The sequence below is a fragment of the Cavia porcellus genome, unplaced genomic scaffold (assembly GCF_034190915.1).
Source record: "Cavia porcellus strain 051 isolate PalLab524CR breed Dunkin Hartley unplaced genomic scaffold, mCavPor4.1 scaffold_5, whole genome shotgun sequence".
Classification (NCBI taxonomy): Eukaryota; Metazoa; Chordata; class Mammalia; order Rodentia; family Caviidae; genus Cavia; species Cavia porcellus.
The window spans coordinates 1,811,379-1,881,620 of NW_026947488.1; the positions used below are offsets into that span (position 1 = coordinate 1,811,379).

The 70,242-nt window shown below is 56.1% G+C and overlaps 1 protein-coding gene across 1 annotated transcript; it reads right to left on the bottom strand.

Moving 5' to 3' along the window:
- Window positions 1-328: 328 nt before the first annotated feature.
- On the bottom strand, window positions 329-42,697 carry Ntsr1 (neurotensin receptor 1). Its single transcript, XM_003462814.5, has 4 exons — window positions 41,567-42,697; window positions 6,899-7,082; window positions 3,167-3,257; window positions 329-2,607 (listed from the first exon to the last, which is right to left on the bottom strand). The coding sequence occupies exons 1-4, from the start codon at window positions 42,278-42,280 to the stop codon at window positions 2,358-2,360; spliced, it is 1,239 nt and encodes a 412-aa protein (XP_003462862.1). The 5' UTR covers window positions 42,281-42,697; the 3' UTR covers window positions 329-2,357.
- Window positions 42,698-70,242: the final 27,545 nt, after the last annotated feature.

The following is a 70,242-nucleotide window of genomic DNA, read 5'->3' on the forward strand; positions in this document are numbered from 1 at the left end:
GTGGTGTGGGGACAAAGCCTGGCCCTGTGCATGCTCAGCCAGTGCTCCACCGCCAAGCACCTCTGGACCCCAGTGATTTCACTTTTAAAAATTTAACCAGAATTTAAAAACAGTCACTGATCAACTGTGCATGGAGAAATTTCTGCCAGGAGCAAGCTCTCAGCTGAGACGCAGGGCAGGGGACGGAGGAGAGGGTCCCCGGTCTCTGGGGACGTGACAATGGCCGTGGGTTTTGATGAGAGTGCGTGGATGGATGGACGGCCGCTGCAGCAGCCCCTGTCTGAAGAAGGGAATGACTTAGGGGAAGGATGGTGCTCAGGAGTCCAAGTCGGTGCCCACAGGCTGCTTTATTGAGAGACAGAGGGGTTTGCTCCCTGTTGCAACGGTGCACATGGAGGGGTGTTTTAGGCACACAATAGATTTTGCTACCACACCTGGGCCTATGGGACTCTGGACCTCCTGGGGTGTAAGCTCTCGGCACCCAGGGCTAAGCCTTTAGAGGTTCACTGCCATGTGGCCAAAAGTCAGGACCCAGAGTAGGGCTAATGCGTCCCCTTACCACATCACACACACAGATCAAGTCTGCGTGCCAAGAGCTGGGGTCAGAGCTTGCTCCCCACGCCCCCAGACCTGCGCTGTCAGCACTGGGGGCCCACATGGTTAGGGGGTCGGCTCTGTCTGTTCTAGGCCATGCCTTCCAGGAAAGCCCCAGCCAGCCAAGAGAGTAGAATGGCTGTGCTTGTGTCTTAGTTGGAGAAACTGAGGATAGGAGGAATCATGGCACTTGCAGTCTGGAAAGCCCAGGTGGGGTCCAGGGCTGGAGTGCTCAGTCCTGAGTTCTGTGCTGCTTCAGACTGCAGTGCCCATGCCCAGCTTCAGATCTGGCAGTTGCTGAACTCTGAGCTCTCTCCCTGAGCACCACATTGCCCTCTGCAGGCCCCTTCTAGGTTGGGAGTCCTTCCAGGGGTCAGCAAATGGGCCTGGCTTGTGCCAGCCCAGCCCTGATGACCTGAAGGATCCTGTGGCTTGCAGAAGGATTTTGTGTCCTTGACTACTGCACAGATCCATGGCAGAGTGGCCAGATCCGGGTGGCTGCTCATAACCTGGCGTCAGCTTAGCATTTTACAGTCCAGCGCTGCCCCAGACAAGACTGGGTCCTGCACCCCAAGGTAGTGCAGTCCCTGCTGGCTGCCCCTGCTTGGCTTCCCTTCTCGGCAGGTGAGACCCTAAGACCACAAGATCTCCTCTAAAGGCCAGATCCTGCTTTCTGGATCCTTCTGTTATTCCCACTGCCCGTGCGGCCCCTGCCTGTCTCTGTGGGGAGCCTGTGCAGGTCCTGTCCTGTTTAGAGGTAGCTCCTGGAGACTGCAGAGGCGCCTGCTTCCCGGCGCCTGGAGCTGCGGGCCAGGGCAGCACCCTGGCGGCTGGTGACGAATGAGCCGTCCTAGCCTGGGGCAGCGGCAGCCAGCCAAGGGTCTGGACACACAGTCCAGCTTCTTACCTGCTCCAGTCCTGGCCCTACCCCCCCAGCCCAACTGGCCCTTCTCAGAGTCCCACCACAAGGCCAGATGGGCCAGTCTGGCCGCCACTGTGTGCCTGAAGTATCGGCTGGCCACTGCTGCTTGGGCTGGGGACACAGGCTACCCTGTCTGCCACTCTGCAGGACCGAGGTCCCGGTGCCCTCCTGCCTCGTGTCCATGAAGGGCCTTGGCTGTCTTGGCCTGGGTAAGGCCAGGCCTGGTGGGGGGCAGGTCTGGGCTTTCATGGGTTAACCCCTTTGTCCTTTCTGGGCATGGCCAAGCATAGGTCCCCTCTGTGGGCCCAGGCAAGGGCAGAGTAGGGTGGGGATGCCCTCACACTCGGCATGGGCCCAGGCCTGGAGGAGAGCTCTCGAGGGTTCCTCGGATACCCAGAGAGGCAGCCCGTGACCTGCGTGAAGAGCCTGGGTGAGGCCCAAGCCACAGCGCCCTGGCCCTGGGGCTGGACTCGCCTGATGGGATCAGAAGTGGGGCAGTGGTTGTGGCTTGCAACCCCCTCAACTGGATGGCAGAAATCTTGAGGGGGCTACAGAGGGACCCTCAGCCCAGGGCAGTCCTCTCACCTCCCTTCTGCTTTCTCTCTAAGCATCATTAATCTGACAACGAAGACAGCTGTATTCTGTGAGCACTGATGCCCTTGTCCATTTGGGGTCCAGGGTGGGAACAGGCTCTGGGTTCTGGATTTTGGGGGTGCTGGTGGAGGAGGAGGGCTGGGAGGGGGAAGAAGCAGAAGAGAAAGGACCTCAGGCTGAGGCCCCCACCGTGGCCTGGGCGAGCTACTCCCCTCGGCACCTCCGCGGCCTCTCAGGCCCGTGCATCCTAGTACAGCGTCTCCCGGGTGGCGCTGCTGGAGAAGCCGTGGTTGCTGGATACACTGTTGGTCTTCCGCGAGAATCCCGGCCTCTTCCTCCTCCGCCGCCACACAGGACAGAGGCAGGCCAGGGTGGACAGGAAGATCTGGCGGAAGTTGGCAGAGACGAGGTTGTACAGGATGGGGTTGATGGTGGAGCTGACGTAGAAGAGCGTGTTGGTCAGCATGTAGAAGTAGTGGTAGAAGTCGTAGAGGAACCTGTGGGGAGAGGCGGTCAGACCCTGCAGCCCAGGGCTCCAGGGGCCTGCATGATGGCCTTGGGGCGACAGCCTGCTGTCAGCATGGAGGTTGGGACTCCGTGCGGATATCTGACCACGAACTCCAGGGGCCGGCTCTGGTCTCCCTCTCACTTGGAATAGGCCTCTTCAGGCTGGAGCTGGGCTCTCTGCTCTGCCCCACCCCCCTGCCTGCACCCCCCTGCAGAGCACCAGCTACGTGTAGCTGAGTGCCTGCCTCCCCTGCCTGCCCTGCACACCTTCTCCTTCTCTCTGTGCCCTCCCGCATGTGACCCTGCTCACCCTTGAGTAGACCTGGGGTGGCCGAGACCCTACGGTTGGCAGCCTGTGAGGAGACCCCAAGACCCAGTCCAGTGGCTCGGGCTCTCAGGGTCTGCTGTGTCTGCTCCACTCGGCTCTCCTGGCCTCAGCCTGTGCATCTGCAGGCCCCGGGCTCAGCACACTGGCCCAGGCTTCCGTGCTGGCCTGCCAGCCCCCATCTGCCTGTTCTGGGGACGCCTGCCCAGGGCCCAAGTACTCACGGGGTCCACTGCTCAGTCGAGATGTAGCAGAACATAAGGCGGCGCACATGGTAGGGCAGCCAGCAGACCACAAAGGCAACGACCACAGCGCCTGGAGGGCAGGGAGACGGGGCTCAGAGATGTGGGCTTCGGAGAAGAGGTGGCCTCAGAGATGGATGTGGACCCAGAGATGGACATGGACCCAGAGACAGACGTGGATCCAGAGGCAGACGTGGATCCAGAGGCAGGCTTCAGGGAGATACAGGGTGAATACTAAAGTATTCTTAAAGATGTCAGTGCTACACAAATGACCTGTAGATTCAGTGCAATCCCTATCAAATTACAATCACTTCTTTTTCAGAAATAGAAAAACTCAACCCAAAGGTTCATAAGGAATCTCAAGAGGCCTTGGCTATCCAAAGCAACGTCATAAAAGGTTCTATGGCTGGAGTTCTCATGCTTTCGGATTTCAAAACTTCATGCAAGCTGCAGTAATCACAACGGTCTGGCTCTGGCGGACAGACGCAGAGCAGAGCCAGCCACAGGCCACGGCCCTTGCACCGCAGGGCAGGGCAGCCTCCTCACAGTCAGGGCGGGAAGCGGAGGCGCTGTCCGTGCAGGACTTGAAACTGGGCCTTCCCTCACCCTTGTCCAAAACTAACCCAAAACGACAAAGGCCTAAATGTGAGACTTGAAACCATAAATCTTCTAGAAGAAAACAACACAGAAACTTCAGAAGGCTGAGTCTGGCAAATGTTCTTTTCTTTTTCAGGCAGTGCTTTCTGGAGTGTGACACAAAGCCCATGAGAGGGACAGGCAGACGGAGCTGTACCCACATGCACGGCCTGCACACAGCAAAGTGGGCCACTAGCGTGGGCGCAGGGTGCAGGGCCTGAGAGCCCGCCACTTGCATCCGCTAAGGGGTTAATGCCAGGCACCCAGAAAGAACCGCTGAAGATCGATGATAAAGCAAATGAGCAGACTCGGAAATGAGCAGAGGACGTGAACTGAAAACGAGCACACAATGGCCAAAGGGGCCACGAGCAGTTGCTCAACAATGCCAGTCACTGGGGATGGGCAGACCCCAAGCATGGTGGTGCCACATCCACCAGTCGCCCTGCAAACCAACAGCGGAGCGTTGGGAGAGCCGGGAACCGCTGCAGGCACAGCGTGATGGCTCCCCAAGAGGTTGAAGAGCATCGGCAGGGGCCCTAGCAATCCACTGCGGGTTACACTGCGGGTTACACCCCGAAGCACTGAGAGCAGGGCCCAGGAGGGACTGTCACAGCTGCACAGCCCATGGCAGCTTGCGGGCAGAAGCAGCCCACGTGTCCGGTGACCGATGAATCTGCACATAAAACGCAGCCCGTCCACGTGGTGGAATGTTACTCAGCCTCAAAAAGGAGGGAACCCGACAGCCGCACCAACACGGATGAGCTTTGCAGACCTTATGCTGTCACAGAAGGGCAGCTGCTGTGTGCATCCATTCGTGAGTTCGCTGTGGAGCCAGGAGAACAGGCACGGGACAGGAAGGTGGGTGTCAGACTGAGGGAGGGCACCAGGGCGTGGGCTTTGAGCGGGGAAGGAGAGGAGGTTCTGGAGATGAATGATGGGAGGGTTCAAGCCAGCATGCAGGTGCCAAATGCCACAGAACTGCACGCCTACCAATGGTCACCATGGGAATTTTATGCTCTATAATTTTTAATCACAATTTTAAAAACAATTTTAAAACAAAAAATTAAGAAACCACCTGGGGGAACTCCTTGCAAGCAGAGGGCTCCCAAGTCCAGAGCACACAAGGGTGACCACAACAGACTGTGCCTGACAGAGTCAAGCAGGGTCCTCAGTCTCTGCATCTGGGGAGTGCAGAGTGGACCCAGAGGCCTCGAGCTCTCCTGGTCTGAGGGAGTCCTTGTCTGAGGAGACTGCAGTCAGGACCCTGCTAGGAATGCAGTCTCCCAAATTCCCCGGAGGCAGAGTTGAGGTGCCTGGGTCTTAGAGGACACCTCAGGGGCTGCCACCTCACTGGGTGCTGGCGACTGCTCTGGACAGATTCCTGGGGCTGAGGGGACAGAGGCCTGATGGTGGGATCAGGCCAGAGGGGCAGCCGGAGTGTACTGTGAGGTTATCACTCGCAGGCCCTTCTGGGGCAGAAACTTAAACATCCAGGGGTGCCAGTAGCCAGGAGGCACAGGAGGCACAGGAGTTTGGCTGCCTATGTCCCATTGCCCACTGGATCTCTGAGTTCTGGGAGGCCTGAGCTGTCGCCCTGTCCCCAGTGGCTCAGGAGGGCGTTGCTTTGGCGATGCAGCTCAGAGTTTGCCCCTGGTGGGAGGGACCTGGAGGTGAACTGGCCAGCACGGAAGCCGACAGTGGGGCCTTGCGGGGTGCATCCCACCAGGACCACCCCCTGGTGCCTGCCTGCACAGGCCAAGCCAGCAGCCAACAGGCCAAGTACAAAAGGTTCCAGCCAGAGGGTCACCTCCTGCTCCTCGGTGCTGCCAGGCACCAGTGGACAGGTGGACAGATGGACTCATCCCTACCGAGCGCCCGAGGGCTGACCTGGTGGCCCTCACACAGGGCAGGCGGGGGCTGCCTTGTGTCTCTGAGTGCCTGTGCCTTTCCTGATCTTTGTTGCCTAGGAGACAGCCAGGAGGGGATGGCAGAAACTTGGTCAGGACAGTGATGACTGGGAGGCCACCAACAGCCCAGCAGGAAGGGCCAGCAGCGGCCTCTGGAGGTTGCATCATGGCAGTACGGCAGGCCCAGGAGCCCACAGCAGGCAGGCAGGCAGGCAGGCAGCCAGCCAATTCACAGGCCACAGCCCCAAGGACAGCTGTTTAGGGCCAGGGACATCCCGCTCGGCCCCAGCCCAGGCTCCACCTGCCCTCCGCACCTGCGAGAGCAGTGAAGACACAGCTGGGCCCCAGCGGGTATTTGGAGAACGAATCCTTCTGCCACAGACAAGCCAGGCCCTGCCTCGGAGGTCTCCCACCCACACACCGAGCTGCTGCCCGCTCCCTGCCACGTCCACTAGGGGCTCCTCACAAGAACGTTCGCCGAGCACAGCAAGTGGCACTGGCCACACCTCGGGGCAAACCCGTACGGAGCCGGACCAGGAGCCACAGGCTCCAGCAGGGAAAGTGCACACCACAGTGTTCAGAATAAAGAGGTGTCTGTCTGTCTGTCTGTCCTGAGACTTTCCTATCGCACCTGGAGCCAAGCTACTGTTCCCTGAGGCTGCATGGGACCATGATACAGACCTGCCCCTCAGCTAAGTTTTCTTTTTCTTTTTCTTGGCACTGGGGATTGAACTCAGGACCTCACACTTGCCAGGCAGGCGCTTACGTCGCTGAGCTAAACCCCTGGCCTGCCAAGCTTTCTTGACAAACATCCATGAACTACAGGGCCTTTGCACAGCACGCCCCTGCTTGTAGCTGTTTTCAAGACCTGCTCCTGTCCTCAGGGCTGGACACTACCTCCCAGAGAGCCCCCACTTGGCTTTTCTTTCTTCCTCCCACTGGTTGCTGGGGGCGTTTGATTTTCCCTGGAGCCCTGTTCCTATGCATGGCTGACCCACTCTGCTACCCTTACAGCTATGAGTGCGACCCTGTGGCTACACTGAGTGCCCAGCAGGCCTGCCTGGTGTGTGGACAGTAGCATAGCCGGGACCTACTGTGAACCTGGCCCTGGTTTAGGTCTTGCAGCGCAGCTGCCTCTGCCCCGCCCTGGCCCAGCGCCCACGTTACATACGGAGGACATGGACGCCGTGGCGCAGGGCCTGGATTCTGCCGGGCTCGATGGACATGCTGAATGTGCCGGGCTGTGTCCCCTGCTCGGCAGCCTGGCGCACCATGATGGTCAGCTTGTTAGCGATGACGGTGTTCAGCACGGAGATGACCACCATGGGGAACACGAAGGACGTGAAGGTGTTGACCTGAAGGAGAACACATGGACAGTCAGTCAGGCGGACCTCACCTGTCCTGCCTGCTGCACTGCTCGGGGCAGGACCCACGCCAGCGTGGATGGTGCCCCGTCAGCCTGGCTGCCCTGCTGTTAGGCTGTCCCTGACACCCATGCCCAGGCTCCACCCCACACAGCGCAGCAGGCTCTTGACCCTCAGGGCGCCGTGCAGTGAAGGCTGTGGCTAGGGGCTGTGTTCTCCACTCCTGGGTCTGGGTTCAGAGTCTGTGACTAGGGCCCTGAATGCTGCCCAGAGGCCGAGGCCGACCGCCACACCCTGGCCCCGCCCAGCGCTGGAAAGTGGCAATGAGGCCCCTACGCCCCTCCACCTTCCATGTACACCGGTCTGGGGAAAGCAGGCTACAGAGAGGACAAGCTCTTGCCCAAGGCCACTGGCGCATATGTGGATTTGAACCGACTCCTCTCGGCCACGGAGAGCCACTCAGAGGTCACAGAACATGGCAGGCTGGCTCCCCTGGTTGCCGCTGAGCCCCCTCAGAAGCTCCTGGCCTCTTCTGCAAGGGCTCAAGCCATCCAAGGAGAGGTGGCCTGGGTTCACCTTAGAGTTTCAATTGCAAAAGCTCCAGGCAGAGGTCACTTGGGAACCCCACTTGCCCAAGTTGGCTCTATATGGCGTGGGACACCATGACCTCAGCCCTGTGAGGGTCTGGGCAAGGGTCTGGCCACACACTGGGGGAGCCGTTGCACCCCCTCATTTCCCAATGTGCAGGATGGTGAGGGGCTCGTGGGGATGTGGGCCCCAGCTGGGCCTAGACGGGGAGAGAGCCCCATGTGTGGTGAATGACTACGGCCGAGCAGAATCTAAGCAGAGGGAACCCCTTGCAGAGCAGAGGCAGCAGATACAGGTACTCTGGGGGCATGGGCCTCCCTGGGCAGACTTGCTGTGGGCCAGTATGATGTCAGTCTGTCGCGGGAGGACACACTGGTTTGAAATTCCAATGGGAAGGGGGCTGGGGATTTAGCTCAGCGGCATAAGTGCCTGTCTTGCAAGCAGGCAGTCGTGAGTTTGATCCCCGGTACCGATAAAAAAAAAAAAAAAAAAAGAGTGATATAAAAACAAAACATAACAAAAGAGCTTTTAAAAAAAATTCCAATGGGAAAAATCCAAGAATAGCCTGGAAAGTTCTCGGACGGATGAATAAGGAGGAGCACCGTCCCCTCCAGCCTCCCTCTGCTGTCTGTTGGAATGCACTGAAAATCCATCAAGTAGGCAAATAAACAGACGGAGACCCCACGGGACAGTGCCCAGTTAGACAAAGACGTGTCCTGCATGCGATAGAGGTGCCGCTCCATCATGGGACACAGAGACCCAGCCAGGAGGGGACACTGGGCCCCAACCTCTGCTCCCCCTACCTCCTTTCCTGGGGAACAGAGCTCTGCAGAAGCTAAACAGGACCTGAGCTCCCCAATCAGCACGTTGCCAAGGGCACGGGCCAGCCCTGATTGGACAGTGCCCATGCATCCCTGCACCAATCACATCTGCCCAGTGAGGGTCTCCCAGGCCTTCACTGAACACCACCCTTGCTCTGGGCTGGCTGAACAAGAGACTGCACCTGTGGCTATTGGCATCTTTTCTCTCCTTGTTGGGGAGCCCCTGCCCAAGAACGAGGCCAGCGTGGGCAAGAGAAGAGCACACCACGATGTCCAAGGAGCTCCTGGATCCAGCTGTGCCTGCAGCCAGTGCTCCTGGACTTGCAGTGTTTCCTGGGTAAGATAAATATCTCTTCCCTCAGGTAGGACGGTTTTTCTGCATTCCTAAAACTTGTGCCCTAACTCATACAGCTCTGACACACACGCACACACACATACACAATCAAGTAGAGAGAGAAAAACTTAAAAACAAAAAACATACAATTACAAGAAGAAGTCATGAAATTTTAAATGTAAGTTACCTCTCCCTGAGCTTGACTGCAGTGTGGCGGTGTCCAGGCACACGACGCGATGTTTAGACACGCAGAGGCGCCTGGGCGGGATTGCACCCTCCTGCTAAGTACCATGGCTCACGTGGTCACCTCTGTCCCCCGGGAGAGGCGTCAGACCGCTCGAGCCTCACCACCTGGGCTAGCACCGTGCACCTCTCAGAACTTGCCCGAGTGACGGAAGCTTTGCCCCTTTGCCTGCACCCCTGACGCCTGCACCTCTGCCCCTGGTGATCACCACCCTTCTGTTTTTATGGAACTTTTTAAGGTTCCACACATGAGGGATGTCAAGTGGTTTTGTCTTCTGCATCTGGCCTGTTTCACCCAGCATAACACCTGCTAGGCCCCTCCACGGTCGCGATGGCAGGATCTCGGTAAAGCGCTGTGCCCTGCATTGTCACCTGGCCGGGAGGCGCTGAGGGGGCACAGCAGTGCGGACCAGCTCGGCACGCTGGTTGCTTCATCTGGACAGAGGCTGCTGGGTCGAGATGGCTCCAGGTGCTTCCAAGGACCTACGCTGCCTTCAACTTATGCCGTGCCGGCGGTGTGCAAGGCGTCCTTCCTGGCACCCTCCTGGCACTGCTGATTCTGACGGTAGTGAGACGACCCAGGTGAGCAGGGCTTTCGGTTTTCTTCCCTGATGACCAGTGATGTCCAGCTACCTGTCGGCCGTCTGTAGGTCTCCTGAGGCAAAACGTCAGCTGCGGTCCTTTGCCTGTTGTTAATCAGGTTTTTTTCTGGCTAGTATACATTCCTTCTGTATTTTGGATATTAACCCCTTGGATATGTAGATTGTAAATGTTTTCTTCTTCCATTTGGTAGATTTCATTTTTTTGTTCCCTTTTTATTTGATTTGGTCTTTTGCTTCCTACACTTTTGGTATCATGGCCAAAGGTCACTGGCTGCCATGACCAGTCAAGAAACTATTGCTCTGACCTTTTTCTGTAGTTTTGTGGTTTCGGACTTTATGTCTAGGTTTTAATACATTTTACGTTGATTTTCATGTGTAACGGGACTGTGCCCAGTTTTCCCAGCACAGTTTAATCCAAGACTGCCTTTTCCCCACCGTGTATTTCCACTGCCAATTTGACATCCATGGGAGGGTTTCTATCTGGGCTCTGTTCTGTTCATCACACTGTCTCCTTCTCTACACCTCTACCCTGCTTGTCTTCCTCATCCCTTCTTTTTTTTGTAGTGGGATAAACTTGTGGCCTTACCCCGGCCAGGCAGGCGCTGTACCACCGACCTTCATTCCCGGCCCGGTCTCACTTCTTTTTCTCTGGATAGTTTGAGATCAGGAAGTTTTCTGCTTTCTCAAGACTGCTGTCTGGGGCTTTTAGAATTGTTGTTGGTACTTCTGTGGAAAACACGATTGGAAGTTTGATAGGGACTGAAGCGAGTCTGTAGATTGAGTCTTGCGGACATTTGACATTAATTACTACAATCCATGAACATAGGCTCTTTCTCAGTAGCTGTACCTTTTTCAGTATCTTTCATCAGTGATTTACAGTTGTACAGACCTTTCACCTCCTTGGTTAAATCTATTCCTATTTTACTTTATTTTTGTAGCTATTATAAACAGAATTGTTTTCTTAGTTTCTTCTTAAACAGTTCACTGTTAGTGCACAGAAACACAGCTGATTGTTGTACGCTGCGGTGTGCGAGCTGCTGCACACTTTGTTTTTGTATTCTGCAGCTTCCCTGAATTTGTTTACATTTTCTGTTTAACAGTTTTTGATGGCCTCTGTTAGAGTTTCCGTACTAAGCAGATGCTGCCAGCCACCAAGGCACCTTCACCCTCTCTTCCCACTGTAGACACCCGACCTGCTTTCTTCTCGATTATTGTTCTGGCCAGGACTTGTGTTGGGCACCACACTGAACAGAGGTGTGGAGAACAGGCGACCTGTCTTATTTCTGGTTGTTGGGGAAATTTTTTTGCTTTGTGACTGTGGTACGTGATACTGGTCACACAGGGATCATGTGGCGGCACATTCCGTGTGCATCTGGTTTGCTGAGTGTCTTGATGGTGGAGAGATGTTGGGTTCTGTCGTGTGATTTTTTTCTGCCTCTGATGGGATCATCTTGGCATTTCACCCTCCACTCTGTTACTGCTCTCTGTGTGGCTCTCTGCGTGTTGAACCATCCTTGTACCCAGGGATAAATCCCGCCTGATCCTGGTGGGTGATCCTTTTAATGTGCTGTTGAATTTCGCTTGCTAGTGTTTTGTTGAGAATTTTTGCATCTACATTCATCAGAGATATTGGCCTTTAATCTACATTTCTCACCGTTTCCTTGTCTGGCTTTGGTATTGGGGTAATACTGACTTTATAAAATGAATTAAAGTGTGTTCTCTCTCCTCCAACTTTTTGAAAGTGTTTGAGAAGGGCTGGTATTAATTTTCCTTCAAATGTTGAACCGAATTCTCCTGTGAAGCCATCTGGTCCTAGGCTTTTCTTTGTTGGAAGGTTTTTGATTACAGATTTAATATCTGCTCATCACAGGGCTTTTCAGATTTTCCTATTTCTCCATGACTCAGCTTCGGCTGTGCGGTTTTTCTAGGTGATCTCCTTCGTATGTAGTTAGTTGCTGGAGACAGCATGGTTTTTGAGCCTTTTTATTTGAGGCATTTGCTGACACATCTCTTCTTTCCTTTCTGACTTCCGCCATGTGCCGTCTTTGCTTCTTCGTTTCCTTCTCTCCCTCTCTCTGGCTTTCCTCCTCACTGCCCAGGGCCTATCCTCAGAGCTGGGGCCCCAGAAAGCAGACACCAACAAAGCGGAATGACCCACAGTGATTTCAGGGCCAGTGAAAGCTATAAACACAGGCGATGCTGGGGGCCACCCAGCTGGGTAAGGCCTGGGAGCTCAGGGAGGCCCCTGCTAATGGGTGAGTCTGACATCTGGTGACATGGCATGCAGAAGCCTGTGGGGCCCTGAGCTTTCCTTGCAGAGGGTCCTGCAAACTCAGGGGCTCAAGGGGGGATGAGACTGCCACAGGAGTCAGCAGCTGGGCAGGGAACTGTACAGAGGAAGCATAATGACCCGCCAGGTACAGCCACCACCCTCACCTGCTGACCCTCCACCTCAGCCACAAGGGTGGCCTGGGGGACACTGTCCCAATGACTCACCCAGTTCAAGGGTTGAGCCGGCCGATTGGTGAGGTGTCCATGTGCCATCACACCCAGCCTGCCGTACCCACGGTGCCTTGTGAGCTTGCATGGCTGGGGTTGCATAGAGCATGTCTGCAAACAGGTAAAGGCACAACCAGCCAGTGGGAGTGTGACCACCATGGCCCTGAGCTCTCCTGCGCCTTCTCACCCCATTTCATACTCTGCAAAATAATCACTTATTTTGTACTGGGGCTCTCTCTAATTAATACCATTGTGTTTAGATAGAGAGACAGCTCCAATTCACTGGTGCTTCAGGGCTCAGAGGCAGCCCAAGGTGAGCAGGAAGGTACAGAACATTGATGAGGATCTTTGCAAAACCTGGAGGATTTGAAGGGCAGCCGCTGAGGATGCAGAAAGGGAAGGCTGGAGAAGAGGCCACCTGCTCACCTCTCCAACACAGTGGTCACTGGGGCCACCTTGGCTGGCCTTGCAAAGGACTCTGAGTGGACAACCACCCCCGGCCAGGCCAGGCCAGGGCGAGTGATGGCCTCCCAACCCTGGACAGACAGACTCCCGGGAAGGAAAACCCCTCAGCAAATGCTGACACAGGGACAGCTTTGCAAGGTTCTTGCCACTCTCTGTCCGTCCTTCTCCACTGCTCTGAGACCAGGGGCGATGACATAATGAATTACAGAAATGCTGAACGCCAAGGTCATCAGTGACTCTTATCTGAGACAGCAAAAGGGGAGAACAACTTAAACTCCTACCTTTTGTAATATCTGATCTGTGACACACTGGACTATGCAGCCCTGGTTGGCAATGCCCACTGGGGCCCTCTATCATCCTTCATCAGGTGTCTGGAGCTCATGCTCGCATGGTTTGAGGAAACCAAAGCTGTGGGACTTACTACCCAACATGGACATAGAGGAGCCCAGAAGTCAAAACAGCTCAGCATGGAGCCATGTATTCTCTGCAACCAGCAGAGACCACGGACCCAGCCCAGGTGAAGTCCAGCCAGGGTCTCCAGGAACAGAGCATCCACCTGCAGATATGCAGCATTTCTGGCCTGACTTTCAGAGGAATGGCAAGAGGACAGGGTATCTCATCTAAGGAAGCCATGTGGTCATCCTGGTGTCAAAGAGGCACCTCAAAGAGGAAGCAGACGGACAATGCAGCTGCTAGACAGTTTTCAGCTGGCTGCAACCAGTCCATTCTATTGTCAGAGAGTTCATGTGTGTGAATTTGGGGTCAACAATGGGACAACATTTGAATTCCTCTAGCTTTCACTTTCTAGCCAATATCACAGCCTCGGGTAACCATTTGGGCACACTTTGTGGAAGCCAGATGCCAACTCAGCCCTACACGGACCTCTTAGTGGACGTGATGTCACAACTGTGAGGTAGAGAGGATAGTGCTCTCCTTTTATGGAAGGAGGAACACACACCTAGCTGTGGACCCTGGTACCCAGGGGAATCAGGTGGACACATGAGCCAGACAAGCACCCGCTGGTATGGAACACAGACAAGGTGCATGGTCCTCGTCCTCAAAAATGGGCAAGGTAGGCACAGCCTCCTCACTTCCAGAGGGCACTTTGTATGGCAGCTGGCAGGTTTTGAGAACATCCAGTCCAAAGGCCATGAGTCCTTGGCACCTCTTGAGTTAAAACTGCCCGAATGGAAATTCTGTCCACCTCCTTCCTTCCTTCCTTCCTTCCTTCCTTCTTTCCTTCCTTCCCTCCTTCCCCCTTGTCTTTCTCTTCTGGTTTGGAATTTCTGGGAGAGGTTGGGCCACGGTGATTGGGGTCACAGTCCAGTGATTTCCAAAGCAGCAAGGAGATATGGTTTTCAGCACCACGGACAGCGCCAAGCTCCCCTGTGGGTGGTGCTGACTGCAGCTGGGGTGTGGGCAGGTGCTGGGAGGGGACGCAGCCCTGGAAGCCTCCAGCCCCTTCGTCTAGATGGGGCAGGTGAGCAGCCTGTCAGCTTTGCAGGACTGCCCTCCCCGCCGTGCTGGGCAGCCAGCAGCCCTGAATGTAGAATCCTCTCCCCCTTGATGGCTGGAGCCAGAGGCCACTGTGTGAATGTGAACTTGGCAGATGGGGAGTCATATCCTGTCTGCACCCAGCTGTGTTCCAGGCCTGGCTCCCGTCCAGCTGCTGGGAGACCACTAACTCAGCCCCAAGGCCTCAATCGGATTAGGGAAATGGCCTTCCAGACTGTCCTGTCCTCTGCCACCTGCATGGAGCCTTGGGAAGGGCCCTCCCCTGGCTCAGGGTAGCAGGGCAGGCACAGGGCCTGGCCTTGGCCCAGAGCCCCCAGCACAGCTCTGGAAGCACCTCCTTAGCTTAGTGGGGATGGCAGGCTGCTTTGCCGGGGTTTTTCAGCACTTCTTAAAATGGACAGGGCCATCTGCGCGGGGAGCAAGCATCAGGGGCAGTGGCTGAAGGTCTGTCTGCTGTGCTTTCACGTCGCCGCCAGCCAAGAAACCCATTACTGTGCTCAGATTTGAGGGACATCTTCTGGGCAGCAGTGAGCAGCCAGTGGGGTGGACTCTGCCTTGGCCACAGCCCTGCCTTGGCAGCTAGGCGGACTCTTATTTCTCTGTTCAGGAGCCTGTGGTCTATGTGGGTGCTCTGAGGAGCTCAGATCCAGCCTCAGGCTGTGACAGTGACACCTGCTGTGGAGAAGAGCGTTCTGCACGCAGTCACCATCTGTAACCCCCAGCTGCCGCTCGCCCGGCCCCTGAACCACGTTCCAGCCCAAGCAAGCTGCTAATGAGCCCTGATCTGATTCCGAGGATGAGCAGTGGGATCAACACACTTCGCTGCGTGTTCGAGAGCCTCAGCCTGTGCCCTTGTGAGAAGCAGAGCCATCCAGACAGCTTCTTTGCTCCATGCCAGGGGAGCTGGGGGCCTCCGGACACTGGCTGCAGTTTCCAGGGAGTCTGGGCAAAGCCTTCAGCTGCACATCCCGAGGCGGGGCCGGGCTGGGGACCAGCAGTCACAGGGGGCCTTGGCTTTGCATTTCAGGGTGCGCTGCCTGTGCTCAGTGTGCAGGCCCTGCTCCCCACTCCCACTCCTGCGACCGGGCTCCATGTTGCTACCTGGTTCCCAGCAGCTGAACCTCCGGCCCCACCACTTTCAGTGTGCTTTCCTGCCGTGTATTGTGTGGGCAAATATCCTGTCCCTCCCGTGTCCACTGGCACAGCTGGCCACCACACTTCCCTGTGGATATCTGGCTCCACTTGGCATCTTGGCACATTTCAATAGAATTAGTGCTCCGTCCTGCTTAGCTGAATCTGATTACTGTAGACAGATGATGGTCCGTGCCCGCTGGAAGAGGCTTTGGAGTGGTCAGTGTGAGGGAGGAGGCCTGGCAGAGACACCCAATCCCTCCAGAGCCTCCAGAGTAGAGGACACTTGCCTGGCTCAGTTGAGGTTGGGTTCTTGCCTCTTCCCAAGCTGACCAGGTTCTGCCAACTCCCTGAGTGGGCGGCTCTAAACAAGAGCGGCACCCCAGCTGCCCCTGCTGAGCCACTCAGTGTGGAGTCTGAGACCCTAAGAGTGGAGGACCCCGGAGTCAACCGTAAACCAGGTGCAAGTGGTGGCCTGAGCCACCAGGGGGTATGCGCTGCCCCGGGAGCCCCAGTGGACTCTCTGAGTTAGACTTTCCTTCCCTCTCCATCCTGCAAAGCTCTTCCACAGCACTGGGCCCACATTTATTTGTCCTTGACAGTCACACAGGACTTCTCTTTACAGCAGCCGACAGGCGTCTCTAATTTATGAATGGCACAGTGTGGGAAATTGCAGTCCTCGCCATGTGTGTCTGTGAGGGATGTGGAGCGTGGAAGCCCTAGGCTCTGTCTACACCTGCAGCAGTGTGAAAAGCAGGCGGGCTGTGACTTCCATTCTGCCTGATGGCCCTGAGCACACTCCCACTCATGGGGCAAGGGGCTGGGCCACTTTGAAACTCGCTGGCCCTCAACCTTGAGCTAGGCAAATTCTGCTCCCAAGGGCAGCCCACGGCCGAGCTGCCCACCAGACACCCACGTGAGCTTGGTGCATTGCTTTTCCCTCCCACCCCTGGGGAAGAGGGTGGCTGGTATCCAGGGTGTTGGCCCCGATGCTTTGGCCATCGGCATTGTCCACCGTCTCCCTGCTGTCTCACGAGCTGCTCAGAAGCTCACCCTTTCCCCTGCAGGAGGCAGAGGCAGCTGAGGTGATTTTAGGAAGCAAGGCTGAGTCGTGCAGACCTCCTCTGCAGACTCGAACAGGAAGTAGGCTTCCCGCTTTCCTTGAACTATCTGCAAGCTCACTGGCTGCCCCTGCTCCTGTCTGCCTGCTCATGAGTGCCTGGCACAGCCCACCCTGCCTATCTGTCCCCTGCCCTCAGGGGCCTCCAAAGCGCCACACACCCCAGCCTCCCTTTCCTAACCTTCCCGGACACTCCCGAGCATCTGCGTGCAGGAGATCTGAGCAGAGGGGTCGGGGAGGCAGCAGGCCAACATGGTAACGAGAGGGACAAGGGCTGTGGCAAAGGGGACAGAGGCCAGCACAAGACACAGTCTTGAGGGCTGGGGCTGTTTACCAAGGAGGGAGCTCCACAGACTCCGGGCAAGGAGGCCGGCGCAAGAGGGGGTGGGGATGGGGCTCCTTGGGACCTCTGGGAAGCCAGAAGCGGGGAACAGGGAGGGTCAGCAGGAGCAGAGCCAGGTCTGTGCTCAGGTGGCAGAGGCAGAGGCACAGGCAGAGGCAGAGGCACAGGCAGAGGCAGGGGCCTATGAGGGACAGGCGGCAGCCTGCACTCCCAGTAGGTGGCTGCTTCTGACTTCCTCCATCTGACAGTGATGCTGTCCACTTCCCATTCTGCCCTCCAACCACAGAAGCAGTGGACTCATCCACTGGGGCCCTTCCTGGAAGGTGACGGGTACGAGGGCAGCCCTCACCCTGCAGGTAACCTCGGGCTCCGAGCACCCAGAAGAGGGGTGGCAAGTTGGGGGGCTCTCCTTGGCTCGCTCACATGGACTGTGACGGGACCCTCACTGGCTCTGGCTCTGAGTTCCTGCCCATCATCCCCCAGGGCCATGCAGAGAGGGACTAGGCCTGCGTCACTCATGGTGGACTCCAGAGCCAGCAAGGTCGGCCAACAGAGGGCATCCCTGGATGGGCCCCTGAACCTCGGGAAGGGCGTGCACAGATGGGCAGGCTCCGGCTCCACGCAGGGGTAGACGGAGGATGCAGGACCCAGGACAAAATGAACTTTAAAATGTTGGTGGAGTAGTCACACTTAAACGGCCGAGGGTAGAGCTCAGCGCACAGCGCTTGCCTGGCAGGTACGAGGTCCTGAGTTCAGTTCCCAGGACCAAAAAACAAGAAGCAAACAAAGTACAAAAGTAGAAACAGGTGGAAATAACCTGCATAGTGTAGACTCAAATCATCATCTCAGTGTGCAAAAGTACCAATGAGACGGTGCACACTTGCTTCTGTGCCAACTCTTCTGTGCCTCTGCATTCAGATCACTGTGTACTGGGCAGGGCATCGGCGTCCGTGGGGAGCCTGGCAGGACCCCATCGGGGAGCAGCACCCGGGCCAGCATGAGGTCTTCCGGCAGCTCCCTGTAGGCACTCGCCCCATCTCCCGTCTGCACTGACCCCTAGAGAGTCATGTGGAGAAGCTGCCCAAGTCCAGGATGGCTTCTTCCTTTCACGGAACCGTAAGGCAAAGGTGTGCAACAGAGCGGTGCTGCGGGCGAACGGAGGCCACGTCTTCAGGCTCAGCCTCCTCCCCAGCCGCTGTGGAGCCCAGTCGTGCAGCTGGCTCTGTAGAAAGCGCTCGGAAGTCCTGTCCGAGATCCTGCTGCCTCCGCTGCCCCTACCCTCCTTTCTTGTGGCTTCTAACACCAGGCCTCAAAAGTGGGCCCAGGGAGGCCAACGTAAGCCCAGCACAGGAAACTGCAGGGATGGGCACAGGGGCTCAGTGGCTCAGATGTCGGAGAGATGACCCCATGGCCACCCCAGCCATGCAAGGGGATCCTCAAAACCACCTCTAAGGATGCGAGCTGCCCCACGCGGGCTGCGAGGATGATTCACAGAGACTTTTGCATTCAGCCTGCTCCACAAGCTGCACCAAGACCTGCCCAGCAGAGGCCCCGCCCTCTCCTCCCTTTCCCCTCCCAGGAGCCCAGCACTCACCCCACCACAGGGTGACAGCCCTGAGGGCACTGGTTGGGGCCAAGCTTCCTGGAACTCGTCTCTCCCACCTGGAAAGCTGGAACGGAGTTTGTGATTCTGGCTTAAGGGAATCGCAGCTGTCACTTATTGCTCTTCTGGCCAAGCGAGGGCAGCACGGTGTCAGCCAGGGCATCCCAGGGAATCAGCAGCTTCATCACCTCCCGATTAGCACCAATTCTCACCCTCTGGAGCCGACCTGCCAACCTGCCGACCAACCAACCGCGCAGAGGCTCCCTGGCGGGCTGTGAAGGGACAGATCTCTGGTTTCCCTCAGTGAGGACTGTAATCAAGATGCATTTTCTCTGACAGATCTCTAAAGGACGGCCACAGGCACTTATGACATTTAAATTGCTAGCATTTGCAAGTCCAATGTTGACATGAATATTCACAGCTTGGCTGTTCCACAGAGCACAAGCGGGCTTTTCTCCTGGCTCACAGGCTACAGCCTGCCTGGGGCTGGGCCTTGCTGCTGTGATGTGACAGATCCTATCCCAAGAACATTCCATAACCTGGAAGCTGTCAACTGCCACAGACCCTCAGTCTGGGCCACCCCACTGTGCCCAGGTGAGGTCCACAGGCCTGAGCAGAGACAGCTCAGGGAAGGATAGGAGGAGATAAGCCAGTATGAGGTTCGGGTGTGGTCTGAGGGCTGCTTGGCCATGGCTGGGCCCTGGGTCATGGGATGAGCTGAGGGTTTGCCCACACAGGTAGGTAGTGCCCACCCTGTATGCTGTCACCCATGCCCATTCCTACCCATCTGCTCTCAGCATCAAAATCTCTCCCTAGATGGCTCTGGGCACCAACAAAGGGCCAGAGCTTCCTGTCTATGAGGTGGACAGGGCCACAGCTCAGGAGCATGCCAGGGCCCACAGCTTGGAGTCCAGGGAGCTGAAGAGACCTCTGATCAGGTGGCTTCTCTACCCAGGCCAATCCTGGCTGATCCAGGGTTCTCTTCAGCCACCAGGGGCTCCACCTCCCCTTCGGCTGGTGGGCAATAAAGCTTCAAAGCTCAACCACCCAGGCATGAAAGATGTTCCGTGTGCACCACAGCAAGGTGGCCAGGAGACCAAGGCAGGCTTCCTCTTTGCCTTGTTTAGGATGCCAGGGAAACTGCATGCAGCTGTGAGCCCCAAAGGTCTGCATTTAGGGGCGTCTGCAATATACCCCCATTGTGCTAGGTGTGGTTTTCATAAAATGCCAACTCATTCAAACCTCATGAGTGTTCAGATGGGGAAACTGGGCAGAGAGTGGTCAGTCACCAGCTAGCACACCCTGCCCTCCGTTCGTCCCTCTGCTGTCTTGTTCCTTGGTCAGGGGAGGGCAGACAGGCATCCTGCTCACTCGAGTACTGAGCAGTCTGTGGGCCAGCACAGCTGCTGCTTTACTAGATTTGTTTGGTGCCTTGAATTGCAGGGAAGCCCAGTCATGGTGGAGGAGACGGGTGGGGTCTGGTTACTGGGCTGCTGGCTTCGTGCGCAGCTGCTAGGGTCCACGATGAGGCTGTACAGAGTGGATCATGCCGGCCAACCTCCAGAAGCTCCCCATCCTGTTCCAGTATTCTGTTCCAGCCGGCTCTTCAGAAGTGTTTGCACCATAAGTTCAGCAGCAGGAGGCAGCTCAGAGTCAGAGACCAACATGCTCTAGCCCCTGACCCTCAGTGGGGAGAGCCTGTAGAGGGGGCGCTGCCTGCAGACTGGGGCGGGGGGGCACCCACAGGCAGACTCTCCAGGCAACTGGAGCCTCATTCTGCCACGTCTCACCTCCCCATCACGGCTTCCTGCTGGAGAGGAAAGGCCGGTCTGGCCGCAGCCTCACTGCCAGGGGCCAGCAGTGTCCCTGGGGCCAGGCGACCATGGCAGGTGAGGGGGTGGGCAGCAGTCTGTGCTCCCCAGCTTGCCCTGATGGCCACACAGGGAGCTTGTTAAACTGAAGCTAGAAACAGGAAATCAATAGAGAAAATCAACAAAACCAAAGCTGATTTTTTAAAAAAGATCGATAAAATAGATAAACCTCTAGATGGGCTAATAAGGGAGGAAAAAAGCCAGAGGAGAAAAGTTTCTAATTCAGAAACTAAGAGGGGCCTTCACTTCTGGCCCCTTAGGGACACTAAGAGATTCATGAATGCCTCTGGGGACAACTCTACACCCACAAACTTGATAGCACAGACGAAGCAAACCAGTTCATCAGTGGGCACAATCTACCAAGACTCATAAAGGAAGAACAGACAAACGGAATAGGCCTTTATCTACTAAATAAATTGAATCAAAAATTAATAAGCTTCCAAAGCAGAAGCACCAGAGGGCTCACTGGTGATTCCACCAAACGGTACCAATTCTCTACAGTGTCTTCCAGAACATAAAAGCAGGAGGACACTTCAGGACTCGTGCAATGAGGCTGCGCCCTAATACCAGTCAGACACTAGGGAGGGGAACCAGCCGGGAGCAGTAGCATGTGCTGCTACTCCCTTCGGTGAGGGAGGCTGAGGCAAGAGGATGACAATTGGGTCCTGCCTCAAAATTTTAAAAAGTCAAGAAGAGGTGGGACAGAGTACCCCCAGGCCTGAGGGTGTGGGGAGGGAGAGACCACAGACCAATATTTCACAAATATGGTACAATACTCCTCAAAAAAATTACTGCAAGTCAAGTCCAAGCATACACACCATAGGTTAAGTTCTGCAAACTCAATCCGCAGTGTGAGGGCTGCGCTCGGGACTTACCGGAGGAGCTGGTCACGAGGGAGCCCTGGGGTCCTTGGTTTGTGAATGAGTGTGACACAGGAGACGTGTGGCCCTCCTGTTCCCTCTGCTCTCGTCACCTGACATCACCCGCAGCCATGCGATGCAGCAGCGAGCCTGGGCCCCTCGGCCTCAAATTTCCCAGCCCCAGCACAATGAGCCAAATGGCTTTCTGCTCCCCACGAATTGCCTGGCCCACAGGCATCTCTGCAGCACTGCGAGACAGGCTGCACCAGCAGAACCGTACACCAGGACCAGGTGGCTCTGCTCACAGAACTGGTCCAATGTGCGACAGCCGTTTGTAGCCCGGCCTGTCTACAGGTTAACAGAAATAAATCACGCGATCGGATGCTTAGCGGCAGAAACCATTCCACCAAATCCAACCTCCACTCATGATCCAGCTCCCAGCAAGCAAGGAGGGTAGAAGAACATGCCCAGGGCCCCAGGACCTCCCTGCAGGGCGCACCCCGCTAACGGCGAAGGATGCACCGAGACCAGGAGCAAGGCAGGTGCCCCAGCTGCACGCCTGTTCAGCCGCATGCTGGAAGCCCTGGCTAATAAGGTCAGACAAGAAACGGGAGAAAGGTGCAGGACAGGAAAAGCAAAAGCAAAGCTCTGTTTGTGGACAACCTGACTGTCTAGCAGGATATGCCAAAGCTTCAAGAGACTCTTGGAGCTACTAATAAGTGATTGTGGCAAAACTGCAGGGTATCAGGGCGTACAGCAAGGGTGACCTTGGGAACTGGAAATGACAAATGCAAACTGCTCGCATTAGCACCATGAGTGAGTTACTTTAGATGTAAATCTAACAAATATATACATGATCTGTACTGAAGGAAAACAAAATTCTGACCCAGTAATCAAAGACTTAAGCAAACGAGCAGATATCCCACGCTCGTGGGTAAGGAGACTCAGTATCTTTACGATGCCAGTTTGATTTATAGATTCAACTCAATCCCAGTCCAAACCCCAGAAAATTGTTTTGTGGTTGTCAGCAGCTGATTGAGATGTCCATATGGAAAGAGGAAAGGCCCAGAGCCGTCAGCAGGAAGCTGAGGGAGAATCAAGCAGCCCCGGCCGCCACCTGAGTCTGAGGTGTCCCGTAACCAGGATAGACCAAGAGATCAGTGGGTCAGAAGAAAGCCCCAGAATGGACCCACTCACCAAATAGATCAGAGACCCAAATATAAAATGCAAGGCAGTAAAACACCTGGGTAACACTGGCAAAAAGTCTCTGAGACCCAGGGCTTGGCAGTGACCCACATGACTCACAACAAGCAAAACCGTGGACTGGATTTTGTTAAAAGCTATTACCGGGACCACAGTCTGGAAGAAAATATTTGCCACAGACGATGCCTGATCAAAGACTGTGGTCTAAAATACACAAACGACTTAAACTAACAATAAGAAAATGATCAGCCAGGTGTGGTGGTGCACACCTATAATCCTAGCACTCAGGAAGCTGAGGCAGGAGGATCACCATGAGTTCAACACCAGCCGTGGCTACACAGTGAGTTCTAGTGAACTAAGGAGTAAATAACCAGGAAAAAAAAAATGAACAGTTGGGTTAAGAAATGGGCAAGAGACATGAACATGTACCTCCTCAGAGATGAACGTAAAGGAATTAGCAGCACCTGAGAAGGTGCTGTGCCACGTGGCAGCACCAAACTGTAAATCAAAACAATGAGAGGAGGCGAGCGTGGCTAACCCGCGAAGCCTGCTCCTTGCTGCTAGCGAGTGCTGAATGGCAGCAACCCGACAGGCGGCTGGCAGATTCTTCACAACCCTGAACACCCTGGCTGCACCCTGGCTATAATGCCCTGGTATTTATTTAAAGGAGCCAAAAGCTTCTGTCCACCAGACACCAGTGACCCAGACACCATCAGCAGTGAAGGATAAACTATCCACCCCACAATGAGGACTCGGCAGGGAGGAGGAAGGAGCCTTGCAGCCACGGGCAGACATGTCGGACGGCACATGGGTTTACTCAGCGGAGGAGGCCAAGCCACAAAGGTGCATTGTGTCTGCTCCCGACTGACTGACACCCCGGAAAACTGGGCAGCAAAAACTCCATGACTCCCTCCAGGAGAGGGTGGGCAGGTGACAGGTAGAGCACGGGGCACTGGGCGGCACGGGGTGTCCTGGGCGATGCTGTGACGGTGGACCCCTGTCACTGTGCAGCTGCTCAAGCCCACAGAGCACACAGTGCCAAGTGTGAACCCCGACCTGAGCCGTGGGCTTCTCTGTTAATCATGACACATCGGTTCAGGTCCCTTGGATGTTGGACAGTCATGGGGGACACGGCGGAGGCAGAGCGGCTCCAGGGAGCTCTTGTGCTTTCTGCTCGAGTTCTTTCTGCATTGACACCTGTTCTAAACAACAGAGTCTGCTGATAATTAGGACTCCAAAACCCAAGTTGTCACCCAAGAGACACCGTCCCGGCTGTTCTGGTCACGCCTTGGGGTCTGCCTGGCTTCAGTGGGTGCTCTGGGTGCCCAAGGCGTGGGCCCTACACTCCCCTGGGGCCCTCCTGAGGATGCCCTTGGTCCACTTCGTGCTTCCAAGATGCCTCCCTCATGGCAGAACCCGGCAGCAAGAGGGTGTGTGCAGTTCCTGTGTGTGCAGAGGAGGAGGAGGCGGCTCAAAGCCCGGCTTACGGGTGTGTGGGACTGGCCACCCGTCCCCCCTCCTCCCCGTTAAGAAGCTGCGGTTGGGGCACTTGGGAGGTAGGGCCATCTGGTCTGTGCTGTAGTAGAGGTGAGCCTCGGGCTGCAGAGCAGAGGGCAGTGACAGGTGTCTAGAAGGGATAATGTGAACCCCAAGGAGCCCAAACCCCCTCACTGGATCAAACCTCAGAAGCTGGGATAATCTGGGGGTGTTGAAACACTCCCTTCTCCAGCTTGGGGGGCCCTAGAACCACTCCTGCCCCCCAGGCTTTTGAGCAGACCTGCGCCTCCTCCAGGAAGCCCTCCCTGCTACCCAGCCCACACTGCTCCTGAAGCACCATGGCTCTTCCTCATCCTCATCAGGAACCCTGGACGGGATGTGCAGACTCAGCCCAGATTGTCCTCTCCCTGACCGTCAAATGCTGTGGGCTTCAGGTAACCCTGGAGCCTCGGGGAGGCCGGGCACACTTTGGTGTCACATGGAGCAGGCACGCACCTACAGCCAGGTGCTGGCTCCACGTGAGTCACCATGCAGGGAAGGCGCACAGCACTGACTCTGCCCTCAACTCTGCTCTGCATCCACTGAGACCCCATACATGCCTGCCCTAGGAATTCCCAAAATGCAAGTCTGTGTCCCTGGTGATTTCTGAGCCAGGCCACCGTCTGCAACCTCCAGGCCAGCAACTCAGCTTTCAGCTGGGCTCCCCAATCATCTAGATGCCCTGACCTTGTGGGACCACCTACTGGGTCCCGGGCGCTATCTGCCCTGGGGATGCAGGCCAGACCCCAAAGGCCACCTGATCCTGAGCTGCTGCTCCCCTGGCTCCTGGGTCAGTGGTGCAGGTACCTGAGCCACATTGGTGTCCCCCTCGGACATTTGTGTCCCCTTGTGCTGGATCTGGGGCCTCAGAGAAACAGATAAGCAGCCAGCCAGCTGTGGACACCATCAGGGCCTCTTCTGTGGAGCACTGGCCACTTTGCACAGTGTGAGAGCCCCAGCCTGCCTTTCTGGGGGCCCTAACTCTGGGACCTGTTTGTACTCAGCATTCACCCCTCATCAACCACTGGGGCTTGGATCCATCTGTTCCCCATGGAAACCAGGTCCCCGATTAGAACTCAGGTAGGGACAGATGTGCATACAGAGATCTGGTTTGCAGAATCGTGGCCACCTGGGAAGGTGGCGATGTGCACAGGCTGGGTGAGCACGGCTGGGAGTGGAGCATTCAGAGCAGCTGGATAGCGCTTGGTGCCCAGGAAGCCGGCTTTGCCGTGGGCGTCGGCTCTTCGTGCAGAAGAGCCACATTGACCCCAGGAATGAAATGACAGAGAACAGCTCGTCTTCTGTGAGGTGGTTCTGTGCTGCAGAGGCCTGCAGGTGCAATGGCGGGGTGAGGGTGGCGCCTGCGGCAGGAAGTGGCTCCACAGCATAGGGATGGGGTGTGCAGGTGGAGACCGCAGGCGCCTCTCGAGTCTCCGTCCTAAAGAGCCCACCCTCCAGGTTTTACTCTGCAGCAGCAGCTCTTTCTCAAGAAACCAAGACTCACTTATTCACCATGTTTATGGTGCAGCCTCAACAGATGCAGGACCTGGGGCCCTCAGTTTCCTGGCCTGGACTTCCGCTGTGGCTCCTACAAGGGGAGCCGGCTGACAGTTTGGGAAACTGCATCAGAGCAGGCCCTGGGCCACCATCTGCGCAGTGAATCAGCTGCAAAGGTCAGGAAGAATCCGATTAAGACTCTGCAGAGGCCCCGTGGGTCGGGCTGGACCGGGCCGGCTGTCCATCACAGTTGCCTTGCTCAGCAGCTGTGGCCAGAGTCTGCCTGGGCCACAGCAGCCCGAGGCCACGGCAGGTGGCCTACTCATGCACTCTGTCCCAGGGCAGAGACAGGCCAGTGGACATCTTGGCCTTTTTGGGATCCAGGTCTACAAGGGGAAGAGGTTAGAGAGTTCCAGGGCCAGCTACCCTGCCACATGCTCCTAGGGTTTGTGGGTGCACAGAGCTGGAGCCCCAACCACAGCCTCACCTTCCCAGGCCTTATGGGCCCAGCCATTCCCCAGGATGAGGCCAATGGCCTCCACAGAGCCTACGCTGACCTGGGCCGTATCAGGCTGCTGCTGTCTGCCGGCCTGTCAGGGAGGCCCAAAAGACCCCCAGCACCAGGTACAGGCCTGGCTGCTCTTGAAACTTCCAGTCCATGCTTTGAGGTCTAGGCCTGGCCCATTGCTGTTTCTCCACTGAGTGCTCAGGGCCTAGTGCTGGCTCCGCACCAGCACCAGAGAGCCCAGTCATGCACTCAGGGGACGGTGACGTGTCACCCAGGCCGTGCTCCCCAAGGGACCCCATGGGGCCGCACAGAGCTTGGGTGCTGCCGTCCCACCCCTCCAGCCCCAGCCTCACCTCACCTCCTCTGTGTCTTCTAAGGACACTGGTCAGCACAGCCAGGGCCACCCCACCCCAACACACGCACACCTCAAACCCCTGGCTACAACTCGGGCGACACATGTGCTGTTCATCTTCAGCGACACTGGCAAGGGCCCTTTTCCTGGTGAGTTCAGGCTCCAGGCATTTATTTTTGGGACCTGTCACCCCACTACAGCACACACCAGGGGAAACATGAAAAATGGAGCGGTGTCCCCTCTGCCCAGCTCATGACGGCTCACAGCTGTGGGCCTGCCAGGCCTGCTGGCCCAGCACTTTGCTAGGACAGCTGAGGTGGGACCTGAGCACCTTGAGGGCTTCTGCATGTGGCTCTTTGTGACAGGCATGCACGGCGTCTGGGGCTACAGCTCTTAAAACACGGATCTCCCCGTCTGCTGGAAACTCAGTCTCTCCTCATTAGTCTGACACAAATGCAGGTATTTTTAACACATTAGCTGGGTTCCTTTTAAATAAGCTGTCAGGAAAATTAATCTCAGGAAGCTGAGCAGACGTTAAGCCACCCAGGACCCCCGCACCCACCAGCTTCCAGGCTACAGACCAGCATGGCAAGTACACGGCGTCACTGTTTCCTGGCCAGGGCGGCCCTCCTGCAGTCTGATGGCTGCCCGGAGTTTGCTCACAGCCTTTGGGCCTCTGAGGGTGAGAGGCCCTCCCACCTGCTTGGACCAGAGCAGGAGCTCCCTGAGCTGGGGCCCTGAGACCAGGTGCCCCCACCTGCTCCCTCTCTTCAAATGCAGCCCCGCCCTAAGCAGTGGTGTGGTATCCTGTGAGGACACCCACTTTGGCAGATTGTACCTGGGGCTGTGCAGAATCTGAGGCTCTCAAATGAGGGGGACAGAAGGGCCCTTGGGGATGGCCATCTCTTCCTTGCTTCCTACAAGCAGAGCTGCCACAGACACGGCACCCCATCACTTGCTGCTCCAGGACTTGCCTGTCCTTCCTGTCATCCCAACCTCCTACAAGGGACCGCAGGGCCTCCTCCTTCCCTGTCACAGGAGGAACCCCTGGAAGCCATGCAGCCAGCAGTGTGGCTATCAGGGGCCAACATTAAAGAAATCAGAATGCTTTCTCCAAGTGTATCCCTATGCCCCATCCCACCTCATCAGTGGAGGGAAATACAGGGGTGAAGTCTTGGAGCTCCAGGTACTGATGACAGTCCAGAAGGAAGCTCAAGCCACTGAGAGACTCTGACCTGGAAAGACCCCTGCCCATCCATGAGGCCATCCTTCAAGCATGCCTGGGATGGGCCAGCAGCTGAAGGGGTCCAGGATCCTGGAGGACAGAATCAGCCCAGATGCGACAGCTCCTCTGTCCTCTCCAGGCAATAAATAGTGACCTGACGTTCACTTCCTACTGTGCATATCCTGCTGGGCACCCGGCCCAGAGCAGACAGATTTACAAATGAGCCATCTCTCGCCTGGCTCCAGACCAGCGCAAGGTCCGAGATGGCCGACGTTCGGCTCCAGGATGACATGACGCAGACACGCTGCGTCCCTCCATGACCCTGGCGCCTCAGGGCTGCGTGGCCCTAACAAACGACTGGGGATTCTATGCCAGACAGTAGTGTAGGGGCCAGGAGCAACCACAACATGATTCCCAAGCGGGATCACCCCTCAACAGTTCAGTGGCCTCTGATCTTCAAGGGCCGGGAGTGTAGCTGCTTGTTAAACAGAGTCCTTGCTTCTGAGTTACAAGAACACAAAGCTCTCTGGAGAATGTGCCTAACCTTTGAATATGTCAAAGGAGAGAGGCCCTGAAATTTACAAGTTTACCTTTTAACAGCAGGGCTGAAGATGTTCGAGTCCAAATAATTCTGCTTTTTTTAGAAGCCTCAGCATAAGGTTTACTCTAACAGGGTGCTGTCCCCTCACCGTGTTCTGGAGTGATTGTTTTTTCTGTTGTACATCCTTCTGCGACACTGTTTTTATGACTCCTCTGAGCAGAGGTCTTTTATCTCAAGCCGCCTCTGATTGTTTTGAAAGGAGGCAGTGTTTAACACCGACAGAGGACTTTCGTCTGCGGTCCTGGACCAGCTCTCCCGCTACAAACAACGTTCGAATCGCATGCAGTGCATCAGGTGCTGCTTTCAGATGCTGAGCAGCCTGCGCTGCCTGACAGCAGGGTGGGGGGCCCCAGGCAAGCCCCCTAGATGTGTTCTCTATTGGAGGCAGGTGTGGGACCTGGGCCAGATGTGACTACGTAAGCTGATGAGGCAGAGCTTGGAGATGGGGTCCGTTGATGCCTCCCCCACCTGGGAGCCTCCTCAGCAGCCTGTGAGGGGTGTTCTGCCAGTTGCAGGCTGGGCAGGTTGCATGCAGGACAAAACAGAAAGGCTCAGGGCAGGGCAGCACGGAGGGCGTCAGGCAGAACAGTGGGCAGGGCGGTGGGCAGGTGGTGGGCAGGGCAGTGGGAAGGACGGTGGGCAGGGCAATAGGCAAGGCAATGGGCATGCCTCAGAGCCACAGGGGCCAGGCCTGTTAACAAACTGAGCCTCCGGCCACAAAATCCACAGCTCGGGAGCAAGGACCGTGCCCTCCAGCAAGGTCTCCTCTGGACCCGCCCCAAGAAGCTTAAAACAAACCCCCAAATCCACCAAGAAGACTGAGTACTGATGCTGAGTCCTTCTTTGGCAATCACCCAGTGAAGCACAAATCAAGCCTGGCTAACCCCAGCCTGCGCAGCCTGCAGCCAGCCTGCCTGTCCAAAGAAGAATCGACACTCTTCAGAGGAAGACCACACAGTCCCAAGCTCACTGTCTCTTGTATGAGAAACCCAAAGTATAGATAATTTAAAGAACAAGATAAAAATAGGTAACAGGAAACAGGGAGACAGATCTTCTGCAAGTGGGAAGGGGGCCAAGAGATGGAGGGACAGCCGGGTTGGTGATGCAGGCGTGTAACCCTGGTATGCGGGAGGCTGAGGCAGGAGGATTGCTACCAGTCCAAGGCCAGCCTGCACTACACAGCAAGACTCTGCCTCAAAAAAAAAAAAAAAGAAAGAAAGAAAGAAAGAAAGAAAACAAAAGGAAAAAATGGAGGGCGTGGGGAGAGAAGGGGATGGAAATTGAATGGAGCTGTGTTCTGTCCATCAAACAACCTGGGCTATAACCCTTATGTGCTGTAGACGAGCAGTAATGATGTGTGTCTATAATGTCTAATATAATAAAAAGTAGCAGATATGCAAAAAAAGAGGAAAATGTGACCCATTCACACACACACACACACACACACACACGCACACACACACACACATGCACGCACGCACACCACCCGCCACCACCACAGCCAACAACAAAGAAAACAAAACACAGCCACTCTGAAGCACATCTCAGTATCAACCAGGCCAGGGAGAAATGCAAAGTGTCAGGATCACAGGAATGCGATTCTAAGCCCAGCGCTGGCCGCTGGCCACTGGCCGCTGGCCACTGAGGGAGGCTTCTCAGTCCCAGAGCAGTCACCGGAGAAACAAATGCAGAGCAGGACAAAGCCCACAGAGGAAAGGGAGTGGACTCCTGTGGCTTCTTAACCAGAGCACGGGGCAAGGACCCCCGAAACGGGACAGTGGAGGACACCTCAGGGCGGAGAGAGGCGCAGGGCAGCTTCTTGGCTGTCCGTGGGTCAGCACGTGCCCAGGGCCGCCCCCTCCCCCCGAGTGACACACGTGGACGCGGCTAAGCGACCACAGTGAGGTGTCTGAGCACGGAGCACTCGTGCAGATGCGGGCCTGATCCTGATGGTGCGTGGTGAGGAGGAGCGGAACAGCCCGGAGAGGGCTCCAAAACCCGCTCACATCGGAGCCACTGCCACCAGATGGTAAAGCAGCAGGCCAGCCCTTGCGGTGCTGACCACCTGCCACAGGGGAACGCTGCCCAGCTCCAGAGAATCCCAACACACCCCAGATGCAGCACCAGCACGCAGCACGTCAGGAATCGAACCACGGTTACCCTGAAAGAGCCGGGGAAGCACAGCTTTCTCCAGAGAAAAAGGCGATTGATAGGTGCTGCCTCCAAGGAAGGCAGGACCAGTGATGCTGACCACGCTCCCCAGGTGAGGAGCTCTCTCGGAGGAGACAAAGGTAAGCACTCTTACAGAAGAAAAAGGAACTGTATCTAATGAACCAATGAAAACGTTAGGAAGAAATAATGTAACACCATCAACCAAACGGACCTCCCTTCACCCGGCACCAGCAGAGCAGCACGGGCTGCCCACGTGTGCGCTGCCCAGGGCCACAAAGCAAGGGTCAGCGCACCACGGAACCTGCGTCATGCATGCGTGTTCTCTCAGCGTAATGGGATTAAGTCAGGAGTGGACAACAAAATGATATCTGAAAAATATCTAGACCTTAGGAAATTAAGAAGCAAACTTCTAAATAACCGAAAGGTCATACAGAGAGCCTCAAGAGAAACGAGAAAACACTTTAACTAAACAAGCATAAAGCGCTAGGAAATTTTTGAGATGCTGCTACAGTAGTACTTGGGGTGAATTTTATAGTATTAATTAATGGGTTGCATTAGGAAAGAATAAATGTCTCAAATCAATACTCTAAGCTTAAATTAGAAATCTTAGACTATTGAAATCTAGAAAGAAAAAATCACAGTAAAGGAATCTAGAAAAAAGAACCAGTAAATTTGAAACATGCAATAAAAGCAAATAAAAAAAAGTAGAAATAAATAAATTGAAAGCACAGAAAGACAACATAGAAACAATAAAGTCGTAAGCCCATTCTTCAAAAAGAAACAGTGATCCTGGCAAACTCCTAGTCATAATGACCTAGGGAAAAAGAGATGACCAGTCCTCGGAATGAAAGGAGACATTTTCACAACCCCAGAGATGATGACAACACAAGTCTGTGCCCCAAAGTCTGACAGCATAATCTCTCAGAAGCCGCCCAATTTCTTAGAAGGTACAAATTACCAAAGCACTCTCAAAAAGCAGTGCACAGCCTGGATATTCTTTTATCTCTTAAAGGAACTGAAATCACAGAAACTGTCTCAGAAAACATGCAGCTCAGAGGTTTTTGCTAGAGAACTCTTTTCGAGCAGTAATAATACCAATTTTAAAGCAGTAATAATACCAGCCTCTTCCAGAAAACCTACGAGGAGCAAAAACTTCCCAACTCATTTTACGAGGTGGTACCATCCTGATACCGAAAGCACACAAAGACCCCTCGGGGGAAAACCCACCTCAGAAGAGCATTCCTCGGGAACACAGGAACAGAAACTCCTAACAAAGGTATCAGCAAATCATCGCCAGCTGACATATCACCTTGTGAGGTTTACCCCAGGAATACAGGCTGGTTAGACACTAGAAAATGATCAGGTATTTCCCACTTGTATGTCGTTTGGAATAGTCACTGAGAACAGTCAAGTTCATAGAGGTGAAAATCAGAACGGAGGCTGCCAGGCAGCACAGGGCAGGTGAGTGGGGGGCAGGTAAGTGGGGAGTCCTGCTCAGGGGTGCAAAGCTTCTGCTGGGGTGGCAGGAGGGGTCCGAGCTGGTGGCGAGGACGGCTGCGACTGTGTGAATACACCACACACTCCTGGATTGTGCACTTGAGAGGGTTCAAGGGATAAACTTTACGTCCCATCCATTTCCCACATAAAAACTGACCGCTGTCATTCATCCCGCTGACTAACCAAGAGGCTGCTTGGTCCTTCCCGCAGGCGCGTTTACATCATTGCACAAATCTCAACATCTGTTCATGATTTTTAAAACACTTTTAGCAACTAAGCACAGAAAGGAACTTTACTATCATTATTATTATTATTATTACTATTATTTTGTATTTTTGAGACACAGTCTCACTATGCAGTTCAGGCTGGCTTTGAGTTCACTTTGTAGCTCAGGCTGGTCTCAAACTCACAATGATCCTCCTGCCTCAGCCTCCCGAGTGCTGGGATTACAGGCATGAGCCACCACACCTGGCTAGAAAGGAACTTTACTGACCATCAAAGAGCATCTACTAAAAATTAACTATGATCTTCATGTTGAAGAAGAGGAAAGACCTGCTCCATACGACCAGGAGCAGCACAGACAGGTCGGCTCTTGTCACCTTTTATCACCCCCACAAAAGGAAGTGCCAGACTGAGCAAGGACAGAAACAAGCAAAGGAAACGGACAGAGCATGCACCAGGGAGGGAGGGCAGGTGAGATGCAGCCTGGGCTGACCAGAGGCTCCACAGCCCTTGGGATCAACTAGTGCATTCGTGGTGGCTGCAGGACACGGGTCCAGACGCAAGTCAATAGGATCCGCCGATGGTGTCCGCAGAAATTAGAAACAGGAAGCAATTTAAAAGGTGCCGCACACAATAAGCTCTGAATATACAAACGTGTAAGTATAAATCTAACAGAACTTCCACGGCAACTGTGCACTGATGAAAGACACCCAAGCAGAACAAGATAAATATCAGATGCATCACAGTCTGGCCGGGAGGCTCCGTGCTCAGACGCAAATCTCCCCCGCACAGCAACAGTGCCGCCAAAGCTCCCAGCAGGTCTTTGTAGCTATTGACAAACTGACTCTAAAATCATGTGGAAAGTTAAAGCTAACAGTTTGGAAAAGAAGAACATTAGAAGAGCCAGGCTACCTGAGGACTGGAGACAGAGCTGTGGGGATGGAGAGAGCGGGGCTGGAGGCTTGGGGATGCAGTACAGAAGAGCAGATGGGCCATGGGCATGGGGCATGGCGTGTTTGACCGCGCCCCACGGACGGACCCGAAGGCACCAAGGAGCCCGCGTGGGGAAAAAGTCATCGCTTCTTGAGAGGCTGAGACTCTCAGATGTTGGAATGCAAAATCCATGCCTCATAGTCCATGGAAAAGTCAGCTCATAGCCATAAAACTTACAGAAGGCAACACACAAGAAGGGTTTGCAACTTTGGGCTGCACACTGAGCTCTTAGGCACAACACCAAATACCTGAGGTTGCCATAGGTAGGACTTGACCGAAATGATGAGCTAGAAAGCAAAGAAAGCACTAGAAGCACTAGAAAGCAAAGCCAGTGCACAGACAGAGAAGCATTCGCAAGGCACAAACCTGGCAAAGAAACTGTACGCAGAATCCCTCAAAAGTGGACACTAAGAAAACCACCAAATGTAAAAATAAGCCAAGGACTCAGCAAGCGCCTCACCAAATGTCAAACACTGACACATGCTGCAGTCCTGAGGGAAATGCAAATTAAACCTGTAACGGGACACTGCACGCACCCTTGAGAGCGGAAACATGGAAGCAAAACCAACCAAGAAGCCGACAACGCCAGCACTGGCAGGACGCAGAGGGCAGCACTTTGCATTCCAGTGATGCGCGAGGCGTCACATCCCTGTCGGGAAGGCTGCCGGTTTCCTGGGAAGCTAAACGGACACTTCCTGTCGGACCCCACAGATGAGACCTCAGCAGTTACTTAAGATAAATGAAAATATTCACACAAAGCGCCCACGTGAATATCTGTAGCTGTTCTGCCTGTGATTGCTCAGAACTGGACGCAGCCCAAATGCTCTTCCGTGGCAAATGGATGAGCAGGATGCGGTGCCGCCACACAGCGGAAGCCAACTTGGCAGAGGGAAGGCGGTGCTGTGGGGACAGGCGCGGCCCTGCCCAGTCCAGCCGCGATGGTGGTGGGCCGCATCCCCCAGGAGGCCACGTCCCCAGGGCTCATCTGCAGGCCATCCTGGAAAAGGCGTGATTGCAGGGCAGCGGTTGCTAGGTGCTGGGAGAAGGTGGTTGGCAACAGAGCCACAACCGATGCTGGGGACAGGACTGTGGCGGCCGCACAAAGCGGGGCTGTGTGGCCCAACACGGACGCCAGACTCAGGGCTGGAAGCTAGCAAAACTGGACATCGCTGATGCAAACTGGCACATGAGCTGATTAGCCTGTTTGTTTAAAAAAGAAACGAAGATCTGCTCTCTGTGCCGCCTGTCACCCCCCGCCCGCCCCAGCGCCTGGCTGTGTCACCTCGGTCACGCCCTCGGAACACGGCTGCAGCTTCTGAATGCTTCCCTCCGAGCCCCATAGTGCGGCCCCAAACAACAATCAGAATGCACCCCCCAAAGCAAGCCCCACTCATCTGCCCGCCCCACCCGCCCTGCCTGTCCTCCTGGCGTGGCCCTCTCAGCCGCTCTGGCCACTCCAGCTTCCTAGCGCTCCTGGACACCCACCACCGCCCTGCCCCACACCTCTGCCTGTGCTGTCCCTCTGCTGGAACTTCTTCCTGGACATGTGTGGACATGTGCTCTCCGTGAGCCCCTCCAAGAACCCCTGAGTGGCCAGGTCCTGGCCCAAGTCACAAACGCTTCTCAGAAAAGGTGGACAGATGCGCCACTGGCCACTGTGCCTCGACCTGCAGTGTCATGGTGGCTGATGGATGTGTCCTCAGCCACCAGCAGAGCAGCCCTTGGGGGAAAACAGCTCTTTCCTTCACCTGCAGCAGCACAGGGGACCAAACACTGTGCAACAGATGTCAGCGGAGGGGCAGGAGCGCTGAGGAGGCCGTGGGCACTGTCACAAGCATCTCATGTGAGTTAACTCTTGAGCTGCAGTATCCTCCTTATCTCTAGCCGGCAGGCAAGGAAACTGAGGCAAGGAAGGTCAGACTGCCTGTCCCACATTGTGCAGCCAGCGGACTGTGGTGACCTGTGCTGCTACTCTGGGCCCAAGGACAACTCCCAATCTCCCCTTCCCAAGCAGCTGGAGCGATGGCCAGCTGAGTCTCGTCTACCCCCTGCCCGCCTGCCTTCAGACTGGTTCTGGTACTGAAAATGCAGGCCCCACCGGGCGGCAGGGCACGAGGCCTGAAGCAGCGGGGGTTCTGGGGGGCCAGCCCAATGCACAGCCCTCAGCTCGTGCCTGCTCCAGGAACCCAGCTGGTGACAGTAATGAGCAGTAGGAGGACTCGGCCAGGGCTTCTGACCCCCAGGTCTCCTTGGGTCCCTTTGGCCACTGAGCCTCCATGGCCATCCAGGGCAGGAGGACCTGAGGTTTACAAAGACCCCGTTGAGCGAGGACCCTGACGCCCCAGAAGAGCCGCTAGTGGGTCAGATCTCGGGCACTGACACTCAGACTCATCAGATGCTTCCACCCCTGAAGTCCACAGCCCCCCGGGACCCCCACCTGCTTCCTGTCCCCGCGGCTTCGCCTCCTCTAGAATGTCACTTAATTGGAGTCCTCAGCAGCTTCTGAGCCTGCACTCGGTGTGAAATATTCCTCCGTGAACCCGCATCTTAACGAGGCCGAGGAGAGGGCCTCATTTCATGCGTGTGGGTCACCAAGTGCAGAGAGATGGGGAGGCGGCAGGAACGGGGCAGCAGGTGTCATGTTTGATGGGGACAAAGTCAGTACACAAAGATGGTGGTGGCTGCAGGACAGGGTGACTGCACCTGGCACCAAGGCACTCTGCGGTGCAAGTCTGAGCTTAGGGGAAATTCATCACAATGAATGAGGAGCTTGAAATGTTCTTCTCTTAAACATAAACAACTACACCATATGTGATTGCATTTCGGTTGTTCATGAAAACGCAGGCAGCCTCAGGCTCCTGGCATTGGCTCACAGGTCTGACATACCCACCGTGCCCTCCAAATTCTGCATGGCTTGGGGACCTCGACGTGCACTTGCACCCACAGGAGCTCTGCAGCCTCCTCAGGTCTGCGGCTGGCATCTCGGAGCCTTTCAGTGCAACTTACTGAGAAAACAAGATAAGCTCTCGGCTCAGGCAGGGACAGTTCCAGGTTACTGTCCTGAGGTCTTGAGACCTCGTCTGCGAGTGACCGGCTCACAGAAGTCACACTGTGTCCTTGGAGAGGAAAAATCCACAGGGCATCTTAGCCTGAATATGGACAAAACTAGGAGAGCCCACACTCGGTACCAGCGCAGAGGTGCAAACCCGAGCACCAGAGCTGCTTCGGGACAAGCCGTTCCTCAGGACGCATGCCTGGTCAGAGCCAGCCCTGGCCACTCCAGGGCCTGCCTGCTCCCTCAATGTCACCCACCTCACCCCAGGGACCGCCCGTTCCCAGGGGAGGCATTAAAAAGATCAGGCTGGACAGCCCAGGCCAAGTATCCCCAGGCTCTGTCTCCAACTATGAAGTGTGCAGGTGGCTGTGCCCGCTGCTGTCCCTTCTGGAGTGGGATGTGGATGCCCCTCGGCCTGTGTGCACACTTGCACCCTCCAGCTGCCACCTGGCCCAGGGCCAGATCAGGGCCCACACCCACACGGCCAAGCTTCCCTTCCTGGGTGGGGACCCCTTCCTCCCGGGGGCAGGTCCTGGTCATCTCCACCTCCTCAGAATCACCTTCACTGTCCAGAGCCACTGCCCAAAGTCCAAGACCAAAATTCATAAGGTAAATTCCGTATTCTCAACCCACAGCACCCCCTCCTCCCTCCCTCCCTCCCTTCCTCTCTCCCTCCCTCCCTCCCTTCTTCTTCTTCTCTCTCTCTCTCTCTCTCTCTCTCTCTCTCTCTCTCTCTCTCTCTCTCTGTCTTGCTGTCTTTCTGTTTGTTTGAGCTGGGGTCTCTCTATATTGCCAAGATGGACTCCATTGTGGGGTGTCCTGCCATGCTAGTCTCTAAAACTTTCAGCATGAAAAAAGACAAGCACATATCACCCCCCAATCAATACTTGATTTTTACATTCTTGAATCTGTGGCCGGTCTTACCCTACCCCTCCCTGTCCGCATCCCTTTCCGTAGCACACATTTCTGCAAACCTGACACCACATCATTTTGTCGGTCTGAATGTAAATATTTGCACACACATCTCTGAGAGGTAAGAACTATTTTAGAACCTATGCTCACAATAGCTGCACAAGAATAAATATTAGCCTTGTGCCCAGCTGACCCATCCCCCCATCTCTCATGCCTTTGCTTCGGATTTAGGGGACACTGGGCAGCGTGCCCTGAGCTGGTCCCTGTGGCCTGGGTTTTGCCTGGTTGCAGCCTATTGGTACATGGATGTCATCCTGTTGTTCTGTCCCCGTGCATTCTGGGACTTCACGGCTCTGTGAAGGGCTCCACTGGGTTCAGGGTTGCTGTTTGGATCAGAGATGTCACAGGGATCGTGAGCAAACACCCGCACTTGGTCCCAGCCCGCTCTCCCTCAGGACATCAGCCTGAAGGCGAAGCAGGGCACAGCTGCTAACTTTCAGCATCACACGTGGTGGTGTCCCAGTGTCCATCAGCCAGGGCGGGCTGCCAGGGACACTGCCCTCCTCACTGCCGAGCTGCTGAGCTCTGTTCACACGGCAAAGGCAGGAGCGTGCTCTGTCTCCTGCCCCAGCGTGGTGCAGGCTCTTCAGGCTGCAGGGTTAGGATACAGGCCCTCAGTCCCTACCAGCTGCACTCAACCTGGGCATCCTTGGGGTCCTCTCCTTTCCTCTAGGAGCTGGAAAATATTCCAGGTGCAGGAAAGTCCCATGAACAGCATGCAGATCGTCGGCTCTGGGTCAGACCTGCTGCTTCTGCCCCGCCATTCGGTCCCCACCTAGTGTGTGCTCCGCATTTGTCACTGCTGTCCTCCAAGTCGGCCACCCTCTTCTCTGATCCCTCTGACGGTCGGCTTCAGACATCCTGCTTCCTAACATGGAGGACACCACCTGCGGAGGGGGGCTCAGCGTGGCCTGATGGCATAGGACAGAAACATAGAGAAGATGACCCGGGTCTGGCTTTGTGGGACCAATTCTCTCACTTGTGGAAACAGGCACAGCTGTCTCTCCCTCCTGGGACTTGGTCAGTGCTTATGGCACGGGTGCCCAGTAGCCTCGTGACCCAGCTGCCCCAGACCCCGGGCGGCGGCTGTAGGACTCCACCATCCCTTGAGAATCACAGCCTCGCCCCCATGCAGAGGCTCCAGTCCCTGGATGGTCAGGTCCAGTGGCATCGAGAAGCAGTGCTGTTAGCACTGAGTAGGAAACTCCACGGATTCCAAGACACAAACACTTTGGTGGCAGGGGACCCGGATGGTCCCTCAGCTGCAGGGACGGCAAAGATGCAGTGAGCACAAGGGCCCTGGCCTATGCCTGATGGGACCATGGAGGGGGAGGATCCCAGGAAAATGGTTTAAAGATGCCACCCTGATTTGTACCCCCTCACTGTACTACCCACGAGTGTCCAGAGCATGGCCCATTGGGCCCTCCCACCTCTGCTGCCAGAGCACATGGGTTTTGTCACTGGCTTGAACATCATGAAGCTTGTGGCTGGAAGCTGGGCTGTAGCCCCTGAGACTCAGCCCCTTGCAAGCATTGCACCCCGCACCCCACATCCCTGTAGGGACAGACCCTGTGCTCTCAGGGGAAACGGTGACCCAGGGCCCCCAGGTCCTCTTTTGTTGGCTAAGCTTCAGGCCAGGCATGCACTGTGGGTCCCACTGTGCAGGTGTCCGAGTGGGCACAGGTTTCTGGGTGAAATCTTCATGCGCATGTGCACCTGTGCATGGTACCCACACAGACCCGTGTGCGTCTACTCTGTTTCTGTCTGCACGTGTGTGTATGTGTATGTGTGCCTCCATGTGTATGGACACCTGTGTGTGCAGCTCTGTGCATGAGCACGCAATATCCCCTGGGCCTTGGAACATTGGGCTGGGCTTCCTGGGTCCCAGGTAACCAAGAGCCCATGCAGGGACCGCATGATAAAGCTGGAGCCCATGATGGACCAGCTGTGGACCGGAGCTCAGAGCTGTGGCCATGTTATGTCTGCCCTGGGCCAGTGGGTGCTGGGCTGGATGGAGGGCCTGCTGGGGTAAGATGAAGCTGGACCAGTCCTCTGCTGTGGTCAGATCTGAACCAGACACACCAGTCCCCAGGCCTCTGCCACCACAGGCTGAGCTCTTGGTCTTCTCCATGCACACGCACTCCCTGGATGCTCCCTGGACACAGGACCCTCCTGGGCTGCAGGCTGGGCCACCAGCACAGAACTGCGACACCTGCAGTCAGAGCAGGAGGCTGCCCAGGGGCCGTAGAGCCACAGAGGACTCAACAATAATCTGTGACCACAGCCATGTGACAGCCCTGGGGGACCCCCAGCACCCCTACCTCCTGAGCTCCTGGCTCCTGCTTTGAGAGAAGTCTGGACCCCTTGTTCTGGCTGCCGCTGCCCTCTGCCCTGCTCACTTCTGCCCTGCAAAGCCCAGACCTCTTCCACAGTGACGATGTTAAGGGGGTCAGAAACTTTGCCACCAGCTTCCAGCTCATCCCTAAACACACCTTTTGTTTACAAACGCCAGGACAGACTATCCCTCACAGCGCACCGAGAGAGGCCCTGGTTTTGGAAAAAATGATCATTTTATTGGCCAGTGGCCCAACACTTCCAAACACGGACAACCAGGGGAAGCATGTGGATGAGGGTGTGTGGCCTGCTCAGGCCGGATGCTGGAAAGCAGTGGACATTTGCAGATCGCCGCAGACAGACTGGAAGCTCACTGGACATCATGGCCCGCCCCACCCCACCCCAAACGTTCCTAACACGGTGGCCATAAGCACAACTGAGGAGCACCCAGCCTCTCTGCAGGAGCCCTCTCCCCGAGCCCACGGAGCAGCTTGTGCCTGGGCCCCTGAGAAGCCTGGTCAGGGCTGTTGGTGTCCTTGTAATCAGTCACTCCAACATCATGGCCGAGCCCTTCAAAGAAGCCTGGAAACTGAGTTCTCTGAGGGCACCAAAGGGCCCAGCCAGGGCTGAGAAGCGCTTGACCAGCGCTGTGTCTGCCACAGGATGGAGCTTGTCCCAGGGGGGATGCTCCACAGACTTTCCTGAGGCATGAAATGGCCAAGACCTGACCAGATTGGCCTGGAGGGTGCTGAGCAGGGAGACCAGACAAGTGGCACTTTGGGAGCCACTGCTGTGAGCCACAGGAGTGGGGAGAGAGGGACACCTGGGGGTTGAGGCCGAGTGGCCTCCCCTGCCACCCACTCTGCTGTTAATGTTGGGAAAGGACCCAGAGAGCCGGGGGCCAGAGGGACGGAACTGAGAAGAGGCTGCTCCCCAGGGGCTATGGCCCACCTGAGCTGACAAGTGGCACCTTTGGAGGCCCCAGGAGCAGCTGTCCCCCCAGGCCCAAATGCTGGAGTTTCCTCCCAAACAAACATGATCAAAGCAGGAGCTTGGGCAAAGAAATATGAGCCCCAGCGGCAGCAGGGAAGGTAATTTCTCACTGTTTACCACACACGGAGCCCCGTTCCCGTCTGCCTGTGGCCCGTGGTGTGTGAAGGACCCTCGCCAGTAGAGCAGGGTTCTGACCCCCTGCTCCCAGCCTGCTCAGGGCCCACCACTCAGGGACCCTGTGGCCTGAACTCTGCGTGCAGGATGTCCCTATGGCCACCTTAGAGGCGGCCAGCGGAGGGTCAGTCACGCCCAGCGATTGACAGACAGATGACATCCCCCTCCCCAGCAGCCTTCTCCCCAGAGCCACACTGTCATGCCGAGGCTCCTGAGGTAGCAGGATTCTGCTGAGAGACTACGTAGGGCTCAAAGTGGGAATGTGCCAGCCAGATGGGGACAGCTGGCTGCCTCCCTGCTAGTATGGCACAGCGCAGAGACCCTGCCCAGCTCCTGCCCTGTGACCCTCTGCCTTCTTTACCCACCCTGGCCGCAGGAAACTATACCCTCCAGGTCGCCCAAGTGCTAGAGCCAGGATATGCTCCAGAAAGCTTGTTCTGCCTCGGCTTCCTTGTAGACACCCTCCACCAACCTCAGGGCCCCTGCCTGACTGGCCTCCCTCCCGCGCTGACCCCCATCTTGCCAGGCACCCCGTCCAAGCTGACCCCCATGGGGTTCCCAAGACTCTCTGCCTTGACTCCAGCAGGGCTGTTGGCCACTCAGCTCAAGTTTTAGTCACACCACGCCCCTCTACACCCAGACATCCCACCATCTTCCCAGGAGGGACACTGCCACCAGCAGCAGCGATGACACTCCACAAGGCCCCGAGCTCAGGAACCTGCAAACCTCCCCAGGGTTCTCTCGTGACTGTCGCCACCCTCTCAGGCCAACGTCAGGAACATTTGTTTTGCAGGTAAGAAAACTAGCTAAACTAGAACCAAGATGGCAGCTGATCCCCAGGCTCGGGGCGGGGCAGGACAGCCCGGAGGCACTGGGAAGCCACACAGGGGGCTCTGCCACAGAGGACAAGAGGTTCACAAAGCCCTCTGAGAAGCTTACGGAGGGCCTGCTCCTGTGAAAAGCATACTTGGGCTCCCACTGGATGCCACAGAGCTCAGATTATGGCTTCTGGCCCCTGGATGAAAAGTGGGAAGAAAGGGTCAGGCTGCCCAGAGGTGCTCTTCTAGCCACCCCAGTGACTGCTCTCCGGCTCTGGGCCACAGAGAACACCCCCGTGGATATGAGGGAAAGGGAAGAGGCCCTCACCTGGATGACGACCTTGACAGTGGCCGTGTCCACAGTGGGTGTGCACACCAGGCCCCCGGGGTGCTGGCCATCGGCACTGCGGTTCTGCTGGCCCATGGTGAAGAGCATGGGCACGGCCAGCAGCCCTGAGGCCAGCCAGATGGCACTGATGAACTTCTTGGTGCGGCTGCGGGACATGAGGGTCTTGGCCTTGAAGGGGTGGCAGATGGCCAGGTAGCGCTCCACGCTCAGGCTGGCCACGTTGAGGGCTGTGGCGTAGGTGCAGGCGTCCCGAAGGAAGTAATAGCCTCGGCAGACAGCGTCCCCAAAGGCCCAGGGGTGGTGCACCCAGATGAAGTTGTACAGCTCCACGGGCATGGCGAGCAGCAGGATGAGCAGGTCGGACAGCGCCAGGCTGCCCAGGTGGTAGTGCACTGTGCTCTGCAGGCTCTGCAGCGACTTCTTGCGCGCCAGCGTGAAAGCAGTCACTGAGTTGCCCACCATGCCCACCACAAAGAGCGCCAGATACACGGCGGTCACCAGCACCTTGGAGTAGATGTCGGTGTTCACGTCCAGCTCGCTGCTAGGTGCTTCCAGGATGGGCTCCGATGCGTTGCCGGAGCCGTTAGCGAAGCCCTGGGCCAGGAGCGCAGCCTCCAGCCCAGCTTGTGGTGGTGGGAAAGGCTGGGCGCCCTGCGCCCCAGGGGTGCCAGGCGCAGAGCTATTGAGGCGCATGGTGGGCACCGGGTCCCGGCTTTGTCTCGGTCTCTGGCGCTGGAAATCCGGTGAGGATGGAAGCGCGTCGGGCGGTGGCAGATGAACAGTAGCCGGCGCGGAAGGCGCTGAGGTGAGGGGTGCGCCGTCCAGCCGGGCAGCGCGGGACCGGGACCAGACCGGAATGTGCCGCCTGCCCGCCCGGGAGCGCTCGGGCTCGCTCGCCCGTCTCTGGCCGCTGCTCGCCTTCGGACTCCCAGCTCTGGGTTCCCGGCTTCACACTCGGCGGCTCCACGCTCCCTCTGGGCTCGGCGCTGCCCGCGGTCTCCAGACCTCGTGGTCCCCGGGCTCCAGCTCCAGGCGGGCGGGGAGCAGTGGCGCCGAGTGAGCGGGGCGCACGCACGGCTGCCGGCGCGCTCTCCTCGCCCGCGCTCCCCGCACCGCGGCCCCGCACGCCTCCCACCGCGCCGCGCCCTCCCGGCTCCTCGCGCCTCTCCGAAGCCCGCGGCTGCGCGGCGCGCCCCGCAGTGGGGGCGGCGGAGGGCGCTGTCCCCTCTCCGCCGTCGCCCGCTCCCCCAGGGCCAATGCGGGCCGGGCGAGCGTCCCAGGGAAGAGGTTGCGGGAGGGGTGTGCGGGATGCTGAAATTTTCCACCCCGCACCTGGGCCGGCCTCCTCTCCCCAACTTCTCCCGCCCCCAGGAAGGGAGCTGCTCCGGGTTACGTCCGGCTCATTAGAGGTCTGCGGCTGTAATGGGAAGGCGGGGTCGAGGAAGCTTCGTGCTGGCAGTGCTGGGGCTCCGCACAGCTGGCGGGGCCTCCTCCTCCTGGGTGCCTGGGGGCGCCAGAAGCGAGCGCCCAGGGAGGCTCCAGCACGGGCAAGGCTGGAAGGAGGCCAGTGAGGGGAAGCGGAAGGCAGGCAGACAAAGGGACAGCCCTGCTCCTAGAGGCCCAGCACCAGGGCTGGCACCCTGGGGTGTCTCATGCTGCCTTGGTATGAACGGACTTCCCTGCCCAGCGGCCCCTCCTTACCACCTGGACTGGGTCATCAGCAGTCACTTGCAGAACCTGGGCTTTGGGAGGGACTGGCCAGGCCTACAAGTGAGGGGTGCAGAGGGGAGGAGCTATTGGTCAGTCACACGCTCAGCTCCTTTGGGCTTCTCACAGGGGACCTGCCCTAGCTTGGGCCACTAGAGGATGAGGTCTTGCAGACACCCCTGTCCTCTGACTCGCAGGGCTCCTGCCAAGATAGTTAGACCCCAGCTTGTGTCTGCCTGTGCCAGCTCACGGTCCCACACCGTCCCCTCAGAGACCTCCTCTCCTGCATTCCTGCTGCAGAGTGGACTCTGGGGTGTTCAAGATCAGCAGGAGTAGCTTGGAGGCACAGCCCCAGAAGCCTATCCTGTCCCTGTGTGAACCCCTCGGGCTGCGGTTGCTGTCCTGGGAATAGGAAACCTGGGCAGATGGGGGACGGAAGCGAGAAAATCCCTCCCAGACCTGGGTCCCAGAGACCAGGCCCAAACTGGTCAGTAGGGCCTCGTTCGGGCTAATGAGCTTGGGGCTGTGGGCCCCTATTTATTCTGTTCTCTACCTGTTTGGGGTGGGCCTGGTCACCCAAACTGTGACAGTCTCATCAGGGTTTCTTAGTGCATAAAATCAAGCACTTAACAGTAAGCCTTCAAAGGAACACAAATGGTCCCTTTGCCAGAAGCCAGTGCGGTGGCTCAGAGGCCCACAGGGAAGGTTTGCATTGCGGCCCTTTGCGTTTGGGCCAAGTACCTTTGCTTCTGTGTCTCAGAGGTGATTCTGGTCCCCTGCGGCTGCCTGGCTTCACCAGGAAGGGAAGGTTGTGGCACAGGCTGCAGGCTGTGAGGCAAGGTGCCCAGGTCAGCGCAAGTTAGTGGGCTGGGAAGCTCTGCCAGAGTGGGCTGGGTTTGTTCTGGAAACCACTGCACCTGTGAAAGCAGGCCAGGGTCTGGACCTGTGTGTCCACACCACACCCACTCCTCCCTGGCCTTGTGGTATCTGCAGTCACCGCCACCACCATGGGCTGACTGCCATCTGTCACCTCAGTCAAGAGCCCCCACAGCGGAAGACCTCTGCCAGTGGCCACTGGGGTCGGTCCCCTGTTAGCCAGGGGCTGCAGCTGCCTGGGAGAGGCGGCAGGCAGAAATGTGCTGTCCTGGCTGTTCCGTCTCACTGTTTGGTTTTCAAACTCCTGACCTTTCAGCTAAGCTGGCCTGCTTTTCAAAGATTTCCTTCCGAGGTAGCCTAGGAGCTTAAAAATCATAAATGGCAACTTAATACAAATATTATGATAGGGCATTTGCTTAAAATCACCTAGAAAATGTCACCTGAAGAGCTTTGTTCTGCACACAGTGGGTGCAAGCCTTAGCTGGGGGCTCCCTGGTGACCGCTCCTCCAGGCTATTCCAGAGCCTTCTTCCTGCCTGTACTGAGCCGAAAGGCTCAGCAGCCGGAACCTTTTAATTCCAAGGTGTTTGCTGCTTTCTCTCTTTATTTTCCCAGAAGGGAGCCCTCCCTAAACAGCTCTGTCTCTCTCCTTCCCACTTACTCTCTCTCTCTTCTTCTCCCTTCTCTCACTCTCCCCTCTCTCCCCTTGTTTCTCTCTTTCCCTCCCTCTCTCTTCTCTCTTCCACTGGGGATCAAACCCCAGGCCTTACACAAGCGCTCTACCCACAAGCCACTCGGCCAGCAGTCCCACCTCAAGCTGCCCCACCAGTGAGCTGCACTCAGCCTCCAAAGAGCTGCTTCTTAAGAAAGTACTGGGGAGCTCACCAGAGGGCCAAACGACAGTCTGGCTGCACCCACAATCTCACTGTGGTCAGGGCTGGCCTGACCCCCGCGCTGATACACCGAACCCCAGTACAGCCTCGGGGAGGCAGAGCTCTGCCATGTGACTGTTTCACTGTGAGCTGCTCCAGACCTGCTGGAGAGCCGGGGGGCCCCTACCCTGGACCCCAACACTTCACATACGTGCATCCAGCCATGGAGTCTGTGTTTCCTGGATGCATCTACATGTGGGGACAATTTTAACTTTCTGTGGTTCCCTGTGTGACGCAGGCAGGACGGAGTCTGCCCATTCCTGTGTGTGTGAGTATCCATGCCCAGGTGAGAGTCTTGTCCCAAAAGCCACCGAATGACCGGTCCCTCGGTGGGTGCTCCCCAGAGCTGGGTCCTTGCTTGCTCTGCTTGCTCTCCCTTCCCATCTCTCCAGTGCTGCCCAGGCCAATCGGTGTCCACCTCCTCACTGTGTCCAGGGAGGCTCCCACATGCGAGGGAGCCCGCGTCTCTTCAGCCCCTGCACCTGCTCAGGAAGCTTCCCAGCCCACTAACTTGCGCTGACCTGGGCACCTTGCCTCACAGCCTGCAGCCTGTGCCACAACCTTCCCTTCCTGGTGAAGCCAGGCAGCCGCAGGGGACCAGAATCACCTCTGAGACACAGAAGCAAAGGTACTGGCCCAAACGCAAAGGGCCGCAATGCAAACCTTCCCTGTTGGCCTCTGAGCCACCGCACTGGCTTCTGGCAAAGGGACCATTTGTGTTCCTTTGAAGGCTTACTGTTAAGTGCTTGACTACACCGAAAAGATTAAGCTCTTGTGAGCTTAATGCCTTTGTCAGTTACCCACTCCTGTGTAACAAAACACTGACAACTTAGTGGCTCAAAACTACACACTGCTATTACTGTTGTTATTTTCCTGTAAGGCCACAGCTAGGTGGGGAATGTAAATGTACACGAGACGCTGAGAACATGTGATTTGCATGATCTGTAGAGTTGAGCTGTAGATGTTCCCTCCCACAGCATGGAAATTGCGCACGTTCCAGGACCTACTGCGTTCCAAGGAGGAATCTTAAAAATAGAGCAGCACATGTGCCCGTGTGAGAGGCAGGGTCCCTCCCGCCCGTTCCGGCTGTGCTCACAGCATCTCTGGGCTGCTGGCAGCACCCAGCGCTCAAGCTCCAAGCCCACCGAGCGTGTGTGTAGCAGCACCCTTGTCTCTCGCCACCCCCGCCTCAGCCCTCTGATGATTCGGGAAACGTGAGCTGTGTCCTGGTGAGAAACCCAGGAGAGGGTTGCGGTGGCTGCTGAGTACACTTGAAGACCACAAGGGACAAAGGACTGCTGGGTGCAGCATGCAAAGGGCCCTGGGAGCTGCAGGGCTGGGGTAGGAAGGACCTTGAATTAGAGTTCCACCATGTGCGGACAGTGGGCTCCTGCAAGTCAGCTGGCCTCAGTTTCGCTGTCTGTAGGGTGCAGATGGCGTGGTCCTCACCCCACTGGCTGCTGAGAGAATCATACAGCCCCTGCCTGGCTGTCATTTCACAGTGCCGGTGTTAACTGCAACGGGTCACTTATCCTGCACCCATGGTGCATGCAGACCAGGCAGAGAGCCTTACCGCCTCCTGTCTGGCTTGCCAAAATACGTTCCCATGTTTGGGTCCTGGGATCTCCTTCCAGAAGTGTCTTTTGGGTTCTTTTCATCCCAAACAAAGAATTGGACCAGACAAGCAAAATATGTAGGTAGATTTTTACATTTATTAATGGTAGAAAATAAACAACCTCTGCAGAGTAAGTGTGGGCCAGTTACAAGTAAAAAAGAAGTGCACTCGGCTAGGTGACAGTGGACCCCGGTGCAAAACAGAGCACAGTGGCAAGGGGCTCCATGATGGCCATCTTCTGTGTGTCCCACTCCCCAGGCTGATGTCAGATCTAGGCTGTCCTATCAGAAACCTGCTTGAGTTCTTGTGAGAACAACTGAAGATCACACTTTCTGATTGTTCCAGGTGGAGCAATTGAGCATACGTCTCCTGGATCTCCATGACTGACAGGTCTTACTGACTTGTCCAGCCAGTTTGCCATGCCCTAATCTCCTTCCTTAAGGGGAGAGAGCCTTCTGTTGTCTTTTCCAGATCCTAGGGGCTCTGGCTGTCCTCCCACAACAGCTTCTGGGGGCTTTCTCATACTGCCATCTAATATTCCAATAACCACGCACATCAGGTACTGCTAGCACCCCCATTTTACAGATGAGGGAACCAAAGGGCAGGCGCACCTAAGGTCCATCTCTTTGGAGGTGGCAGTGTCTGTGCCAGACTCCAGATCCTTCACCTCTGCCTAGCTGGGTGGAGCAGATTCACTCATGACAGAAACAACCCTAGGCAGGAGTTGAGGGTATGAAGAGCTCCAGCCAGGGGGACAGCGCCCCCTGCATCTGAGCAGAAAAAAATGCAGGGGACACTCCCCACTCCCCACTTCCCACCCTGGGCATGAATTTTTCCACAGAGCAGATCCTGAGCAATGGGGAGAGGGAGCCAGGCATCTTGAAGGGGTCTGTGAGCAGGAGCAGGCGGCAACTGAATCCCTGGGCCTGGGAGCCCAACACACGGCCACCTGCATGCACACACGCATGCACGCACGCACACACATACACACAGACCTGCACACACACACACAATGTGAATGGCAGTGGTTCACAGGAAACTTGGGGTTGTTGGCATCAGGGGTCAGGCAGTGAGGTGGCAGAAGCACCAGCTGTCACGAAGGTGCTCCTGGCCACAATACAAATCCACCTGCTCACCAGGTACAGGGCCTGATCCAGTTCCTGCAGAGTCACCTGGAACCAAATGGCTCTGGGGACCTGGAAAATGAGGCAACCGTCTGCATGGGGGAATGCCCTTGAGCAAAGTAGCCACAGGCAGTGGGGAAGGGGCTGCCCTCCTCTGGCCTCTGGATGGATGGTGGAGACCCGCTTGTTGGTAAATGCGTAGTGGCTATGTGTGTCAGAAATCCGGGCAGGAACAGAGCAGGAGGAAGCAGGTGATTACATGGGCCTGTTTCAGAAGTCAGTGCTGCAAGCAGCCTCGGGGTGGATCCGCAGTGCCGGGCACCTTGGTAATGGGAATGCAGGGACCCTGGTGACTGGGTGTCTGTTACTTTCTTAGTTGCTGGGATGCAGTGCCTGGCATCCACAACTCTAAGGAGGAAAGCCGACTCACAATTTGTAGAGGCCTCTGTCCCCAGCTGGCTGGCTCCAAGGCAGGGCGACATTGAAGAGGAGAAAAGCTTGGGGCAGAGTGGCAGGAAGCAGGGAGAGACCGAGGGAGGAGGGTGCAGTAGACCTTGCCAGGCCAGCCCCAGAGACCCGCCTCTTCCAGCTCCACCTCCCAGTGTCACACTGAGTCCTGCACTCACCACTGGACCAGCCACACTGATGTGTATCTGCCCCCATGAGCCAGTCACCTCTCCAAGGACCCACCAATCATCGCACAAGGCTCTGGGAGACTCTGGGATTTGAGAGAGGAGAGGAAGGTCCTAGCTCCAGGGGTGCGGTGCCAGCAGAGGGGAGTCGGGGCCAAGCCTTGGTCTGCCGAGGAGGAGCGCCTATGCCTACACTGAGGGCCCCACATGGCCTCCCTGAGCTTTGGTGACAATGTTCCTAGACTGGGAGGAACTGAGAGGCTCAGGTTTCCCAGATCTCTGCTTTCCATTTTAAACCAGAGAAAGTGGCTGGGTGTGGCGGCACACACCTGTGATCCCAGCTCAGAGGCTGCAGCAAGAGGATTGCCAGCTCCACAGCCTGGGCTATGAACTGAGCTCAAGGCCAGCCAGACTATCTAACAAGACCCTGACTCAAACGACGACAACCCGCCAAAGAATGTTCCAAGAAAACTAGTGTGGGGTGAGCATCCTACTGTGACCTCCTTACTTCTAAGAGGACCCATGGGTGCCATGGGAGGGTCACCCCAGCTCACCGGGGCAGGACTACCGAAGGGTGTATCTGCAGAGCTGATGGGATCCCCAACACCTCTGATGGTTGGTCATCTCTGTCCTTAGCCAAGTGCCTGTGACAGCTGTGACAGCATCCTGGGACAGAGAAGGCAGAGCATCTCCCCCTTCTGGCCCGTCCTCTCCCAGGATGGGCTCTCACCTGATGTTGGTTGTCAGGGAGAGGCGGGAGCGGGAGGCTGGGAAAACTCGGGGAGTTTCCTCATGGCTCCAAGCACAGCTTTCGGGGTGTCCCGCCCTGGGGGATGGTGGAGGGGAGGCTCCCAGGCCTGCCTCAAGTTTCTCTCCCTTTTCCTTTCTTCTCCTTCCCATCTTCAGTCGCCCTTTGCAGGCTGAGACAGTCAAGAGCATGGACATAGTCTTGGGATGGACCATTCAGGTTCCGTGTGTAGGACCCAGAGCTTAATGTGCATTTTCCCTCTCCTGTTTTGTTTTCCCTGATGTATTGCTCTGCTTTCTCCCTCTCGGGGGAGCCTGCTTGTGCTCAAAGCCTCATGTGCACTTTTCCTGTGACAGCCTTTATCGTGGGCACTCTTAGTGGGTCACTAAGGGCCTTGTTTTACCCCAGCCCAGCTTTCCACGTAGGGCAGGGATGTTGGGTCCTCGCCATGGCTCTGCCATGTTTGGTGGCCATTTTTGTCCTTCATGAGTCAGTCACATGGCTCTGCTGTGTTTGTCAGGCCTTGGGTTAGTCCCACAGGTTGGTCATGTGATTCCTCCATGTTTCACCATTTTTTGAACTGACCTCATGGACACCAGGAAACCCTCAGCCTTGTAGACAGAGTTAAGGCTCTGCTTTTAGAAAGCACATGGCCTCCTTCCCACTTCTCTTCTGACCAGCCTAGATCCCCTCCTTGTGTCTTCAAACAGCAATTCAGGCACTTAGAGACCTGGGGCCTGGACGGGATATTGATCCTCAGGAAGCTGAGCGAGCCTCGGCCCTTGGGGGGCTCCACCCTGACTTCCTAGGAGTTTACCCTTTATTTCTCAAGTGGCTGGACAGAGCTCCCTGAGGGCTCCACCCTGATCTTTCTCAGTGTCTAGTTGGGGGGCCCAGTGGACTCTTGCCGGTACAGATAGCCTGTTGGAGCCCCCAGGAGAGGCGTGCCACCCTATTTCCAAGGTATCGGTGGGCCACACCGTGTAGAGCGTTCTAAGGAAAAAAATAACTAAGGAGGCCCCGGGGCCACTGTGGCTGGAGAGATCTGCGTGAGCCTCACCAGGGACACTCGGCAGCTCAACAGGCCTGGGTCTTTCTGCATTGGACAGCACGTGAAGGACTTTTGTCTCCGTGGGCCCCACCATGCACCGTGGGAAACACCCTGAAGATTCCAGTCACCTCACCATCAGGCTGTGCCCTTAAAGCTTGGGAAGGATTTGACACAGGAGGAGTAAATTGTGTAAGATGGGAACTGAATGGCATCTACAATCACAATCCTATTCTTCAGCTGGGTCTTTTAAACAAAAGGCAAGGGAGGAGGAGTGAATCCCTTACATTCAGGCTTTTACGGCTCTTTATCTCTGGAAAGGCCCAGAGAACTATGGTACTTAAAGAGGCCTCTAAGGGAGAGAAAAATTGATACCGTTAATGGTCCTGTCCTCAGATGCACGCCTGTCTTTCAGAGGACACGGGTCTCTCCCACATATTTGATAAAGACAACCATACCGAGAGATCTCCTAACATTAAAAGTTTAAAAAATTTTTAAATTCTGATAGGTTTGCAGACAGGACCTTGACCCCTATGACTGGTTGCTGAAAACTCCTCCTCTAGGACTAAAGCCATAATTAGGGTCAAAGAGAATCCCAGACAGAGCGTCTTTGCCCTGCTTTGACATATCAGTGTCAAGGTCCATTGTTCAATCATGAGTTTTTGTAATTGTCCTCCAGATTTGTTAGCAAAATTGGGGGAATTATTGAATTCCAAGCAAGGTCACAGCAGATTTTACCATTGTGACTACACCAGGCTGCCCAGGCTGAATCAGCCAGCAGGTGGATCTTAACACGTGATGCAATAAATCACTTGGGAGGCAACGGAGCCACAGCCACGCAACAGACAAAGCTACGAGACTGTTTGGGACAGGAAACTAGAATTCTTAATTCCCCATCGGGATCAGACTCTTCTTGAACAAAAAGTTACCTGTGGCCGCCAGGGAGGTGGCTTACGGAGTATTAGCCAGTGTGTCCAGATGTCCCTGAAGTTATGTAGAGACCTCAATCCTGCTTCCCTGGTGCCAACAGGCTTGCAAGTTGGCCACTCTGGCGAGCAGGCTCCAGATCTATGCAGACAGGCAGCACATGTGTGTCCTGCCTCTCTAGGACCCTGAGGTCTTCCCCTATGGAGGTAGGATGTTGAACGGTGGACCACACAGTTGTCAATTCACAACAGGTCGTTAAGCCAGACCCTTTCCCCCAGGGGCCTCTCCTCCAGAAGCAGAGTTCGTATCCCTTGCTCAGGCACTGATATTAAGAAAAGGCAAAATGCTAAATATTTACAGACTGCAAATATGCCTTTCCCTTGCTACATCTCCATGCAACAATCTAAAAAAAGAGGGACTTGCTGACTAATAAGTAATCATCTATAAAACATAAGCAAAAAATTCTACAATGCCTAGGGCTGGTCTATCTTCCCAAGTAGGTCGCTATCATTCATCACAAGGCACCAAGGAGCTGTGGGCTTCCTTGGAATACACTGATCCTGCCATTCCCACCACTTTCTGAAGCAGTTCTGCAAGCCTTCTTTTGGGTCTTCTGTTGCTCTGTTGTGGCTGCCTCAATACCCTGGATTCAAAATTTGTACCTCTCATGGTCATTTGTTGTTGTTTTTGTTTTGTTTGTTCGTTTTTGTTTTGGTTTGAGGCAGGGTCTCACTGCGCAGTTCAGGCTGGTCTTGAACTCCCGACTGTCCTGCCTCGGTCTCCCAGTGCTGAGACTGCAGAAGCCTGCCACCACCTTGGCTTCTCATGGTTGTTTTGATTTAGGGGAGATCCAGAGGTTACACGGGCCCGGAGCTGGTGAGTGAGGCGGGTGAGGACACGCTGAGCTGCTCCCAAGAGCCGGCCTTTCTGTAGGGTGGCACTTAGCAGGGCTCACATTGTTTTTAGTCACATTTACAAAGACGCTTGGGAAAGAGGATTCCAGAACTGGTCCAAAAGTGGCCAGCGGCTAAGTGTGCTTGAAGCAGTGGAGGAGTACTTTGAGGGGATTCCTGGCAGTGTGTGTTTTACTGCAATAAATGTTTAAATTTTAAACATTCACCGTGTCTTTTGATCGCGCCTTGTTAGTACTCGGTGTGGTACTTGGCGGCCAGTCTTGGAAAGCAGGATCTCGGAGGGGTTCGGCGGGGGCATGGAGCCCAGTCCCCACAACCCCACTGCACCCCACATCCCCCGGCCCACTGTCAGTCCATCCAGCACAACCAAAGGTGGTCAGCACCCGAGACAGACAGGTCCTGCAGGAGGAGGGGAGCTGCTACAGGAGGCAGTGTAGGCGCTGTGCTGGGGGTGCTGGCCCTGAGGGGGGCTCTGGGAAGCCCTGAGATTAGGGTGTGAATGGGGGAGGGTGGAGGAGAGGCAGAGCTGGATGAGGAGCAAGGACAAGAACACAGGGCCTGGGTCACCAGGCAGGGTCTGAGCAGGCTTGGAGTGGAGACAGGAGCCCAAACCATGCGACCGCAGAACAATGTGCAGATGCAGAGAAGCCAGCCAGAGGCGGAAGAGCTGCTTAGGCAGAAATCTACAAGCACGTGCGTGCTCTAGGAAACCGAGTGTCGGCCCCCAGCACAGAGGCCCTCGTGGTCCGGGGCTGTGTGTATTTATGGTAGATTTGAAAGTGGAAAGGGTCCAGCTCTTCCTGGAGGGAAGGGTCCCAGGTGACAGCCCTAGCACTACCCATAGTGGGAGCCCTATTTCAAAGGTGAACAGAGGGGATCCTGACCTGCTCATGGGTGAAAGAGGCTCACTTGCCAGTAAACAGGGAAGGGTGCACATCTGTCCATTTAGGCATAAAAACCTTAAACTGGGCTTGTGTTTGGAAGCTATCACTTTTCTTTTCAGAGTGACAGTTGTCACCGTGTCCTCTGCACCTGTCTTTGTTTCTCCTTTGCCACTTCATGGCCCGCCCCTCCGCCCACCCCTGGCTCTGCACTGGCCACACAGGGTCTTACTCCCAGAGCCCCAGCGGAGGGTCTTACAGAGGGGGGGCCTCCCCGAGGAGTCGGTGGGGCCTGTGCTCAAGCCCACTCTTGGCTCAGTCAGGGCAGTAACCTCTGACACAGAAGGACAAAAAAAAAAAATCCACCTGTTCAATTGGCCAAAAAACCCTGTGTTTGTCTGCTGTCGCCCTGGAGGCGGAGGGTTTATGCCTCCTATAAGTAGACCAGGCCACAGCTAGCGCTGAGGACTATGGTGACCACCCTGGACAGTCCAAGGCTGATATGGGCTTCCCTTAGTGCACAGGGATGCAAAGGGTGGCCCCTGGGCTCTGGGCACTGCACAGTTTCCCAAATGGCAGGTGCCCCAAGACATGGCTGGGACGGGACAGACCCCTTGTCACACGCTTGCTGGCCGCACCGAACTGCCCGGCACCTTCCTCCTTGTGGCCTCTCGAGAGTCCTCAGGGCAGCAGGAGGGTCAGCACTGACTCCTCTCCCTGACTTTGGGGCTTTTCAGGGGAAAGCTGGGATTTGGGCCAGCGCATCCCCGGGAATCTGGAGCATTGCCCTCCCTCAGCAGCCAGGGGTCCCCGTGGCTTTGGAGTAAATAGGAAGCAGGTCTCCATTTTCTAGCAACTTAATTCGAGTGCCAAAAATGGATCTTTGAAATGATTTTTTTCCATCCTGCTTACCCAGGCACCAATGCCTGTTTAAGGTGACAGCATGCAATGGGTCCCCAAGAATCTTTAAGGGGCATAGGGAAGGAGTGCTTTTTTTATGGCCATTTTTGTTGAACAGGAACATTGACATCATCTATGTGGAGACCAAGGAATTTTTGCCCTATCTGATCCAGGAGGCCCAGGGAGCTGCATTTTTATGTTTTATGTTTCTAGGATTTGTTGGCGAGCTGCAGATGTAGAGGTGGGTTTCAGTCCTGGGCTCGGGTCACCAGAGGTAGTTTAACAGCCGCTAAACAAGAAGAAACAAACCTGGCTGAGAGACGCACAGTACATGGTGGAAGCGGTGAGGCTACGAGAACCATTCCTAAATGCTACTGATCGCTGGGGCCGGGTGAACAAAGGCGCAAGTTTTTGTCTAGTTCGTGGGAAGATACAAGTTGGGGTCAGTGCCGCACAGCGTGAAAAGCCTGAGTCTCAGGCGAAGATCACTTCTAATAGTAAAGGAGGGTGAGCTGGGCAAGCAAGAGAACAGCAAACTAGTTACACAGACCCAGGATCCTCTTCTTAGGGCTGATAGAGGGAAAAAAGCAGTCTATTTATCTAGCTCAGCAGGTTGGTTTTGCTTTGTTTTGTTTGGTAGAAAAGAAACTCAAGGGCATCCACTGGCTTGCAGGTACTGAGTCTGTCTTTTGGGTTTGGGGTGTCTCCGCAGCTTAGGTTTTATTCTGGAGAAGTGAACCCAATAAGAATGGGGGACCATGCTCCGTGGGACCAGAAAAGACAGCACCCTGGAGGTTGAGGACAGAGAACCGTGTCTTTTGGGATCGGTTGGAGGAGGTGAATAGATTTGTCACTGGAGCACAGAGGCACCACTACCTCCCTGATGATGTGCAAGTCTTGCACGAGTTGATTTTTTGGATGGCTGTGACATAGGAAAAATATAACTCCTGACCTGTTGCATGTCTGATGCACTGAGGAAAGGAGTCCTAAATCAAAGGAAACGGTTAGGAGAGGTTGATTGGGAATCAGGAAACAGCTCCTGGGTTGCCAGGAGGGAATTTTGAATGGGCGGCCACCAAGGCCCTTGGTCAGGGGTCATTATTACAGCAAAAGTCCCAACCTGGGCACAACTACAGTCGGCCCCTAGAATTACAAGTGTAGCAGTTTGGTTGCTATTGATCCAGTAGGCAAATGAGCCATGTAGCAAGATTCTATGCAAAGAGCAAAGGGACCTGGGGGGAGGGAGGGCAGAACGGGTCCAGATGCCCTGGCCACCCAGCCATGGACGAGGCGGGGGCCAGGTACAGTAGATCTCAGGCTGCTGTTTGTCTGGAGGGAGGCCTGCAGACCTGGCCATTACAACAACTCCATCCTAAAGCCTGGTTCTCTTTGATTTACAATCCTGAGGTCTTTATCTTTCACTGACTTCCCTGAGGGCTCAGTCCCTCTCCGGCTGTGTGTTAATTTCTAGCCAACTCAGCCGCCTAGAATAGCTTGACTGTTGGTTAAATGAGTGTGTCTCGTGGGGACTGGCATGGCACGAGCAGCCTCGAGGCCAAAATGTGTTAATGGCATTAGCCCCTGTCCACTTTTTCTTCTGAGGAAGGGCTGTCTTTTGCGAGGGTGTAAAGCTGGGCCTTTTAGTTGCATGACCGTCACTTTCTGGGGCACCATCATTCCATGCTTGGGGGGCAGCACCCAGCAGGGGGACTGGGACCCCCCATGGGGGTGCGGGCTGGCTGGGTTTCTGGCTACCAGGACATGGGTTACCAGAGGTCTGGATGACAGAGGGCCCCTGAGTCGGAAAAGTGTGTTTTGGTATGATCAGAAATGTGGCGTGGGGCTGGGGATTTAGCTCAGCGGCATAAGCACCTGTCTTGCAAGCAGGCAGTCGTGAGTTTGATCCCTGGTACTGATAAAAAAGACAAAAAAAAAAAAAAAAAAAAAAAGAAATGTGGCTTGGAAAAGAAAATTTCTCAACCAGAATTTAGAACGGAGGGGAAAGAAAACCGAGCAGTTGACTTTGTAAGGCCCACGCAACAGAGGAACAGGATGAATGCACCCCAGGATGAGGTTAGCCAGAGCAAGACGCCCGGATACCGAGAAGGCCTCCGCTGTGTGCGGGGCTGCACCGGCTCTTGCCTGGGTTTCTGCGGGCACACGCACGCCTCCTTGACGACGCCAGTCAGCGTCTGGGCATTTTCTTCTGGGCACTGCGGTGGCAGGTGGCTTTGTCTCCTGTGGGAATGTGGGAATGTCTCTCTTTTAATGGCAAGGGTCTCTCTGTGCTTAGATAGCCGGCAAGGCCTTTTGTCCAGAGCCCTAATTGCACTCGGAGCCCTCGGAGTTGTCTCCATCACTGTCTGCTGTCATTTCCCGTTTTCCGTGGTTCCACGGCTTCCATAACGAGCCTTGTCTCCTGGGGCCGGGTGGCTCTAGCCTGCCTTTTGAGAAAACTCTCATTCATTTTTGTCACAGCTGTTAAAGACCATGTAAGCCACATCAATCAGTGGACTTTTTCAGGCTCGTGGCCTGTTCAACATTTTTAAAAATATATATTTGGGGTTGACTGGTTAACAAAATGTTGTTTTGCGGTGACTTGGCCCTTTTTAGACTCCAGGTTTAAATGAGCGTATTTACAGGGTACCTGCACAAGCCAGTGTTGGAGAGAGCTGGATTGTTTTCAGAGCCGTGGCTGATAATTTTGAGCTCATCGTGGTTTAGGGACAGTGCAATTTGGCCAATGGTCCTTGGTCGTTGCTGGTGCTGGGCAGCTTCTGGGCTCCAATGAGTGCTTTTCATGATCAGTGGGGTGCAAGGGGAGGGGCGCATTCGGGAGGAGCTAAGGGAAACCCAATGGGAGGGTGGGTGAGGAGACTCATAGAGGCGATCTAAGAACTGGGGAAGGGATGGGTTTCTAGGGAGGATGAATCAACTGGGGAGCCACCTGGCTGTTATTAGCCCTGCAGAGACAGGATCCAGCTCTAAAACGTCAGCCTCTATGTCATACCCCCACCCTTAACCCTGCCCCTAGGCCCTTTCTGGCCTCCAGCTGTCCTGGATTTTTCTAGCTCGCTCCCAAAAGGACTTGAGGTTTGTTGGCAAAGAAAGCCTTGCAATGAAAAGTCAGTCTGCAACCACAGATTATACACCATTTTAGACAGGGAAGTAAACTGGAGGCCCAAAGTTATGATAATAATACCGGAACCAAGGGGACAGAGGGACAGAGTCCGTGGTGTCAGAGCGGGCATTGGCCCAACTGCAGACATAGCAGTCCGTCCACAGGGAGCCCAGTTTTACAGGGGAGAATAAACAGGGAGCGACCCAGCCCATTGGTAGGTGAGGGAATTGCCCAGGTTGGTGTGCTCGGGGAGACTGAGACACAAAAAGCAATTTTCTAAAACCGGGCTTGTGTTCTAAATTGTGGTTTTCACTTTAAAAGCTCTGATTGTCCTCCTGACCTGTGTTTACTTCTCTGCCCATCCCAGGACCCAGGACGGGAGCCCAGCTTCCTCGGCAGTCTGTCCACCGGGACCCACATGGGGTCAGCAGGCTCTGCCGCAGACCTGGGTGCTCCTGACTGGGCCCAGAGGAGCTCCCGGGCTCCCCACAACTGTCTACCCTTGTCTGCATCTCAGCTCCAGATGGACTGCATGTCTGGGCCTCCTCCACGCTGGGGTGCCCGGTAACGTCTGCAGTAGTGTGGGTCGGGGTCCCCGTCCTCCCCTGCTTCCTACATCAGTGTCTGTTCACATATTGGAGCAGTGGCCTTGGGACAAGAGAGGTCCCAGTGGGGAGAGCGGGCTGTCTCGGTCTGTTCAGGCTGCCACAGAAACTCGTCCGTCCCAGGGCGGCTGAAGGCTCAAAGTCAAGGTGGTATTGAGATAGGGACGCTATGGGACCCCCAAATGGTCCAAGTAATAGAAGGGAAACAACACCCCACCTGCTGGATGTCCCGTATGCTGAGGTCGTGCTCCCCAAAATGGAAGAATGAATTCTAAGGAACAATAGAAGTTAGGAGCAGGAAATATTTATTAGGGGGAAGAGAAACGAGAAGGGGGCCCCAGAAAGTGGGTTACCCGCAAGCCCATTTCTCAGGGGAAGCTTTATGGAGTAAAATCACAAGGTGGGCACAAGGCGGGGAAAACTATGGTCCACCAGTCAGATGACAAGTCCAGTCCCTTAGGTAACATCGATCTGATGGGGAAGCAAGTCACGGGGCAGCAGGTGCACAGGGACAGAACAAGGACTTTTCTCTGTGGGGCAGGGACTCTTCCTGGCCCCTCCTGTTACGGCACCGAGGGGTTGAGGTGGCAGTTTATTACACCGTGGGCTAGGATCTGCCCGGCGGGGCTCCAGGGCTTTTAGAGGAAAGTGAGCCTCCAGGAGACACAGAGCAGATTCAGCGCTTGTGACTGGAGGGTTGGGGTCATCACGGGTTGGTGGGGCGTCTAAACATTTCGGGTGACACCATAGGGCTCTCAGTTATACAAACCGTGGGTCACGCAAAGGAAGGAGTGTCCTGCTACATGTTAGGTTACACTGTGAGGCAGCAGTTGCACACGGACCGCAACAGCAGGTTTGTAAAGGAAGACGCGTCGTGTTACGGGGCCTGCCGGACATGTCTGCGGGGCCTTGGCGGGTCCTGGCAGGCTGTCACTCACTGTTTTAATCTCCCCTCTTGGCGCCCAGTATTTCTAACAAACTCAGCCATCTGGCTCTGGCAGGGGAGGGGTCCGGTGATGGCCCACATTGGGTTTAACTGGTGACTTTCCTCTGTGCTCACCAGATGAGAGGGGCGAGCCCCTTTTATTATGACAACACTGTTCCCATTCATGAGGTTGTGGTGCACTGTCCCCCTGTGACGTTGGCATCCCCGAACACCCCACCTTCTTCTATCCCTCACCTTGGGAGTTGTGACATGAATTTGAGAGACAGGAGGTCACAGGCAGGAAAAGGGATAAAACAGAAACTGTCCAGGCTTTATTAAAGAAATTAACAGCAAATCTTTCTAAAGGCACTTTTGCGTCTGCAGTTAGACTCCAGCAAGCAGAAAGACAGAGCTAAAGACAGACAGGCCGGCTGGCAAAGGAGCCACAGTTAACATAAGAACTTAACAGGAAGAATCCACAGGCGGAAAGGATGCATCTAGGAACACCGGAGGCCAGGAAAAGCAGTCCTCACTCATCTCTGATAAAATACAAAGGGGGCAGGGGGCGGCCGCTTACGGTCTCTTATTTAATACACAAAAGCCGCTCACACCCACACACACACTGACGTGTCCATTCTCACTTTAACAGTCCTATTCCTGCATCACACGCGCACACACACACACACAAACACACATGCCCCTTACCCCTAACTCTAACTCTAGCCCTTCTGTGAGCCCCCCCACCTTACCATCACAAAAGGGGAGAAAGAAGTCAACTGTCCAGGAAGAATGTGGACAGAGGTGCTGGGGTTAGGCTCAGGGAGCCAATCAGACGGGGACAACTTCTAGGTGCTCACATGGGGATGGAAGAAATCACTTCTCAGTAAGAAGGAGCAGGGACAGAATCCTATGGGCGTCCACTTTGATGCCCCTGCTCCCCCACAGGAGCTTCTGTCTTTGTGTTTCGTTCTTTTTCAAATAAACCAACTTCCTGTATTTTACACTCTGCCTCTTTCATTCATTATTGCAGCTGAGAGTTTACGACTCTGGCAGTTTTGTGGTCCAGATGGGGCGCCATGCATTGTGCCCCCGAGGAGTCACTGCAGGAACCTTCTCTGGTACTGGAGCACGCGTCTCCTGGGACTCCTGGCAACCTGTACCCTCCTGGGCCGACCGCCCTGGTGTCCTCCCAGTCCCTTCGGGTCTGCTTGGCCTGGCCGGGCCCTCTTGAGCCCACAGTCTCTCCCCAGGGGTCCTAAGACAGTCATCATGAATCGGTGTGGTACCGACTTCATTTTATTCCGCAGATGAGGAGGCTTGGAGGCTGTGGGGCAGAAGGAGCAGGCTGACGGCTCCTCTCAGGAGAAACTACGTCTGATGAGTGAAAATCCAGCCACAGGAGTTGGGACCAGGGCCTGGCAGAAGAGAACAGCCAAGGCCGAGTGGGGTCAGACTCAGGAAGGGCCGCTGAGCTGGCAGAGCGGGGTGGGGTCCCGATCCCTTTCTGTTTGGAGCACCAGGTGAGGGCTGCGGGTACAGCTCGATGGTAGTTTGCTGGCCTAGCACACATGAGGTCCTGAGTTCAATGCCCAATCTGAGAAAGAAAGAGAGGCGGGGAGAAAGAGGAAGAGGAAGGCAGGCAGGCTGGTTCCAGGGGTCTCGCCTGGCAGTGGGCCTAGCTAGCACAATGACCTTGCCTGCCGAGCCACACAGGCCCGAAGCCTGGCCTGCTCCCGCCCTCCCAGCCTGGCCTCCAGATCACAGATTTGACCCTGTGGGCTCGGCCTCTCTCAGGACTTCTCCGAGGGCCTGGACAGGGAGCTGGTGTGCCTAATTTCTGTCCTTTTTATTTTTCTCCGCAAAGGACAGATTGCATTGAGGAAAATATGGGTAATTGTGTGTAAAAATTTCTCTAAAAATAACACACAGGTGCTACGCCACAGCCTGCCTCTTCCTGTGCTTCCTAGATAAAGAAATGAAGGCTACTCCTGCTGGTCTGGACTGCACCCCTGTCCCCAGCACCCCCTGCTCCGCCCCTCCCCCACCACAGGGCAGCCCTGCAGCACCAGGCCTGAGGTCAGGAGGCTCCTGTGCACTCCCCTCCCCAGCCCCCTGCCCACCACTGAGAGGAGCCACTGTGAGGAACTGCTCATGACAGGCTTAATACTGTGCGTGTCTTAGCTAGTAGGTTCTGTGAGTTACTTAAAATATGATTGTGTTTATGGTCCATAAACGCTGTGTGTGACAGGCTTGTTAAATAGCCTGAGCCCCTGGGGAGCAAATCAGACCAGCTCCGTAGCTGCGTGACTCAGGCGAAGTCATTACCCTCAGGGCTCCTGCCCATTACGGGCAGGGCGGGAACAGGGAGGGGGCGAGGGACAGAGTTCAGGAGGACCAGACTCTTTCCTCAGTGGGATCTGGACTCGCCATAACCACGGCTGTGGAGTCCAGGGCTTTATCGGAGGCGTGGCTGATGGCCCACAGGATGCCGCAGGTGGGTGAACATCCCCCGAGTCCTGCGTGGCCAGATGCTAGCAAGTGAGGACACACACAGGCCTTCCCGGTAGCCCGTGAGGCCAGTGCTTTGCAGGGCTGCCCATCTGACAGTGCTCTTTCCTCTCTGCGTTGTTGCCGGGCAGGACCTGGAAGTCAGGTCGCTGCTGTCACAAGAGCCCGGTTGACCGGCTGGAAACTTCCACCTCTGCACCCATCCGCAGGGTCAGGATGGCCTGGGAGCGACTGCGTGAGCGAGGATCGCACAAGGCGTGTTGGGGTGCTCTCCTGCGAGGGCCGCAGATCGCTGCCCCTCGAAAGCCCCAGCAGGTGGCGCTGCCGAGCTGCCTCTCCCCGCACTCCAGCCCGTGCACCATCCGTGGGTGGCCGCTGCACGCAGGTGTCGCCGCGTTGTCACGTAGTACTCTGTTCACGTTCCCAGGTTGCGAGTTAGTGTTGCTGAATTTCTGCATCTAGAGACTGGAAACCTCGATGTAACCCCGATTCTGTGAGCTCCTCCGGAAGTGGACAGCTTCCGTCAGAGGCAGGTTGCCCTATGGAGCCCATGCGTGCTTCAGAGCGCCCCGAGGTCCGCCGGGCACCTCGACCTCGCACGTGGCCCAGCTGCAGCGCCGTTACGATCAGATGTGTCAGGATTCCTGTGCCGTGTCGCGCTCCTATCTCCAGAAATAATGATCCGGAGATAAAGGTTCATGGCTTCGGGGCCTATCGCCAGACTCCACGTGGACACCTGCTGTCCCTCCTGACCTGGCAGTGAGGTTCTGCACACTTGTCACGTCTCCACTCTCCTTGACTTGCCCCAAGGGTCCTGGTCTCCACTCAGCTCCTGACCCACAGCCACCACCACCCCACCCCTCACTTCCTGACTAACAGGGCTCCAGGAGAACCGCTGGCTCGCATGTTTGACCTCTGCAATTGCATGGATATTTTTGGTTCTGATGAGGTGACTCTTGGGGGGCTCTGGATACCTCGGGAGAGGGCCGGTTGCCAGGGAAACAAGCATGTGATTAGGGTGCTGGAAACTTCAGCCCCACCCCCACCTACCGGGAGGAAGAGGAGCTGAAGAGTGAGTTGATCACAATGCCCAGCAGCAGAATCTGTCCTATGTCATGAAGCCACTGTGCAAACCCAAACTGGACTGGGATGAGCGTATGGGTTTGTGACACTGTGTGGGGGCAGGGTGGTGTACCCCAACACCTCCTGAGGGACTCCTTCCCCACAGCCTTCCGCATCCTTCCATGTGACTAGTCGTCTACAATATCTTCATGGACACTCATAGGAACCGCGATTTGTAGCTGGTCACTCAGAAATGAAGGTGCCCGTTACAGCTTTGGCACCTGAAGCAAGGCAGGGGTTGCCCTGCAGCTGGGGATTCTGCACTCAGATTGGGTGGTCAGCACTGGGCTGAGCTGGACTGGAGGCCGCTGGCTGGTGCGGACTGTGGAATTAATGAGTGGGGGGAACCCACATCTGGAGTCACAAGTGCCGTTGATACAGGGGAAATGCTAGGTGTCATACGTGCTGAGTTTGCGTTCCCCAAAGTTGAAGAATGAATTCCAGGGAACAGAGATTTAAGAGTAGAAAAACGTATTGGAGGAAAGGAGGGGGAATGGGGACAGCTCCTGAGAGACTGGACGGTCCCGAAAGGAGCCATTTCTCCAAGCAAGTTGTAAGAGCAAAATCATGAGGGGGGTCCAACATGGGTCCAAATTATGATCAACCGATAAGACTACAAGTGTGGTCTCTTAGATAATACTGATCCAGTGGTAGCAGGGAACACGGATGCCTCATTCACCTGGGTCGATAATCTATAGCCTGGGTTTTTGCTGTTGCTGTTTTGGTACCAAGGATCAAGCTCACGACCTCCGGCTCACCAGGCGGGCAACGTGCCACACCCCAGCCCTATGGCCTTATCTTTAGTCTCAGTCCTAGTGGGCGGGGAAGGGAGGCCCACCCCAACCAATGAGATAATGGAAAACCTCAAAGGGATGATACCAGTAACCTCAAGCTTCCATTTCTCCTTAGAGGAGCATGTAAATCTGGCCACCGGGATTTTAGTCTTCCTCAGAGGAGCCTCCGGCTGTCCGGATTTCTGCCCTGACTGCCTCCAGGGCACTGGCCTGCCTGCCTGCCTGCCTGCAGCATTCCAGCCTCCATGGCTGTCTCTAACACTATGACGAGCCAGAGTTCTCCTGGGGCTCTCGGATCCCCTGAGCTCTGCAACCCGAACCACACCTGCAGCCACCCACAGAGCCAGGACTGCCCTCCAAGCGCAGGGAGCTGCTCCTCTGTGACCCCTGAGCCTCCTGGCCAACTCTGTCCCTGAGCTGCATTTATACCCCAGCCCCTCTTGGGATCAGGCTGGGGGGGCCTCATCGGCACTCACGCCCCAGGTGCCCACCAGCTGGGGGGGCTTGGGGACCCAGAGCTTGGACCATGACCCTTGGAGGGCCACAGAGGGGTTCAGTGATGAGGACTCAGCTGCCATGCTGGATGGATTGAGACCCTGGAGAAGCCAAAGACTTTAGGCCCTTGGCCCACATTGGCCCAAACATAGAAACTCTGATGTTCAGATGTCAGGGAGTGGTGGCTGCAGAACGGGCCGATGTCCGCCCAGCATGGGTCCAGGGAGCTCCTGCAGGAGCCGCTGACACTGGCCAGCTGCTCAGAACTCCTCACATGGCCTTGGCCAGGGTCCCATCCAGGGCCTGTAGAGGACAGCTTCATTCTGCCCAGGCAAACACAGGTCAGGCAGGAAGCCACTGCCCTGCCTGGGGCCGACTGGGCCCACAGGCCTGGAGGCGTCAGTGCTCTTCTTTCTCTGACTGTGTCAATCTGGGGCCGCCAGGACTACCTTGGAACCATACTGGCCCTGCATCCTCAGGAGCCTCTCTGCACAGCAGAACAGCTCTACAATCTGGTTCTGAAAAATATCACCCCTGGAGGAAGAAAGGGAACATTAGTGCATTTGAGGAAAGCATGTTCTCATAAACGAGCAGTTAAAACAAAATCGGATTGTCATGCCCTGCAGTCTCATAGCTCCGCGCTGTGACACATGCACGGGCCTTGCTGCAGGACGCACACACCGAGACTGTCACAGCGGTGGGGATCTGAGGGCTTCCTCGGACACCATCGTTGTGCCCTTCCACCCCTCCCCTCTGCACGCGCGCACACACACACACACATACACACACGCAGATGCACAATCACACCTGATGCGCTAAACACACTCTGCTAGAATTCGCTAGTGGCTCAGAGACGATGTGTGGTTTTATTCTTTCTTGAAAACACGGTGAAGGCCCTGGCAGACAGAGGACACGTGGTTTCACCATGGACATCCTCAAAGGCCTCCAACCTGAGCTCGGCTCTGTGGTTATTTTCCAAGTGCCGCACTGGTGCTCCAGAGGGGCAGGTGGCTCCTCTACTGGCCCTCACCACAGCCAGCAGGGCTGCCGTGCCAGACACAACTGTTACAGACTGGCCGGGCACAGTCGTTCACCCAATGCAGATGTGACATATGCCCCTGTGCTTGTGGGGACAGGTGGACCCCTAGCTGGTGGCCGAGCGGGTTCTTGGTGGCCCGGTGCAGAACAGAGTGGCCAGAAACACAGATGGCTGCTGTCACAGCTGTGAGCGTGGACCCCCAGCACTTCCTGCCCCTCCCCTGTCCTCAAGGCGGTCTGGCTCTGGTGCCCATCACTGACCCCAGACGTGGAGGCCGTGTGCACCGGAGCACCTCAGACCGCACTCTTGTGCTGCCTGCCCTCGGTCCTGCATCTTGTGTGATGCTCTGAGGCAGGAGGAAGGGGAAGGAGCCAGGCCCAGCGGGTAACCACGCCTGTGTTGTGCATGCTTAGGTTCCTGTCTTCTCTGCAAATTTCGAGGCTTCCTAATAGAAACGTTCATCTCTGGGCTGCTCAGGGCTGTAGGAGCTGCGCAGAGATAATTTGCCTCTTCCCGTGACAGCTAACGATTAGCTTCCTAACAGCAAGTCACCACCTCACACTGATTTGCCGACACAGCCAAGCTACTCAGCAGAAGAATTCTGAGAGTCTAATCCTAGCCCAGCCCTCCACAGCCTGGGGTCTGCAGGGCTGCTGTGGTCACTCTGGGCTCTGCTGTCCCCACAGGGGCCTGGGAAGCCATCAGGAGCAGGTGTCCTTTGAGGTCATTGCCAAGGGAATTTACCCTGATGCCATCACCGAGCTCCGAGCTGAACCTGCTAACAGCTGGATGACGAGTTCTTGGCTTTGCCAAGGAACCCTAAATCCGTAATGGGGTGGAACACAGGGTGGGCGGGGATGACTCGCGGTTGGCAATGAGCCAGAAAATGCCAGCAGAGGCGAGGGCTTGGGGACCACAGCCCTGCTGCCTCTCCCTGCATGGGCACCGGATGCTGGAACAGCAAAGTTAAAAGGCCAGGTACAGCAGGACAAGTGGGCCCACGAGCATGAGCTGCCCTCCCCGCCTGCGCCGTCAGGCTGCCAAATTGGAAGCCAGCAGGGGCTGCCTTTTCATCACTGAAGACTCCGACTCGGAATCTGCTTGCCAAGGCCCCTCATCCGTGGCACGAAAGAAGCACTCTCCTCTTGCTGGGAAGTAAACGGCAAACCTGAGACGGAGGGAGGCCAGGACTGCGGACGGTGTGTACCCGCAGTTCCGGCGACAGCCTGTGCAGGGAGACCGGCTGTGGTTCCCCTTTGTCCCCCCATTGCTGAGATTCTCCAGCCTCTCTGGGCAGGGAGCAGGGTTTGATCACCAGGCCAGCCCTCTCTCAGCCCCTCTGCTACCCGGAGAAAGACGGACCACACTGACCCCGTCTCCCCAAACAGCCCGGGAACTGATGAGAATTGGGCACAGGAGGCCTCTGTCTCCCTGTGGGACCCCCAGAACAGACACACGATGTGGGCCACATGGAAGGAGGCTTGGGACACAGCACAGGGCAGAGAGGGAAGCACTGTCGTGGGCACTAAGGGTCACATCGGTGGGACTGCACCACTGTCCCACGGGAGGGCAGCTCCTGGGTGGAAGGGGAGGGGACCCCATCACACTTACTGCCCTTGCTCCCGTAGATCACGGTGCTCAGGGGGGTGGTCCCCGCCCCGCCTCAGCCATGGAAATGCCCCTCAGTGTCTCCCTGTTCACCCTCCAAGCTTGTCACCTGTGACCGACAGGGACACAGACTGAGCGGTGCCAATGGACAGGGCGCCTCTCTGCTTAGCAGGCTCCCTGTGGTGGCATGGGCAGTGGCCTCTGTGGCTTTGTTTCCTCAGCCTTGTGAGTTCTATACTGTAGCGACTCCCTTCCCTGGCATTCTGGGGGTCTTTGGAAAGGAGCCAACCCCAGGATGAGAATTTGTATGGAAGACAGGTCACTTTGGTGACCATCATGCCAGGCCCCAACCCACCAGGCCCTGCTAGGACTACGTCCCACAGAGGGGTCTGGGATTGTCTGGCCCAGATTGTCTGGCCACAGTGAGCCTGAGCACGTCCAGCCACGTGGGCAGCTGTGATCCTGATGCCTAGGAGGGCATTTGCCCCTCTGGTTTCTGCCCCCGCCCGTGTGCAAGGCTGGAAAGGAAGTGCAGGAAGCGTGCAGGGGGCCTGGGCAGGAGGGCAGCTGAGACCTTCACGCCCTTGCCCTCAGTGCAGGGGAAGGGCTGGGCTAGCGTCTCTGGCCGTGTGAGCAACACCCGGGTTTTATCCCAGTACTGAAAAAAAGACAGAAGGAAAAATACAACACAAAAGTCAGAAATTTTGGTGGAAAGTTAACTTTGCGTGAGGTTTTGTGAAGAATCTGATTTTCCAAATTTCTACATGAATCTGTGTTTAGGCTGATACGTGTCAACCTGGCCTACCTGAAGCAACTGAGCTTTAGTAAAGACAGCAGCCCTGGTTCTTGGTGGCTGGGTTGTCCCAGCCTCTTCCAAATTCCCAAGTCTCCCTTTCGTGTGGCAGGTCATTTTCGCTGGGATTTCCAAGCTGTTGGCAGGTGTGGGGGCTCCGTTCCCATGGCAACAGCTCCCTCCAGGGCCCAGTCTACTACACAAGCCTGGAAAGTGTCTTACAGCCTGAGCTGAGATGGGTTTTGCCAGACCTGGGGGGGCTGTGCACCCCTTCTCCACCCACACAGTTCCAGGCCCTCCCATGGGACCTCTCGGCTCTTTGCTCGTGCCGAGTCAAACATGCAGGGACATCCAGTTCCCCGCCAAAGCCCAGAGCTGATTCTGCCACTGACGATTGGGAGCCTCCAGCCTCCGATGCACCGAGCACCCAGAGCCCTGACGGGGCATGGTGAGTGAGGAGCTGGGATGACCTAGGTCAGAGTGTGCATGACAGGGGTACACAGGCTAGGGCACTGGCAAGCCCGATGCCCTGTGGTTTGGGCCCTGAGGGGCGTGGCAGTGGGCTGTGGGGGCTGCGGAGCAAGCTGGAGAATTGCTCCGCCCGCTTGGAGCCCTCCCCACATCATGCCAGGCTCAGCTCTGGGCAAACTGTCCCAGCTCAGCTAACTCCTATTGGGCCCACACCTGCCCAGGTGTGTGTGCATGCACGTGTGTGTGTGTGTGTGTGTGTGTGTGTGTGTGTGCAAATGCACATGTGCCTCCGGAAGGCGGGGCCATTGTGAGCAGGCTGGGCATGGCCTGGAGAGTGGGGGAGTAGAGGTGTCACGTTTTTCAGCACCCCTCCCACCTGCTCAGGGAGCTCTGAGGTCAGGGAGACTGTGAGTGGGGCTCCCCCAGCACTGCATGGGGTGGACAGTATAGAGACAATCACTGGGCTGCAGTGCCCTGAGGCCCAGGGACGAAGGTGCTTTCCTGCGGTGACCAGCAGCGCCCGCCCAGCACATTGGGCTTCAGGCTGCAGAGTCTGCTTATGGCCTCTGTCTAGGTGCTCCCAAGCCTCGAGCACTCGGAGGCCAGCTTGAAGAAGAGGGTTGACAGGAGGGGCCTGACCAAGAGGTGGTCCTAGGGCATCCCCTGTGCTCCTCCCCACACTCTGCTGGATCATGCAGTGGACAGCGGCCCCTCCCTGCCCCACCTTGGAGGCCAGGATTGGATGCCAACAGTGGGCACAGCCGACCCTGATCTCCCTTGAAGTTGCAGGTGCAGGTATTGACAGAGGGTGGCCAGAGGTCAGCCCAAATGGGGATGCTGCCCACACTGGCCTCCAAGGTCCCCCCTCTGGCTAGGGATGCTCTCCAGCTGCCTTCTTCTGTGCCCTGACACTGCTTCTGTCTCCCTGTACCATTTACATGCCCTCAGTGAAGCCGCTGACATAATAATTTAGACTAAAGGGTAAAAGACTGCTAAGACTTAAAGTGTACCTTTTTTTTTCTTTTTACCTTTTACGAAAATATTTTTAAAAGAAAGCAAAAACGATGGCCCTGGAATGACAGATCTGGCAAGAAAAGAATGCTGGTTCCTAGGTCTCAGAGACATGGGCCTGGGCCAGAGCCACCTGGCCTCCCCCGCCCCCACAAGGCAGAGCGGGCTTTCTGCTGTAGGTCACGAGGTCCAGTGTAATAAACTCCGTGCCTCCTGCAGACAACCACTGCCCCGCCACCCCCCACCCCCAGCAGAGGCTGCACTGGCTCGGTTAGGCCCTGTTGGAGATAAAGTCCTTGTGAATGGCTGTTTAGACGTCACCTGTCACCCTGGCCCGGGAAGCCCATCTGTAGATCCACATGACACTCAGTTGCTTCCAAGTGAGGCTGTGGGCTGCTCTGTGTGGCAGGATGGCCTGGGTGGCACCTGAGGTTCTGCACCCAGCGGCACCTGGCTCTGAGTTCAGGAGTTTAGAGTTCAGGGAAGGCGGCACCACCAGAGACACCTCAGTGCAGCCCAGCACTGCCCAGGGCCAGCAAGAGGGGCCCCTGTGAGCTCCACCCCAGCCCAGGCCACGCAGGCAGCCTCCACCTGGACCCAGACCCGGACTGCAGGAGGCAAAGCCACACAGCTTGATGCTTCCCAGGTGGGGGGGTCACCGCAGGCCCGCAGCCTCTGTCCCTGGTGTCCTCTAGCCGGGGGGCAAACAACGTCCATCTGTCTGTGCGTCCATCCTCCCAAGGAGAACCAGGGTTGGGTGGGCCTGGGTGAGGCCGCACTGCTTATCACATCCTAAATTCATTCTCCTGCTTCAGAACAGAACAGGACACGGGTGCAGGGGTGTGTCACAGCTGACTGGACTCTCGCTGCGCCCGCCCACTGGGTACCCCACTGTCCTGTGTTGCCAACCCCGCCCCTGGCTGCGGCAGAGCCCCCGGGGCATCTGGGGAGAGTGGGAAATAAATAAGAAATAAATAACCACTGTCACCGCCCTCTTGTGCTCCTCTGACGCAGTCATCAGCTACAAACCGAAGGTCCTGTGGTGGGGAAGGAGGCTGAGGCTAATTGGCCTCCTAATTAGTGACTTCCACGTGTGGTAATGGCCCAGCGTGAGGCAGGACAATTAACCGCCCAGGGCTCCGGGATGGCTGCGGCCAGGGCCAGGCTAGGCGAGGGGTTGAGAGTGCTAAGGACTGGAGGCTGGGCAGGGAGGGACACAGCAAGGCGAGGGCTCCTCAGCAGGGACAGCCGGTGGCCTGCGAAGCCAGCGACCCTCCCGAGAGGCTCCATAGCCTGGTGGGGATGCGGGACTGCGCCTGGTCACTCGGCTTTGGCACGTCCACGGCTGTCACCGGTCAGTGGGCCCTTTTACTGTGTCCTCACATGTCCTCACATGTCAACAAGGCTGACATGACTTCAGTTATTTGGAGAACACAGACTATGCGCGCTAAGCTGAGCACACTGGTCCTCATCAGACCCCGCAAAACAGAGACGACAGCATCAGCCCCAGGTTGAAGTGTGGAAACTGAGGCAGGGGAGGGTCACTGCGGGTGTGCAGAGTGCGTGACCACTACCCTCCAAGGTGCGTCTGATCTTCTAACCTCTGCCACCACCACTGTCCTCACCATCACCTCCCGTCTCCCCCAGGAAAGGACAGTGATGAGAACCCGAGGCCTGGACCTGGGCTCCCTCCCAGCGGCCACCCTCGTGCCCAAGCATGGCCCAGCCACAAAGTGCCACTCCTGACCCTGGGGGTGGGGGTGGCAGGCGGGCAGCCATCGAGCGCCAGTGTGACCAGGTTCCTCCGAGAAGAGCACAGGGTGGCAGGTGGCTGACCCGTCAGCTGCTGCTCCTCACATG

Coding starts and splice junctions, on each gene's coding strand:
- Ntsr1 (XM_003462814.5), bottom strand. CDS start 42,280: ATGCGCCTCAATAGCTCTGCGCCTGGCACCCCTGGGGCGCAGGGCGCC. Junction 7,083..41,566: donor CTGTCAAGGTCGTCATCCAG/GTGAGGGCCTCT, acceptor GTTCTCCTTCAG/GTCAACACCTTCACGTCCTT. Junction 2,608..3,166: donor TCGACTGAGCAGTGGACCCC/GTGAGTACTTGG, acceptor CTCTCCCCACAG/GTTCCTCTACGACTTCTACC.